The 60,948-nt window shown below is 33.0% G+C and overlaps 9 protein-coding genes, 1 non-coding gene and 1 pseudogene across 21 annotated transcripts; 8 read left to right on the plus strand and 3 right to left on the minus strand.

The window, feature by feature from the left end:
- Positions 1-3,682: 3,682 nt before the first annotated feature.
- LOC107635693 (putative lipid phosphate phosphatase 3, chloroplastic) lies at positions 3,683-7,357 on the minus strand. Of its 4 annotated transcripts, none has more exons than XM_016339240.3 (9): positions 7,231-7,357; positions 6,147-6,393; positions 5,512-5,736; positions 5,335-5,422; positions 5,142-5,251; positions 4,919-5,009; positions 4,641-4,829; positions 4,457-4,516; positions 3,683-4,099 (listed from the first exon to the last, which is right to left on the minus strand). In XM_016339240.3, exons 2-9 carry the CDS (start codon positions 6,219-6,221, stop codon positions 3,906-3,908), a joined length of 1,032 nt encoding a protein of 343 aa, XP_016194726.1. In that variant the 5' UTR covers positions 6,222-6,393; positions 7,231-7,357; the 3' UTR covers positions 3,683-3,905. The 4 variants fall into 4 exon arrangements, with proteins under 4 accessions (XP_016194726.1, XP_016194727.1, XP_016194725.1 ...); XM_016339241.3 differs by having other exon boundaries at positions 6,937-7,249; XM_016339239.3 differs by having other exon boundaries at positions 6,147-7,303.
- Positions 7,358-9,179: 1,822 nt separating this feature from the next.
- PMI2 (PLASTID MOVEMENT IMPAIRED protein (DUF827)) lies at positions 9,180-11,718 on the minus strand. Of its 2 annotated transcripts, XM_016339243.3 has the most exons (3): positions 11,541-11,718; positions 11,221-11,331; positions 9,180-11,097 (listed from the first exon to the last, which is right to left on the minus strand). In XM_016339243.3, exons 2-3 carry the CDS (start codon positions 11,323-11,325, stop codon positions 9,331-9,333), a joined length of 1,872 nt encoding a protein of 623 aa, XP_016194729.1. In that variant the 5' UTR covers positions 11,326-11,331; positions 11,541-11,718; the 3' UTR covers positions 9,180-9,330. The 2 variants fall into 2 exon arrangements, with proteins under 2 accessions (XP_016194729.1, XP_088340214.1); XM_088484088.1 differs by lacking the exon at positions 11,541-11,718 and having other exon boundaries at positions 11,221-11,444.
- A 2,273-nt stretch (positions 11,719-13,991) lies between these two features.
- LOC107635695 (uncharacterized) lies at positions 13,992-22,604 on the plus strand. 2 transcript variants are annotated; one of them, XM_088483626.1, is made up of 21 exons: positions 13,992-14,368; positions 15,483-15,632; positions 15,794-15,975; positions 16,385-16,492; positions 16,874-17,044; positions 17,131-17,697; positions 17,997-18,071; positions 18,147-18,275; positions 18,354-18,428; positions 18,516-18,725; positions 18,935-19,087; positions 19,189-19,403; positions 19,676-19,793; positions 19,886-20,018; positions 20,089-20,290; positions 20,424-20,529; positions 20,611-20,751; positions 20,849-20,972; positions 21,130-21,246; positions 21,834-22,255; positions 22,456-22,604. In XM_088483626.1, exons 1-20 carry the CDS (start codon positions 14,170-14,172, stop codon positions 22,217-22,219), a joined length of 3,561 nt encoding a protein of 1,186 aa, XP_088339752.1. In that variant the 5' UTR covers positions 13,992-14,169; the 3' UTR covers positions 22,220-22,255; positions 22,456-22,604. The 2 variants fall into 2 exon arrangements, with proteins under 2 accessions (XP_088339752.1, XP_088339751.1); XM_088483625.1 differs by having other exon boundaries at positions 21,834-22,604.
- A 3,611-nt stretch (positions 22,605-26,215) lies between these two features.
- LOC148569607 (non-specific lipid-transfer protein 2 pseudogene) lies at positions 26,216-27,005 on the plus strand (annotated as a pseudogene).
- A 1,972-nt stretch (positions 27,006-28,977) lies between these two features.
- On the plus strand, positions 28,978-29,051 carry TRNAV-CAC (transfer RNA valine (anticodon CAC)). Its single transcript has one exon. It is a non-coding gene; the product is annotated as a tRNA-Val (tRNA).
- Positions 29,052-31,481: 2,430 nt separating this feature from the next.
- On the plus strand, positions 31,482-33,991 carry LOC107635705 (putative glutamine amidotransferase GAT1_2.1). The gene is made up of 4 exons (XM_016339261.3): positions 31,482-31,856; positions 32,095-32,825; positions 32,935-33,141; positions 33,507-33,991. Exons 1-4 carry the CDS (start codon positions 31,769-31,771, stop codon positions 33,768-33,770), a joined length of 1,290 nt encoding a protein of 429 aa, XP_016194747.1. The 5' UTR covers positions 31,482-31,768; the 3' UTR covers positions 33,771-33,991.
- A 1,828-nt stretch (positions 33,992-35,819) lies between these two features.
- LOC107635706 (putative glutamine amidotransferase GAT1_2.1) lies at positions 35,820-37,863 on the plus strand. Its single transcript, XM_016339262.3, has 4 exons — positions 35,820-36,054; positions 36,305-37,035; positions 37,125-37,331; positions 37,433-37,863. Exons 1-4 carry the CDS (start codon positions 35,967-35,969, stop codon positions 37,670-37,672), a joined length of 1,266 nt encoding a protein of 421 aa, XP_016194748.1. The 5' UTR covers positions 35,820-35,966; the 3' UTR covers positions 37,673-37,863.
- Positions 37,864-38,137: 274 nt separating this feature from the next.
- Positions 38,138-41,368, plus strand: LOC107635704 (pentatricopeptide repeat-containing protein At2g37320). 2 transcript variants are annotated; one of them, XM_021122272.2, is made up of 3 exons: positions 38,138-39,883; positions 39,979-40,044; positions 41,306-41,368. In XM_021122272.2, the coding sequence occupies exon 1, from the start codon at positions 38,174-38,176 to the stop codon at positions 39,740-39,742; it is 1,569 nt and encodes a 522-aa protein (XP_020977931.1). In that variant the 5' UTR covers positions 38,138-38,173; the 3' UTR covers positions 39,743-39,883; positions 39,979-40,044; positions 41,306-41,368. The 2 variants fall into 2 exon arrangements, with proteins under 2 accessions (XP_020977931.1, XP_016194746.2); XM_016339260.3 differs by lacking the exon at positions 41,306-41,368 and having other exon boundaries at positions 39,979-40,548.
- On the plus strand, positions 41,166-54,092 carry LOC107635700 (LEAF RUST 10 DISEASE-RESISTANCE LOCUS RECEPTOR-LIKE PROTEIN KINASE-like 1.4). 6 transcript variants are annotated; one of them, XR_002362106.2, is made up of 6 exons: positions 41,166-42,083; positions 50,950-50,982; positions 51,084-51,407; positions 51,527-52,440; positions 53,030-53,116; positions 53,588-54,092. XR_002362106.2 is itself a non-coding variant. In XM_016339252.3 (4 exons), the coding sequence occupies exons 1-4, from the start codon at positions 41,246-41,248 to the stop codon at positions 52,471-52,473; spliced, it is 2,142 nt and encodes a 713-aa protein (XP_016194738.1). In that variant the 5' UTR covers positions 41,166-41,245; the 3' UTR covers positions 52,474-52,719. The 6 variants fall into 6 exon arrangements, 3 of the variants coding, with proteins under 3 accessions (XP_016194738.1, XP_016194740.1, XP_016194741.1); XR_002362105.2 differs by lacking the exon at positions 53,588-54,092 and adding an exon at positions 53,269-53,547; XR_015880809.1 differs by lacking the exons at positions 41,166-42,083; positions 53,588-54,092 and adding exons at positions 44,773-45,698; positions 53,269-53,547.
- Positions 54,093-54,421: 329 nt separating this feature from the next.
- LOC107637468 (50S ribosomal-like protein) lies at positions 54,422-55,509 on the plus strand. Its single transcript, XM_088483631.1, has one exon. The coding sequence runs from the start codon at positions 54,620-54,622 to the stop codon at positions 55,115-55,117; it is 498 nt and encodes a 165-aa protein (XP_088339757.1). The 5' UTR covers positions 54,422-54,619; the 3' UTR covers positions 55,118-55,509.
- Positions 55,510-56,959: 1,450 nt separating this feature from the next.
- Positions 56,960-60,623, minus strand: LOC107637469 (receptor-like kinase TMK3). Its single transcript, XM_016340881.3, has 2 exons — positions 58,436-60,623; positions 56,960-58,358 (listed from the first exon to the last, which is right to left on the minus strand). Exons 1-2 carry the CDS (start codon positions 60,315-60,317, stop codon positions 57,184-57,186), a joined length of 3,057 nt encoding a protein of 1,018 aa, XP_016196367.1. The 5' UTR covers positions 60,318-60,623; the 3' UTR covers positions 56,960-57,183.
- Positions 60,624-60,948: the final 325 nt, after the last annotated feature.

Raw genomic sequence — 60,948 nt, forward strand, 5'->3', positions numbered from 1 at the left:
TTATTAAATATAATTTTTAAAAATAATAAAAAATATTAATAATCTAAATTGAATAAAACTATTAAAAATAGAGTTTCAAATAATAGAAAAGATGGACGATTTTAAATAATAGAAAAAGTAAAGCATTTTAAATAATAGTGAAGATGGACTATAAATTTAAAATAAACACGTTAATACGTTTATTTCTCCTAACCATTAAAATAAATGAAAGCACAAATGAGTGGACCGTTAAACTATTCACTATTAACACGATTATCTTTTTTCTAACTACACATTATTTCGTTTGTTGCATGAGAGTATATCAAAAATTGAAATATAATTTAAATAACCTTATCTCAAAAAGAATTTAGTGGAGATGGAGTCATTGGTTGGATGATTTTCATTAATGAATAAGAACCAATCCGTGTCGGGCGGGCTCTATCTATTTTGCGGAGCACACCTATATGCCCGAATCACATTGTAATAAATTTTGTACAACCAACTTAGTAGAAAAGATTTTATATTCTATACCAATAGAGTTGGTGACCTCCATTAAATGGGTCATCAAATAAATAACGTATATTTAAATTATATTTGAAATTTTTATGTGCTAAACGAAATTTGAGATATATATAATTTAACCAACTTGTGTTGGTCGAGTGGTCAGCTCACTTATCGACCGTCCGTCTTGTACATGTAGTAACCCATTGTACTTATTTTAAATAGATCATCCATCTCTCTCCTACTATTTAAAATAGACCGTTTATCTTTTCTATTATTTGAAACGTTTCATTTTTAAAAGTTTGGTCTAATTTAAATTATTAATATTTTTTATTATTTTCAAAAATTATATTTAATAATTTATAAATACATATATCTCGTTATATATCTCGTTTACCGTATAAACGTGATAATTTTTTATATATCTCATTTACACGAGATATATAAAAATTAAAAAAATACACTTATTTTATTTACACTGTACACGAGATATAATATAAACGAAATAAAAAAAATATTTATTTTGATAAATATTTTTTAAATTATTTATTTCAATAATTATTATAATTAATTTATTTATTAAAATAAAAAATCCTGCGAAGTTCCCCTGCACTTCCACCGCGGCCACTGTGAAGGGCATAATATGGTGGCGCAAAGAAAGATGTGTTGTGTGTTGGCCAAATTTTGCAGCAAAATTTGTAGATATAAAAGAAGATTGAATGAGGAAATAATATATTATCGTATCTTAAAATCATACCAATGCAAATCTTAATAAGATATATTTTGAATCATACTAAATCTCAATCAAATAATAATTTTATATGTAGTTTCCTATAATATATATTGTGGATAATGTTTTATCCATTATTCCTCAAATAATAATTGTTACATGTTGTCTAAGTTATTAGGATAAAATACATACATGTTCTCTATACTACTAATATATCAAGATTAGTTTTAATTTACTGACGTGAATTAAGGAATAAGTTAAATTTGATTTCCTAGACTAATGAGTATATATGATATCTAATAACTAATTAAGATAATCTCAATTATTATCTCATTCTAATGACTAGGACTAGCACCGAAATAGTGACATTATACACACATATCCATAAAATTGTTTTTTTTTTATGACTATAAAATTGTTAATTACATGTAACTATATTCAGATTTTTTCATAATTATTAAAACAAAAATAGAATGTATCTCAAATTAATAATAAGATATGGTATGCCATTTACACACATCAATATTTCACTATAAATACCGGTATTAGACGTGGTAATTTTGTCACACTTAGACAATAATATTCTTAATCTTTATTTCTACTAGTAAGTCAATAATAATACAATGGCCAACAAAAATTACTCACTTCACTTAACTCTTATCGTGACTTGCATCGCCACCATGATGGCGGCGGTGGCCGGAATGCGCATGATGACGAAGACTATACCTTGGTCATCATGCAATAGGACGATAGGGGAGTGCATGGAAGTAAAGAAGGAATTTGAGATGGAGTCAGAGAGCAACATAAAAATATTTGAATCAAAAAACAAGGTCATAGGGAATGGTGCATTAGGGAGGAATGGAATTCCATGCTCGAAAAAAGATAATACCGCCAAGAATTGTAGACCGGGTACTCCTGCCAACCGTTATGACCGTGGCTGCAGTCCCATTACTCGATATAGGGGTGGTGGTGGTGGTGGTGGCCATGGTTCCACCCATAGTTAAATTATTCATCATCTTCTTCTTCTTAATTATCTAGCTAGGTTTAATTTATGGTTATTCTTTATATATACATACCCTTTGATTGTTATAAGACCCATTATTAACAACTATTAGTGGTAGTTTGTTTTATATAATAGTAAATGTTATGATTTGGCTTGTTTTGATTTAGTTTAATATTCTATGTAAATATGAAGAGTTTAATAAAATAAAAGAAGAAGAAGAGCCTCTTAGTTACCTTGTTTTCTATATTACCATTTAATCTCTCTTATTATTATTATTATTCTTATTTTTTTAAGCTTTTGTCTTTGATAAGTTATCCATAGAAACATGCAAGGATGCAAAGAAGAATTTCTATTAAAAATGTCACTCTTTTTTTTTTTCAGTCAAAATGTAGTTTTTGTTCAAAGGCTTATACCTTAGGTTACTATTGTTAAATCTTTCTCTTTTATCAGCCTCCTTTTTCTCTCTGTATATGAAAACTAGGAAATAATAGTGACTAATATTTTTAGAGAAAAAAAAATAAAAAAGTGATATAATAAAAAATTAGTTAGTATTAGTTTAAATATTAATCCAATAAAAGAAAAAAACATGTAATACGTATTCTAAAAATTTAAATAAATTAATATAAATTATAATAGAATTAATAACCACAACAAATTAAAAAAAAAAAAAGAACTCTCCCTGTGCGTAAGGAAGGATTACAAACTTGAGAACACAAATAGGCCCATATTAGGCCCAAATTATAGCCCATGGCTTCATAGTGTAAAACAAAAAAAAATCTTAGAAATTGGAAAAGATAGGAAGTAGTTAGAACTTGGAACGGAGTGTTATCCATTTTGAGCTACGCAGCCACCGGGAATGAGTGAGTTAGTTACAATGAAAAGCAGAGCTGATAATGACTCCTTCTGGACTTGGAACACCAACGACAACAAAGGGCAACAAGGTCAATTCCCAGTTTCCAAGTTCCTCGGTAACAACAACAACAGCAAGTCTCAGACGTTGGTGTTGGGTCCTGGCTTTGGTGCTGGTGTCGGGTGCGGTGCTGGCTTAGGATTCGGTCTGGTCGGTGGATTCGGTTACGGTGGCTGGCCATTCAACCACCTTAGGTTAGTTTTCGGTCTTGGAATGGGTTGCGGTGTTGGATTCGGGTTCGGGTTCGGGCAAGGGATTGGTTACAACTTTGATTTCCAAACTCGCAAGTCTAGAAAGTCTAAGAAAAAATTTGAAGATTCCAACAAAACTATTGTTATTCAGATATGATATGATTATTGTTTTTCCACGTTATTGCAATTTTCAACTTGTGAATTTTCTTCACTAAGTAGTAGTGACTTGTTCTTATGAATTTTTATTCTGCTTAATTATGCTATTGAGTTGTTAAATTGGAATATTTGTTTATCCCATTGAAATGCCATCAATCTTTGTTCACTTTTTAATTGAATTGAATTGGACTTTGGCATAAAAAAAAATTGAATTTTATTAGTCAAAACTCAAAATGCATAGTATTAATGATCAATTTGGTTCAAACAAATTTTCCCTTCAAGTTTCTAACGAAATACAAGGTAATTACTAGTGACTATCGAGTAGAAAACTAATTAAGATTCAGCAGAACTGAATTAGTCAACTTAATTCTGGTAAGTGGTAACATTCTAGGATATAGTATGTACTAGTAGGATCTGATTTAGAAAGTGGTTTATCTATCTTGTTCCAGATTCAATGTCATTGAATGTTGAGCTTTGATTCCGTGCTAAAGTTAAACCCATACACCCATGGTTGTTCTCAGCCTGAGACTCTGTTGACTGGCCTTGTTGACCAACATTTTGAGCACTATGAGCTTGTGTCATACCTCCTGCTTCTTCCAACATTTTAAAATAAGCATAAGGTCCCCATCCTGCATAATAAAAACATCATATCAGGTTGTTGATTATATGGTTCATAAAAGATATAAATTTTAGTTGTTACTTTGACTATAACAATAATGCATTTTTCACTAAGGAAGAATCGGTTACATAGATCAATTGACATCATTATATGCTAGTGAAAACTCGCATACAGTTGTCTTCATCTGAAGTTGATAGTTGTGAATCGTTAGATGACGGTTCTTAACTATCAAGTTCCCGTGAAGACAACTGCATTGAGTTGTCACCTTATATGCTATCATTAAGAAAGGAAAAAAATGGACATATGCGAGCAGACACAAGCGAATTATTAAATTATAAATCATAAAAATATGCACTGAATGCAATACCTTCAGAATGATAAGGAGGGGGGAAAAACTGCAAATAGCAAAATGTAGCTACTATAAGACCTGAAATAAGAATCATTCGGAGAGTCAAGGCAGGCACCAACAGTTGTAAGTAGTATTTTCATCTCTCTTTTGGGAAACTTAAGATGCATAGTTAAATTACTGATCATTATAACTACTGATATACCTAGAAGACCTCCGGCAAACACATCCTCCCAGTGGTGCCAATAATCATCAACTCGAGAAATACCAACGAGCGACGCAAAAAGTAGAGGTAGAAAAACAAGGCAAAGTTTCGCTACATGGCCTGCGCGGTCAAATGCTTTAATTTTCCCAGATAAGTACAATGATAAGAACCCTAGACCAGCAAATGACCCTGAAAAAAAAAACAACAAATGAACTAAAAATTTCAGAAAATTATTTGAATGGAGTTATACTTTTTCCACTATTCACAATGCTACATACATGAAGTATGGCCACTTGGGAAGCTCTTATGTCCTTCCTTTATGATGTTCTTGTCACCATGGCATACTACATTTCCCAAAGTATCATAAACCTAACAAGAAGCTGTTTATCAGAGATACAGCAGCCATAAAGAATTGGTGGATGCTATAGATTTACTCGTGTTGATGTGGAAAACCATTCACCAAAACAATCACTTAAGACCTAAAATTCAAGAAGGACATACATCCTTTCCGTCTGGGAAACATCGCCAAAAGAAGTCTGGTCGAGGTCGACCAACTGCGTCCTTTATTGCATCAGTGATTACTGCTGTTACCAAAACGGAGAATAACAGACCTGCAGAAGCAAACGATTTCCTATCATTGGCTCTAGCTGTTTCTAAGGAATTTAATAAATCAGTGTAGTTCAAAAATCAATACCCAGTATGGCATGGTGAAGATCATAGACATCTCTCCTTCGGATATAGACAACAAGAAAGATCACCATAGGCAATAAAACTGCATATAACTAACCATGCCAAGATAATGAATAACAATGTAGCCTTGTTAGCATGTGTATTCAAGAAAAATATGTATGATGTTAAGCTTTAAACTTACAGGAACGGCCCAAACAGGGACTGTATTACTCTTGAGTGGATATTTGAGGTCAGTCATCATATCCTTCCCGACATAGCGATAGAAAGGATGGATAATGTCCAGGATGGCCACAATCAACACAAGGAGCAATAGGATGAGCCAATCATGCTTGTGTGTTCTCGCAACTGCATATCCATGAGAACTCACAGTATGTGAACCAAGCTGGACTTCCCTCACTCTGAGTTCCTAGAGCAAACAAAATCGTGATTGTTCATTAGAAGAACGCCGAAGCTAAACTACCAAATGTTTGTTTAATACACACCAATAGATGTTCATCATGTCCATACAACAAAAGCAGACAACCAAATTTAATTGTCCCTTAAAATTTTGCATTAATACACTGTATATCTTCATACACTTTATACAAGGGCAACACAACTAACAAATGGAGGTCATCCATGAAATTTTTGTCTCATTTTTACCAAACACACCCTAAATGATTATTAGAAGGTAAAAACTTAGATTGTACATCAATCCATCTGACAGAACTACTTGCATAAGAAAATAGACACATGCTAAAAGCACTCTATATATCTTTTCCAAAGCCTTTGTTTTAGTAGCTAAGACTGAAACAAAATCTTAGCTAAATTGTATACCTCTCCATTTGTGTCTATCAATGGTAAATTAACGGATGAAAAGTGAGCCCCAGCCGCAGCAGAGATCCGCGGCATCCTGCTTGATAAATCCTAGCCTCCTAGGTAAACCCCGAAGAAAGCAATTTCGGGGGGCAAAATGTTGCAAAAAATTACTGTGATTTGCTTTGCTACACTTAAAAAATTTTCTGTGGTTTAAGAACCTGGCAAATCCTCTATGTGTATAGCACACAGAGCATCTCAAATATTCCTGAAAGTTTGAATCAGTTTAATTCAGCACGAATGGCAGTGTCTCCAGAGCCATATGCAATAGCATGTCTCCGTCAAAAACAGTAAACACACTCAAAGAGAAGTCTTAAACACCAATTTGGTTCAGGAATTCCATAAAATCACCACAAAACAAGATAATCCAATTAAATTCAATACACAACTGTAAGCTTCAAAGTTAAGCCAATCCAATCAAAAACAGATTAACATAGCCTGCTACCCGTAAATGAATCACAATTCTCATGAAAGATACAGAAAAAAAAAAAAATCAAAAGGATGTTATGAGGTAAAGCCAATGAGTGATTTCAAACTAAATTGAGTTAACCTGGATTCAAAACGCATAGATTTCAAATGGAAATGAATATAAATCAAAGTTAATTTAATTCCATGCATTCAAAACTCATAAAAAGTTAAAAACAAAATGATTATATCTATAAAGGGCGAATTTTTTTCACAGAAAGTTGACATTTCTACTATACCCAATTGATATTAAGATAAAAAGTGAAGAACTTTAGCGTGTACGGACCTGAAGGCGGGTTGTAAGATACTGAAAACGAAAGAAGGCTATGAAATCCGACAAGGCCATTGTGAAGTAACGAAAAATCAAAGAACTCTTAGACGGAGAGAAAGAGAAAGAGAAAGAGGAGTTGTAGCAGTTTCAGAGAATAAAGGGGTATCGAATTTCAATTAAAGTTTTAAAATTTAAATTTTTTTGTGCACACACACGGAAAAATAGGAGAGAGTTAGAAAGAGGATAATTATGATGCAGCAGAGCAGAGATTCAAAGGCACCGTTTGGTTTCTTTAATTTAATTACTTACCTTTGTGAATTGAAGGAATGGGTTAGACTTCTCTCTGTATTTGTGGAACTCATACTCAGATTCAGATTGGATTGGTCCCCTACATTATAGGGCTGTATCTTAACTAACATTTTGCAACAAAAGGAAGCTTCTTAAGTTCCAATAGAAAACCATAATCAATTTTAGGATAATCTTAAAAAGTGTTGTAGATTTGTAGAGTAAAAAATCTAAGGGTCATTAACTTTTTATCTCTTTGCTTTATAAACTTTTCTCATTTTGGTTAATCTAAATTTCTAATTATATATTCTTTAATGGGTAAAGTACTAAATTGATCTCTTACGTATGGACGTAATTCTGTTTTGATCTTTAAGGTTTAAAGTGTATCCAAAAAAGTTTCATTTAACTTCAATTTAGTCCCACCAGATAACAAAGATAAATAATTAATGAAATGTCCTACATGATAGTAGTATAATAATCTAGAGAATAAGTACAAGCTCCAAAGGCACAAAATCAACCGTGGATGCATCAATAAATTTATTTATTATAAAACTAAAAAAAATGTTAAATACATGTATTGATGCATCCACGGTTGATTTTGTGCCTCTAGAGCTTGTACTTATTCTCCAAATTATCAACTTTGTTCTTATACTACTGTCATGTAGGACATTTCATTAATTATTTATCTTTGTCCTCCGGTGGGACTAAATTGAAGCTAAATGAAACTTTTTTGGATTCAAATAGGACACTTTAAACCTTAAGGACCAAAACAGAATTACGCTCATACGTAGGGGATCAATTTAGTACTTTACCCTTCTTTAATTTATAATTTTTATTAGGTGTGAGTTTGATTAATCTATTTAAGATAGGAGAAAATCTAGGAGATCAGTATTTTTATTAAAATTTAGTCCGAACTTAATCAGCAAAAAAAAGAGTGAGTAATTTCACATTATTAGATATAATCTCATACTATTAAAAATACTAATGATAACTACAAATTACAAAACTTACTAGTCCTTAACACTCCTTTTAAAATAGTTATGAATTTTTTTACTAAAATATATTTTTTTATTCTACCAACTGCTTAAATTTAGAAGATTCTAATTTCTATTGTATAATAAGAAAAAAAATTGATAGTGACGTAACTTTAAAATTCGTTAGAAAATCTTAAAATCTCAAAATATCTCTCTATCTCTCTTTCTCTCTAATTTATCAATTTTTTATTTTATAAAATTTAATTTTGTGGTGATAAAATAATTATAAAAGTAAAATGTCTTGGTACTGTCTAAAAATTTATATTGTTTATTGTGTCTATTTTTGTTAACAAAAGTGTTCATATTGAATACTATTTCAGTCTTTCACACATTAATTATTTTTAAACTATAACATAAAAAAATCCATAAGGAAATGACACAAATTAGAGACAAGAAAACATAAAATTATTTCAGACTTTTTTTTTTAAAGTTGAGACCAAAATTATATAAATTCCCTACCTATTTATTATTTTTATTCTGTCCTAATTACCAAACTGAGATATATTCTTGTATATTACTTGTTTGTAGGAATTTTAAGGTTTATTTATCTCTTTGTTGCTTCTTGATAGAGAGCTTTATTTTACTCTAAATTGCAGAAGCTTCGATCCATGAAGCCTCTGTTGAGTTGGTTCTAAATTAGTTCACTGAATTTGGGATTACAGATGTCAAGTGGTGGCCAATTATAGTGTCAACAGAACTTTGAATATTTAACTCTAAATTTACTTCAAATTATTTTATCCGCCATAGTTTTAATCATATAGATTTCGAAACAAAATGATAATGGTTTCTACTTTTCCTAGCTCAAAGAATCTAGGACCAAATGATGTCATACTTTCATCTTGACTATTACTTATTTTATTCCTGAAGTGTAATAGTAAGCTAAGAAAACTTGAAAGGGTTAAGGGAAATAAAGAAAATAAAATCACAAGATTAAAGAGGTAGGAAAAGAAAGGAAAACTTAGTTCCATGATAGGAATCAATTATATGGTTAACACTATTAGAATTTAGAAATGTTGGCCTCAAATTCTTCTCTGCTGCAAAATTTCAGCAGTTATAAAATTCTACATTCCTATTTTTCTTATTTTGCTCTTCATTTTGTTGTCTTAGTGTTCTTCTTGCCTCTGAAAAACTTGGCAAAATTTGGGATTACCTTCTTTCTAGCCTTAACCGGGAAAGGACTAACAAGCCGAGTCGCCGGCGAAGAAGACTTTTGAAACTTCATTCTCCTGGCAGGAGTTATGCTGCCATTGGATTTGAAGCTCCTTCTAGACATGGCTCTCTGGAAGTTCTTGGAATTACTTCTTTCACGTTTCCTTGGCCAATTCTCAAATTCTTCACTACTAACCCTTCTTGCAAGAAACTTCTCTTCTGCTTGCTTTTCCATCAATTTGGTTTCCTTAAGTTCTTTCTGAGCTATTTTTGTTTTCATTAGTATTTCTCTCTCACTGGCCTTGAAAGCTTCAATCCATGCCTGAGCTGCCTCAACTTTCTTATCAGCGATTTCCTCGGCCGCAGATGCATGATTGGTTAAGTACTCATACTCAAATTTTGAGATAGTAATCACAGAACCATGCTGTGATGATGAAGCTCTTTCTCTCATTGTGTTCTCAGCAAGTGTCTTCAGCTTCTCTAAGGCTAAAGCCTCTGAAGTTTTTGCTACTTCTAGCTCTTGCATGGCGTCTCGCAATCTTTCCTCAGTGATGTCAATCTCAGACTCAATCTTTTGTATCTCTGCACTGGTGGCTGTAACCTCTTGACTTATCAGATCCTTTTCCTTCTTTGCATCGTCCCGTTCGGTCTTGAGATTATCAAGGGTATGTGTTAGACTCATGAGTATGGATTTGGCCTTCTGTTCAGCTGCAGACACAGCTTCTAGTTTAGATTTTGCTCTTAAGAACTTGGAATTCAGATTAAGAACTGTTGAATCAACTTTTCCTTCTTCCTTCTTCAAGCGAACCGTCTCGGCTGTTACATGATTCAACTCATTTCTTATGACATCCATAGACACCATAAACTGAAAACCTTCTTCTTTAATCAAAGCCAGTTCTTTCTTTGCTGCTTCCAATTCTTCTTTTATATTTTTTGACATCATAGCAGTGCCTTCTGATTCCTCTTCTTTCGCGAAACCTGCTTCAAATTGCTTAATACCTTCATCTCCTTTAGCCCTTTTCTCATTTTCTTTAACTGAGTTCAACTCATTCTGCAAGAGTTCAACATCTGACATAGTCACAGCTAATTTCTTTTCAAGCTCTTTGGATTCCTCTATCTCTGCAATGGCCTCCTTCATTTTCTTCCTCATGCTTTCCAATTTCGCCTCATGCTCATTCGCTTCCTTTCTTCTCTGTGCTTCAATTTCTTCCAATTCTTTCAAGGCTTCAATCCTTGCAAGTTCAGCAAGAACTTGCTCTTCATTGGCTTCCTCAATCTCCTTCCTAAGCCCTTCTGCAGTTCTTGAACAATTGATAATCTTGGAGCTTGATTCCTCGAATTCTTTCTCGGCTCTGGACTTCTGTTCCAACACAGAAGCCACATCAAGCTTAAGCTTGAATAAATCCCTCTTAACACATTCCAACTCTCTCATCACATTAGCATACTCATGATGCTCATTCCTTTTTACAACCAATGCACCATTTTGGTTCTTTCTCCTCTTCTCTAGTGTTTCTATGTCTCTCATTTGCATCTTCGCCTTGTTACTCGATTCCTCGATCAAAGAAGACAGACTTTTCACTGTCTTCTTCGCATTAGAAAGCTCGGATTCTGCCCGAGCTTTCGCAGATTCTGCTGTCCATCTGCTCTCCTTGTACCGGCCAATATCGTTTTTCACTTTGTGTAGCTCTCTTGTTCTTGAAGGTGGCTTCTGAGAAACACATGATGGAAACAAAAAAAACAAGTCACAACATATTAAACTTTAATCAAACAACATGAAGAGAGGTTTTAACTTTTAATTTAGTTTATTGTGTTATATAAATTCTAAACATACCAATGAAGGAGCATCATCAGTACCAGCAAGCCTTTCATCAAACAAGTTAACTGCATCTTTAACTGATCCAACTCCTCTTCTATTACCAAGCCTTGTGCCATCCATCTAGAGCTGAAAAAAAAAATGCAAATCCAAAACTGAAAGGTTTATATAATTCAGATCACTATAATGCAATAGCATTTATTAGAAATTCCAACCCCCAACATAAAGCAAAAGTTTTCTTTTTTGGGTGTCTTTAATTTCTGCTATCTGAACATTCTACTATGTGACATTTATTTACTAGAATAGTAAAACATCACAAAGGGAATCATATGCCATACCTGATTCTGTTCCTTAGAATCTGCTGAAACAAAAATCAAATTTTTGTGAAGAATTTCTAAGCTCAAATAGAAAAAGAATAATGGATGCAAGATGGCATAAGATGGAGGGAGTTTCAATGACTGGCTGGTATTGGACATATCGCTACCTATCCATTTATGATTATTTAATTTCTATTTAGATTTTTCCAAAATTCCATTACACGTTTTACAGAGTCATTAATTTTTGTTCTAGGGACCACCTAGATTTCACTTTCACTAGTTTTGTCTGGTTTTATAATAGTAAAGAGTCCCTTCTCTTAGAAACTGAAAACTTGTGCCAACCAATGCTTTTGTTATGTAAAATATATAACTTTCTGATGTTTACTATTTCAGATATCTTGAAGAATGTTATTGTCTTATTGATTTGTCTTCCAACAAGAAAGAGAACAATCAAATCATGGATCAAATAGAGCATGCAAAATGTTTGCCCTGTACAACAAACTTATTTATCAAACTCAAGACTTCATCTAAACTCTTGAAATTTATGTAAATTTATCAACTTATAAGAACTTTTGGACCAAAACTGTGAACTTAATTTGAGAGTTAATTGTCTTGTGAAAACCAGACAAGTCATGCAACAAGAACTGATTAAGAATTAAGATGACTATGTTTTTTGTCTTTTTGATGTGGCTTTCCATTTGGGCAGAAGACTTGTGAGTTGTGACATTTTCTAAAGTTGTCTTGTCGTTAAGGAAAAACCATGGCTTTACCACAAAGGAATCTTATGGCTTAAGGATAATCCACATCTTCAAATACGGATCTATTAAATTGAGTCTTCTACATGTGACAACCAATGTGGCCATGCATTTATAATAAGAAAAAAAAAAAAGAAGGACCAATGTGGCCATGCATTTATATTAAGAAAAAAAAGGAGGGGCCCTTTGCAGTTTGCAATAACACAAGGTGGATTGGGCTATCCGGCTACTGATATTTTATTTTATATACATATACATATACATATATATAACGGAAAAACATGCGAAGCCACTAAAATCTAAGGGTGAGCATAGATCGGTTTGGTTCGAGTTTATGGTAAAATTAGAACTAAATCGATCAAAATGTAATTGGTTCGTTTGATTTGAATTTACGATTTTTTGTATATGTATCTGAACTAAACTAAACCGATTAAGAATAGATTGGTTCGGTTCGGGTAATTGGGTACTCGATTACTTTGAAATTCCAAAAAAATAAAATCAAATTTTTATCTTAAAAATTCAACAAGTATAATAAACATGTAATATTAATAGAAATAATCCAAACATGTTAAATACCAAATACATTAAAAACTAAACTCATTAAAACTCAAACATATTAATAGTAAATAATCATTGCCTAATAAAAAAGTTATATATATATTATTAATTTTTTTATTTAATTAATATATGATTGGGTTCGCGGGTTGGTTTGGGTTCTGCACCTCCAAAACTGATACCTGAACCAATTACTAATAAAGGTCATCGATTTGGTTCGGATTGGGCCCGATTACCTGTTTGTTCCAGAACCAATTTAATTAGTTTGGTTCGAGTTCGGACGGGTAATTGAATACCCGCTATCCGTGCTCACCCCTACTAAAATCCATAAATAAATAGACCAACTATATAGTATATACACAAAAAAAAAAGATGAACCGACTAAGATGCAAAAAGAAACTCATTTGGCAGCAATACTAACCTGGCAGATTTGGAAGATGAGGAACTTGAGAATTTTTGAAGCCAAAGTCATTTCTCCTCAAGAAGTAGTAGCTATTGCAAGATCCGGAACTTTAGAAGCAGTGACTCACCTCTATTGATGAAGCTCCAAGAACGACACTCCTTCTCCAAAAACTCTTCCTTTTTCATTTTACCCTTTTCAAGTTCTATGTCTTAATGAGGAGATAACATCTAATATTTTTACTTAGTTGGAGAATTCCCATTTCTCTGTTGCTGTAAGTCCAAAATAGACCTTTTATTTTATTACACCAATAAAATTGTCTTTTGAAAAAAAAAAAAAAAGTCACTGGTTTTATCTTCATCCTAAAGACTTAAACAATTCAAAATATGAAAAACGTTCTTATATAAAAAGTAATTATTTTTATTAATATAATATTATATAATTAAATATAGGCATAAAATTAATTTACATAAAATATTAAAATTAAATTCTTAAAAAAATTATATAACACAATTAAAATATAAAATTTTATACCTATGTACGATGATAAATACATGAAAACAATACTAGGAGTTAAACAATTAGAAGAAAATTGTGATGAATTATATTTGTCCAGCAGAAAAATAAGTGGAATTTTCCTTTTATTTTTAAACCTAAACAACAATTTTCTTTTGTTTTCCATACAATATAATAATCAGTAAAAAACAAAATTGGAATTTAATTGTGATAGTAAAATAGTAAAAAAAGGACCGCGAAGGAAGCAAAAGTCATGTGAGATGTGTTACCTACTTCGCAGACATTTGAAGATTCACCGTGACTCAACTCAACTCAGCTCAACGCATAGATCTGTTACCTTCTTCGCTTCATCAATGGCTTCTCTCATCAGAAACCGTTAAATTTTCTGATCTGAGAATTCCGAGTACAGTAGGAGGAAACTATAATGGACGTGGAGAGATCGTCGCTGTGCAACTGCGTTGTCAACTTCCTCTTGGAAGAGAACTACCTTCTCACGGCGTTCGAGCTCCTCCACGAGCTTCTCGAAGACGGCCGCGACCACCACGCCATCCGCCTCAAGCAGTTCTTCTCCGATCCCTCCCTCTTCCCTCCCGATCAAATCTCCCGCCTCAATTCTCTCCGAGGTATACCTTCTCAAATTCTGATTCGATCTCAAATTCAGCTCCTCAATCCCTAATTTCTCCATTGTTTTTGTTTCTGAAATGTTAGGAGATAATGAAATGTGTGTTGATCTTGACTTTTGACTTAGTAGTGACTAGTGAATGCAGCTGGAACTCCGAAAATTCAGTTACAATAACTAACTTCTTTAACTAACTAACAGGTTGACTTATCTAACCGTACATTTAGATAAATGTAGTAATTCTGAACTCTAGGATATACTTTTTGGTGGGAAAAGAATTTGATTTGAGGTGCGAAGTCGAACAGAAGTTAAATTAACATGCTGGATTTTGCTGCTAAACTAATGTTGAGTGATGTGGAAACTGTTGGTATTGAAGCTTCGAATACTAATAGTACAAAGATGAGTTCTCTGTTTCTGAAAGTACCCGACTGAAGATTTTTCTTAAGCTAACTGTTTCATATAAGGTTCGGTATCAGTTTCCTTTGCGCTATGGAGCAGTGACTTTGTTGTGTCCTCGGTGAGATTTTACAAGGGGCGAAAAAGCATGTGCCAGGGGTCCTATTCCCGGGGTTCTCTTTTGACTATTTCCCTATTTAATTTGTGAGAAAGAACAGCAGAGCAGTACTAGAGAAGCATTGTATACAGCTTGATAAAGGAATGAGTTATGCAACACAGAAATTACAAAGCAATCCTGATAAGTGATGCAGGGAATGTATACTTTCATAGATTCTGGCTTTTATATGTAAAAGAATAGAAGAAAAATCCGGCTTCTATTGGGTAGAAATAAAATAGCAAACTGGGAAGGACAGTGCATAGTTAAAAAACTGAATCCCCCCCCCCCCCTCTTCACCTCTCTAGATCAAAGCCAATTCTTTCATCTGAATTACACGTGTATGACATGGGATATATAATGAAGTGATGTTAGTGTGTAACTGCATACTGCTAAGGAGAGTCATCTGGGTGAATCCTGTTCTTCTTTCGTCTTGAATTATACTAACTGGTTCTTTTAATAAATTTATATTTCATTACAATAAGATGAGAAGACAAGGCATTTTTTCCATGTATTTGTAATTTTTGGATAACACTTTCTCATCTGCATTTTCATTTTTGCAAAGCAGTGGCAGATCCTCAAAGTTTGCTGGAAGAGAAAGAAGCAGCAGAGGAGAAGTTAGCTATTAGTGATTATGAATTGCGTTTGGCTCAAGAAGACATCTCAAAGCTCAAAACTGAATTGCAGAAAAAGGCAGAAAGTCATAATGGACTGAATGGTATTTTTCTTAACCTTTTTATCCTTTATATTTTTCGTGATATCCATTTGAGTGTTATATGATGCAACTTGTTAAGACTTGTGATCTCTCTAGTTGCATATTCCTTTTTGCATATGATTCCATTGTATTCTATGTTTTGCATACTTCAATTTTGGATGCAGCTGCGCAGTCAAGAGATGTTTCACTAAATGATGGGCAACAAATTCAAGAACAAAAGAAAAATACTTCCTTCATTGATTTGGGTCCGTTAAAGGATATCGAACGTCAAGATCTTAATTGTGCTGTAAAGGAATACTTGCTTATGGCTGGATACCGTCTAACTGCAATGACATTTTATGAAGAGGTTGGTAATGATGTATTGGTTCCTCCCCCCACAAAAAAAAAAAAACTCCCCTTCTTTTCTGTGGCTACCTTTTATCCTCCTTCTTCCCATACATCTTCTTTTATTGTACTCTATCTTGTAGTTCTTATAAGAAAATGATGTTTCCTTGTTGTTTGAGAATAGGAATGACACTTTTAAGTTTTGGATTTTCATTTGTTGATTATTAGATGTAGTTAGCTATTCAGGAATTAAATAGTTGCCCTGTATGTGGCTGTGGTTATATATGTATGTATGAACTGTATATGGGATACTATATTCTTTTACATTTTATATTGGCTTCACTCTGCACATTATGTCCCTCTTGCTATTTTTGGTTCTTATTGCATTGCATTGTTGTCTAATGTCTAATCTGCCATAACGGTTTGTGTAGGTTACGGACCAGAACTTGGATAATTGGCACAACACACCTGCATCTGTACCAGATGCCTTGCGTCATTATTATTATCAGTATCTTTCCTCAACTTCAGAGGCTGCTGAGGCGAGTTCTTTTATTCACTGTACTATAAACAAGTGGCTTATTGTGCTTAAACTACTGCTGAGTGGTTTTCATACTGTGTTTATTTATTTTAACATTTTATACCTTTGCTAGAATTGACTTTTGCATCCTACCCTTTTTGGGTTTTGTGTCTCTTTTATTGTACATTATACATAATGCCTTTTTTTTCCTTTTTCTTTTCTCTTCTTTTTTTTTTTGTTTTTTTTTTTTTTGGGGGGGGGGGGGGATAAAAAGAGACTTTAATAGAAAAGAAGAAATGAGATTTCCTCACATAAATACTATTGGAAATAAAGCGAATAAGTTACCAACATTAATCATGTCATATTCATTCAATCTGCTTAATGACACATGAATTCAATGCAGGAAAAATTTACTTTACTTAGAGAAAATGAAATTTTGCTTAAACAAAATAAGGGGCTGAATCAAGAAAAGGAGAGTTTGTTGAAGAACAAGGACCAGGCAAATGCTCAAATAGGAGCATTAACTAAATCCTTGGAGGCAATGCAGAAAGATCTTAAAGACAAAGAGAATATGGTAGTTTCTTCTTACTTTTAAAAGGTGCTTTACTCTGTCCGAAACCATTCATTTCAAAATTATGATATACTAATTTTATACTTCAGGTGCAAGTTTTAAAACAATCCTTAGAGAACCAGAGAAAGGATCTCAGTGATTGCAGAGCTGAGATTAGTTCACTGAAAATGCATATTGCAGGGTCTGGTTCTGGAAATAATATGGTTGTTGGTGATGTTAATAATATTCAATCTCAATATTTGGAGAGGTATGAGGAAGAAATTAAGAAATTGAAGATGGAAGTTGAACATTTAAAGGAAAAAAATATAAGAGCCCCAGAACCCAGCAATTTGGTTGGTTCTGGAAATGAAATTTCACCAACAGATGATACAGCGATAGAGATTCACGAAGACCGAGGTGCAATCTCTAACACTGTTGATGTGGCTTTGGGTGCTGTACAAGATGAAGCTGCTCAACTACCAGTTGTTCAAAGTATTAATGAGTATGCTGATAAACATGAAGATACATCGCCTGGGTTACTTAATCCTGCAAATATAAATAGTGCTTCTGAAAGTAACAATAATTTCTCCAAACAAAATGATGGGCAACAAGAAGTGGGTAGCAGCTTACCTGTAAAATCAGATAGTCTCAATGATGAAGCAATATCTGAAAAGACAGTAAGTCCATTCCACTTTTTGTTAAGTTGTTTGCCATTTTGGAATCTGGTGACTTGGTGAAACTGAATATTGAGTCTAGTTTTGGTCAGGGATTGTCTTCTGTTAAGAACATGTGAACTAACTTTGTTTATGCTGGTTTTCATTTCCTGTAGCATAGTGCTTTGAAAAATACTAAGATAAAAATCCCTCCTACTCTTTGAGAAGAAATAAGAGTTAAATTGATGATATTCTGAAGAAGAGATTTGTCTTTGCCACATCATAATGTAGTGATATTTTTGTTCATATGTATATATTGACAGGGATTAGGAACCATTCAGATACTTGCAGATGCTTTGCCTAAAATTGTTCCTTATGTCCTGATCAATCATCGGGAGGTTTGCTCTCTATTTTTTTAACAGTACTTGTACATGTTGTACTACATAGGCTGCATTAATTTTGTTTTGCTGCAGGAGCTCCTTCCTCTAATTATGTGTGCAATTGAGCGCCACCCAGATAGCAGCACTCGAGATTCTTTGACACACACATTATTTAATTTAATCAAGCGTCCAGATGAACAACAGAGACGAATAATAATGGATGTATGTTGGGTTGTCATCTTAACTTTCTCTAATGGATGGTTTCGAACACATCATTGAGTTTCTTTATCTTCGTTTCAGGCATGTGTTAGCCTTGCGAAAAATGTGGGAGAGATGAGAACAGAAACAGAATTGCTTCCACAGTGTTGGGAACAAGTATATTCTTGCTTCAATTTTCAACCTATTTATTTTCCATTCTGATTTTGGAACCAGGTTTTCAGTTTTTTGGTGTCATGGTTTTAGATCAGTCACATGTACGAGGAGCGTCGACTGCTTGTTGCTCAATCATGTGGAGAGCTTGCAGAATTTGTACGGCCTGAGATTCGGGATTCTCTTATTTTATCTATTGTACAGCAATTAATAGAAGATTCTGCTGTTGTTGTTCGAGAGGCTGCGGCTCGTAATCTGGCTATGCTGCTTCCACTTTTCCCAGACATGGATAAATATTTCAAGGTCAGCCTCACTAAATTTGCTTGAGGCAATCATGGAGAAGATTACTGACTTGAGACTTGGCTACAATGTAAGCTCTAGAACAAGTTGACAAGGCATGGTCTAGGAAATGGAGCCTTCTCCACTTGCCATAATATGAAAAAAAAAATTGAAGAAATAATAGTTAAGGCTGAACAGTTGATACAGTTCTCTGTTGTTTTCTTTGTTGATAGGTGGAGGAGTTGATGTTTCAATTGGTATGTGACCCATCAGGAGTGGTGGTGGAAACTTCTCTCAAGGAATTGGTTCCTGTAGTTATAAAGTGGGGAAACAAATTAGATCATGTTTTAAAAGTTTTGCTTTCTCACATTTTAAGCTCAGCTCAGGTATTTGTTTCTCTTTGAGTTGTAAGTTCTCCCTTGTTACTGAGAAATTCTTTCTTGTTTCAAATTATTTTTCTGAGTGAAGTTTCTTCCCACTTCTGCAGCGTTGTCCTCCTCTTTCCGGGGTTGAAGGGTCTGCGGAATCACATCTCCGTGTCTTGGGTGAAAGAGAGCGCTGGAATATAGATATTCTTTTAAGAATGCTGGTGGAATTGCTTCCTTGGGTAGACCAGAAAGTGATAGAAACATGCCCCTTTTCGCACACCACTGAAACTACACAAGCTATGTTATCTACCTCATTGCTTGAAATGTATGCTAGGTAAGCTTAGCAAGAGGAGTTTACTTTGGCATAATACGATTAGGACATTTGAAAGAGTCAATGCCGTTGAATTTGGGTGTTGATGTCCCATCCTCCTCGAAAAGGGATGGAGGAAAGGAAAAAGGTGGCACGTCATGTTTTCACAATCACTAAAATAGTATGCTCAATTCAGATTGTAATCTATATGCATTATTCACAGCCATAGACAAGAATGACTAATTTGTCCAAATCACTTTGTCAAAGTTGCTCATACCTAGGTTTGCTTTTGCTAGGGGGCAAGTTGAATGGGATGCATTTGAATGGATGCATGTTGAATGCTTTCCTAATTTGATAGAGCTGGCTTGCATGTTACCACAGAAAGAAGATAATCTTCGGAGCCGAATTTCAAAGGTTACTTTCCTTCTCTTTTTTACAATTGTTTTAAGTGGCTCTTGCTCAAATTGATGTTCGAGTTTCTGCTAATCAGTATTGTGTAAATGCAGTTTCTTTTATCCGTTTCTGAAAGATTTGGGGATTCGTACATGACATGCATAATGCTACCTGTATTTTTAACAGCCGTTGGGGATAATGCTGATTTGACATATTTTCCTAGTTCCATCCGTTCAAGAATTAAAGGTAATGGTTCTTGAATCCCCTCTCTCTAAAAGTTCACATAATTGTTTTGTATTTGACTATTCACTTGCAGGTTTGAGACCAAGATCCGCTATTGTTGATAGGCTCTCTACGATGTGTGTCTTACCACTTTTGTTGGCTGGTGTTATGGGTGCTCGTGGAAAACAAGAACTGTTAGCAGAATATTTGAGGAAGCTGCTACTAGAAGAAAACCACATGGAGAATCCACCAACAAAGCACACTCCTGAGATTATCAATGCTATCCGTTTCATCTGGTTTGAATACCACCACATACATTATTCAAATATAATTGCATTTTTTCACCCAATGTTCTTATGGAGCTTTCTTTCTTTATTATTATTATTATTTATTTTTGTGTGATACTTATGGAGCTTCTTTATAATGCAGCATATACGAAGAAAACCATGGTTTGATATTTACTATACTGTGGGAAATGGTTGTTAGCACTAATTTAAACTTGAAAATAAATGCTGCCAAACTGCTTAAAGCTATTGTAAGCTGCTTTTTTTTCCTTGGTTTCTAGTTTACCTTTCATATAATTGTGGAAAAATAACATCAATATTTTCATTAATAGGTCCCGTATATTGATGCAAAGGTTGCTTCAACTCATGTTTTGCCTGCCCTAATTACTCTTGGATCTGATCAAAACCTGAATGTGAAGTATGCAAGTATAGATGCATTTGGTGCTGTGGCTCAACACTTCAAAAATGATACGGTATATGTTATTTTTGTTTCTCCTTGGTTTCTATTAAGATAGTGATGTCAATGCATTTCCACATTCCGAATTCATGATCACATGAGGTATCTTTCAGATTGTTGACAAAATACGGGTTCAAATGGATGCTTTTCTTGAGGATGGCTCCCATGAAGCTACTATTGCTGTTATTCGTGCATTGGTGGTGGCAGTGCCACATACAACAGAAAGACTTAGAGATTATATCCTTAACCTTGATTTTCGGAAAACAAATATGTTCAAAAACTCAGCTTAATGCCCTGACATTTTTGTGTCATTTCCGTAGCCATATGGATTTTTTTTTTGTTGGCTTTCAAGATCTCTTAGACTGTTCAGTGGTTTTCCTTTAACTCAACATACATCTTTTGTCCAAGATTTTCCAACTTACAAGTATGCCAAATGCAACAAGTGATTTGATGCGTAGACGAGAGAGAGTGAATGCATTTTGTGAGGCAATCCGAGCTCTGGATGCTACAGGTTAGCTCATTAAGTTAATTATATATCAAGCTTGCATCTCCAAACACTTCTCAATGTATTTATGCTGTTTTAATGAATTCTTAATAGTCCAGTATTCAAGTTGCACGTAGCGACAAGCTAACAGATACAACCTTGTTCTTGTTCTCTAATCTGTAATAGGCTTTGGAGTGTTTAATCTGTTGCATTACCATTTTTACATTTGCATAAGTTAGGTAGGCAGAATGAGGTGTGCTTGGAATGACCATGGTTTTTTAGCAAAAGAATCCTTGACTCTTGTTGAACAGTGGCTAGATTATGAAGTGTGCTATTCAACTGTTGATAGTAAGACATTTGTTTGGTTAATTGTAGAAAATAGACAATATATCCCAAAAAAAAAAAAAATAGAATCATGATGTTTATCTAGTCTCTCATTCTTTACATATCCTCACCAAAATTGTCCTAATTTAATAATAAAAAAAGAAAAGAGAATCTTTTCACACTGCCAGTATTTTGCAATCTAGAACTGCAACAATCTTGTGAAAAATTTCTAGTTTACAAGTTCTGATCTCTGACTTTATTTTGATGATTTTGAATATTTATTTCTTTAGATTTCCCTGCAAATAGCGTCCGGGACTACCTTTTGCCTGCTATACAGAACCTCTTGAAAGACGTGGATGCACTGGATCCAGCCCACAAAGAAGCTCTTGAAATTATTATGAAGGAAAGATCAGGGGGAACCTTTGATTCTATCAGTAAGGTGATGGCCGGCGCTCATCTTGCACTTCCGACATCAGTCAGCAACATCTTCGGTGAGGGTGGGTTGCTTGGAAAGAAAGATAGCACTACTGACCCGTCATCAGAGGCTGCTTCGTCGCCAAATACTGGTGCACCTTCACCAGCAGAGGATACTAGATTCAGGCGCATCATGCTCGGAAACTTCGGTGACATGCTTCGTGGCAAGGGAAAAGCCCAAGAGGATGGTCAAAAACAATAAGTCATGTACTTCTTCATCGTGATTCTCATACATCAGGTGAAGGTTGCTGTTGTTTAATTTACTAAGTATACAACCACCAAGACAAGCCCACTTGTTGGGTTCTAAAGTTTCTCATACAAATTAGACAGTTCTTTAATCCCTTTACAGTGATTTTTACGAGCTAGGAGAAGAAAATATAGTTAAGAGTTATTTTATCGCAGTTTTGATGTGTTTATATATATGTTTTTGGACTCTAGGCTTCATGTGGAGAGCAGAGATTTGAATCCAGGACGCGGCTGAATTTGTATATTTGTTCATTGAATTGTGGTTTGTTCTGTACCTTGTGCATCATTGTTATTTGTTATCATGGACTGTCATATAATAAAATTAACGCCCCCATTCATCATATTATATTTCTAGGAAGATCCATCACTTTTTTAAAATGAAAATATTATGTTACACTTGTAATTAAAATAGAATGATTAGTAAATTATAGCTAACAAATTACTGTAACACGAAAAATAATATATGATTAGAATCTAATATATAAATTAGAAAAAAGAAAATATCAGAATTTATGATTAAAAGATCTAAAATTTGATTCTTATTATTCCAAAAAAACAAAACTCAACATAAGGTTCAAACAAAAAAATTCATGTAGTTTTATCTAATAGTTTAAGATTTTGGGATAATTACTTATATGGCATTAAATGATTTTTATATCGTATCTTTTCTTAGAAGAGACGGTGTATTGTAAGTTGTAACAATACAATCTAGATGGATTAAGTTTATTTAAAGAACATTTGTTTTTCATCATGATCATACATATGAAATTTAGAGGTTAATTAAATTTTTTCATTTCACCTTACAAATTAACCACTCTATCTACTACTCGACTTAATCTTTTCTAAAATTTAGTATTAAATTTCAATTAACCTAATTCACCAAGCTGGATTTCATAATACAAGCAACTCTCTTAAGGTTATTATTATTATTATTGTTATTATTATCATCACAAGACTCGAATCACAAGAAAAAGATACACAGAATGATGGGCAGATAGATATGGGAAATTGAGAATGGGCAGAAAACAATGTATGTATGTATGTAGGTATTATTATAATGTTCCTATTATTATTATTTCATTGAGTATTATCTCTCATATACAATACGTTGATGCTTGATATCACGTGGTCCGCAAGCAACTAATATACGCTATATAATATAGAAGATGCAAATGAAGTGTATGTAGTTAATAGTAATACTACTCTCCCAGTACATTGCTGAGTAATATTTAGGGGTGTCCGTGAATCGGATCGGATATGGCCGAAAATTCGATCCGATCCGCACAATTTTTATCGGATTGGATATGATATTCGCACCTTTTAGTGCCGGATCGGATATCGGATATCAGATATATCCGCATAATTAAACCTTCTCTTTTTAATCATATTTCAATGTAAAAAAATTCAATAAAAATATTTCTTTTATACTTTTCAACTTATTTATTCCTAAAATATTTTTAATCAAACTCTTTCTAAATAACAAAAATAAAATAATACAATATATGAATAATAATTACTAACTAAAACATACAAACAAGTAAATATAATACCAAACATATATATATTTATTTATTTTTTAATTATTATTGTGCGGATCTGCGGATCGGATGTAGAGCAGATATTCGCGATCCGATCCGCAAATGGTGCAGATCGGATCCGATCCGATCAATTTGCGAATCGGATCGTATCTACAATTTTCGGATCGGATGCGGATATTTACCGCGGATCTGCGGATACGATCCGATCCATAGACACCCCTAATAATATTGTTTTATGTCTTCATTGATGCCTTATAAATTTCGATTTGATTCCAAATATATAGAATTTGAAGTGTGTTTATGTACGTGTTTGCTTGCTTGCATGCTCCATCAGCAACTCGAAAATAATGACGCATTTTTTTTTTCAATATTCATTATGAAGAATGCTGATGAACAATAAAATTTATCTAAATTGGTACAAGTTTCCAAGACACTTTGCTTGAACCCTTTAAGTCTCTAGATACGGTGTGCGGAAAGAAAGGTCAATTTATCATTTTTCTCGTTATTTATTACCGTGACTACACAATAATATAGAATAAGATGAAAATTCACGTATTTTTGTCTTTATATAAAGTTGATAATTAAAAATTATTAAATGATAATTTAGTCAAATCTATCAATTATCTAACGAACTCTTAACTATCAATTTCACGTGAAGATAATTTAGGCGATGAAATTCAACAATTACAGTACCGAACCAAACATGCAACAGCAATAGCAATACCTAACATGTGAGGATGTTGCTGGGATTATTACTATACATGCAATACCTAACATCCAACAACTTCTTTTGGGGATTTCTACTACGTACACATAAAAAGTACCTCTCTATATTTTCTATAAAAACTTAAAAAGTGAAAAAAAAAATGAATTATTTCCGTGTAACTTAATAAGTAATTAAGGTTTTAATGAAAATTATTTGTTCACATCACAAGTCACAACACCCTATTAAATAACGATGTTAACTTAAAAAAATGAAAAGAATGTTCAATTATTCACATAAATCAAATTAAAGTCAATAAATTAATTAAAATGGATTTACCGACAAATAATACTAATAAATCAATGAATTTGGATTTAACAGATGAGAGCCTTTTTATAGTGACATCTTATTTTTCAAAAGCATATAATAGATCAGATCATCACAATTAGTGAAATGTGGGCACAAGATATGATTAATATAATTAGTTGTTTAACTATTTGTTCCTTAATCATTATCCTAGATCCTAAAAAAATATTAATATTTTCATTTGTTTAGTATAATTAGGATGCACACACTTTATTTTCTTATTATTATGGTAATAAGCAATATCAATTTTATGATCATATAATTCTAATCAAGAATCAATGCATTTGGGAGTTGACGGGATTGACGGTGCAATTGTTATTTGCCACGATTGGCAGAGAGCATTGACGATGTTAATGCAAAAATAATTACATCCCAACGACCCTTTTGTCGCTGGGACCTTCACCCTTTAATTCCTTCCCACATAAGGCAACAGTTTATTTATTTATTTATGATTCAAACCAAACACACGAAAAACATAGAAATGATGTTTATGGAGGCTAAACAGTTTAAGGTGGCTACATACATTTTATAATGTGAATTTTAGATAATTTAATATGTTTAATTTTTTGTGTGTATCTTTTTAATATGTTTGATTAAATTATTTAAGAATTTATAATATTATTCATATATAAAGATGTTTTTATTGAAGTAACCTCTAAATTTTAAATATGAAAGAATAATGAGTATGTATCTTTCTGATCCACATTTATACAAAATACTAATATAACATCCATCTAAAAAATAAATTATAGTTTATGGAGTATATTTAAAATATTTAAAATATATTTATAAAAAATTGACTAATATTATTTAAATATAAAGCAAAAAAATAAAAAATATTGATCACCTAACATTTTTTATGACAATATACCATTGGATATATGTATAATTTCTTTTTATATATTATCATGAATATAAAATAAATTTTATTCATAATTAAACATTTTTAAAATATAATTTAATTTTGATACTCTATACGTATAAAACCGTTATACATGTTTATTTATTTAATCACATAACGTCACATTAGTAAAAATAATTACTTTTTACGATCATTCGAAAGAACGGTTATGATTGAACGACTATCAAAATTAAACCCTTTAAAATATGGTGAAAACTCAGGTGAAGTCGACTTCATGTGAAGTTAATATCTGAGAGCTGTTAGATAAAAATTTAGTCAAATCAGTCAAATCATCTAACGACTATCGGTTATCAACTTCACATAAAATCCACTGCACCTTTCCACCATTAAAATATATATTAAATATATTTTAAGAGATTGAGAACTACTCCTCCTAAATATATTTCTTTAATTTTAAATTGCTCTCCAAAATTGTATATAAACACCCTCACAACCACACTTTCAATGCATCCCAATAATCCATACTACTACTACTAGTGTTTGCACTAATCATCAATTATTCAAAACATCATGATGATGAAGAAGGTGTGTGCAGTGTTGGTGGTGGCACTAATGGTTCTTGTGGAGGTGGCTCCAATGGCTGAGGCTGTGACTTGCACCCCAACAGAGTTGAGCCCATGTCTTGGGGCCATCACCGGCGGCTCACCACCATCAAGTGTATGCTGCCAGAAGCTGAGGGCCCAGAAGCCATGCTTATGTAATTACATCAAAAACCCAGCCTTGAGGACTTATGTTAACTCTCCTGGTGCTAGAAGGGTTGCTAGTTCTTGTGGGGTTCCTTTACCTTCATGTTAATTCACTATGTTCCTTTTTCTACACATAAAAATAAAAAATATTGTTAGAATTATTTCGACGGAAATTATAAATAAGCATGCATGATGGTTCGTTATTAGATGAAATAAATTAAAATGGTTCATTTGACCAATTTAATTTAATCATTCATCTAATAATCGATAATCATACATGCATGCTTGTTTATTATGTTCTGTCGATTAAATTCTAACAAAGTTTCTCGTTGTGCTCTTTGGTTTTTTTTTTCTTTCTTTTTGAACTTTTAAATAATGGGCTGGATGATATTCTAATAAGGGTATTATTTAGTTTTGAAGTGTTTATTGTATATCGTTGCTTGTGTAACAACGATGTATAATTAGCGTCTATTTTGTTATGTGTAACAAAACTTAAAAAAATTAATGGAATAATTCCTTAATCTCTAGGGTCTAGAGTGGTATTTGTTGTATATATATATATATATGAAATGAACTATGTATGTTGAATAATTTAATAACTCATGAATTAAGGTTTATCAGTATAAACTACATCTTTTAACAATATAAAACTATTACAGGTATGATAATTGAATTGCTAAGTTTAATTATTTTTTTTCGAATGATCTTCAAAGAATTAGTGTTTTTATGTATTGATTTTAAATTAATTGAGAATGAGATACGTGAAGGAGAGTTCATGATAACTCAATACCAAGAAGGAAAAAAAAAAATTCGGCATTTATTAGTAGTATCATATCTATATTCATCACTTCAATAAAGTGGTCACTAGCTACTACTAGTAAAAAGAAACAATGACGAAAATTCTAACATGTTTATATGCTATAAATTATTTAATCTAAATCCTAATCAATTTAATACTATAAATTGACTATAAAAAAACCCTTACTTAATTTTCCACTATTATCAACGTAAGGTTGATGACGAGGCTTATAGCCTTATATGCATTCGAAGATAAAAAAAAATTGAATAGCACACATTTATCTTCCATAATAAAAATTTTTAGCCTAATTATTTGTCGGTATTTATTTTTAAATGAAGTGAGTATGGTCACATCATGGTGAGCACGCATGGCAGTTATTACAAATTGTGGTGGAAATTTCCTTTGCCTTGTGCCCCATTACGTGTCACTTCAATCTCATATGTATGGTCATTGGCAGGCAAAAAAAAAAAAAAAAAGAAGGCAATACACACATTTAAGTGCTTGTACTGATGAATCAATTAATGTGTATGTACTATACATGATAGAAAGGTAGTTATGAAATGTAAGCACCGAATTTTCTTATGAAAATGAAATACATACCCTTCAGTTTAGGTAGTAACAATAAGTAGCAACCAATAGAAAAGAGTACACCGGCAGCTATAGGAGGAATGATGATCAAGTCTCTAATTAAATTAACAATTTCGCTAGGTTATCAACATTTCTGTCAACTTTTACCAACTCTTATTTATAACTATGTTTAATAGAAATATTTTTGTGGATGTATTTAATAAAAATATTTTTTTATGATTGAGTTTAATAAAAATATTTTTATAGAAGTATTTATCAAATATATCTTTTTATACATGTGTTTAAAATATAATAATTAATTATTATTGACAATAAATTAACAGATAATCTATTAGTACTTTATACTTTTCCTTAAATTAATGTGTATAATTTCTAGTAAATATAAATATAAATTATATATATTTTTTATGTGTAAAATTTTTATAAATATAAATGTAAATTATTATTAATTAAATATTAATAAAAAAATAATAATATTTATTCGTCATACAACATTAATATTGCTCGGTATCGATCTATTTAATATAGCGAAAGAAGCTAAGCTAAGTGAGATCAGAGAACAATATATAGGAGACCATGTTTGTAAGTAGCATATAAGAAATTATTATGCGTTTGGTGTATGGTCTTCATCAAAAAGAAAATGAGCAAAACATAACATAAAAGTACGAACGTACCATATTATTCTATCCTATAATAATATAGGAAGATTTTTAAGTGTACTATTTCAGTAATTTTTAACCGTTGGGTACTTGAAAGTTTTCCAATAATACAAGCATTAAGTTTTCTTAGCTAGCTATCTACTTGAACAATAAAACCAATAATTAGTTTGAAGTGCTAAACAAGTCTGAAGAACATTATTAATGTATCATGCATGTAGTTTTCAATGCTCCACTTCTACTTTAATTTTCCACTTGTCGTTCATATATATAAATCATATATATGCTGTCATGAATACAATACGACCATAACATAAAATACAATACAGTTCTATATATTAAAAGGCTAATAATAGAAAATAAAGGAGATTCCATGTTGAAGTGGAAAAAGAAAAACTTCCAACTTTTTAAATAAAGAACATTTGATTTTCCCGATATTTACATGAAAGCATAATTGTCTGGGTGGTGTAGTTGGTTATCACGCTAGTCTCACACACTAGAGGTCCCCGGTTCGAACCCGGGCTCAGACATATTTTTTTTTTTTCCTTTCCTTCAACGTCTATGTTTTTTTTTGGGCCGGACGAGGTGGGATGGGCTTCAAGTAAGATTTTTGTGTGAATCACAAACAACTATCTGGGCCTCAGTGAGTGGAGAAATGTTCCACCATCACCAAAAAAGATTAATTTTAAATATTTGGTCCAATGCCATGTCCAAAAGAAAAATATTTGGTCCCATTTAAATATAAAAAAAAATTAGGAGTCAATATTTGTCAATATTTTTTAATTAATATTAACAAATATTTTAGATTAACATTTATTTTTTATATTATTACAATTTAGAATTTTAACTTTAGAATTTAAGATTTAGAATCGTTGGCAAAAATTTATATAGCAATTACTTTATGTAACTGTAATCACGGGTCTTGATTATTGGTTTTTATATTACAAAAGGTTTCCCCTATTCCATCATGAGTTACTTTCCGTTGCAATACATAGCAATCAAATTTTTCCCTTAATATTTTGGATAGTAATACCTTAATTATTGTTCCATCATACCTAAATAGTAATAGTAATCTAAAATGTTAGGGACCAATTTATTAATTGTTTTTGAAAAAAAAAATGTTAAGAACCAATTTAAAAAATTTTATTCAATAAGTAAAGTTTCAGCAAATCATATACGTTTATTATCATTCAGTTTTAATGAATAATGTTTAAAGTCATGAATTGTTTGGTGAAATTGATCACTACTGATTGGATAAAGGTATTGCGTAGGCAGTGACAAAACAAGAGGAGGTATATATATCCTACAATTTCGAATTCAATTTTTAATTTGGAAACAGATAGATACATGTTATCCATGTTTGTTTTTATGTATCATTGTCTATTATTAATTATTAATAATTGTGGAATAATGGTCAATATATATGGTCAGCTGTTATAGGTAACATTATTTAAATGGCTTGATCTTGAAAATTAATAAACGGCATTAAACTTAGAAAACGGCAGTACTAGATAAGAGCTTCACCAAACAAAACCTTATTTTTATCAATAATGTGATGATCAACCCTAATCCTAATCTTTTTTACGTCTTTTATTATTCTATTTCTCTAACAACTGCCATGCATGGCATATTGGCCTATACCCATGTGTGGTTTTCCATGTGGATGTTAAAATATATGAAGCATGGCCATTAATATAGGACGATATGGAGGGGTGGCAAAGCGGGGTAGCCCAACCTATTCTGCCGCAGATTTCAAAATCTAGTTCAATCCATTTTTTTGGCGAGTTCGACGGATTGGTTCGACAAATTTGGCCTATTTTAAGATTTTACTATCTTTAATAATATGATATGATTTTTATTTAAGAATTATCAAATGGGTTGTAGTATATATCATTAATCATTAATTCATTAGTTAAAATAAAAGAGCTAAGATTCATGCATATTAATCAATACAACCTTTTAGCTAAACGAGAGGAATAATTATAATCTCGGCATTGAAATATATAAATTATTGTAAATTTGAGTAGTAATAATATGATTATTCGTCACACACACTTATATATAAATTAATTATGCACCTATTACATTGAGAGGATAATAGTGATTTAGTGAAAAATATATCAAAGGATCATAAATCAATGAAAAAAAAATTAAAATAGTCTCTGATAATTATCTCAAAATACAACGAGATCTTTGACAAAAAAAAAAAACTTAATCCGATCTCTAACAATTACCTCTAAAGGACAACGAAGTTTTTGTGCCAGAAAAAAAGACAATGTTATTTTTTTTTGGCATAGGAACTAATCTGTCCCAAAAATAAAAATTAGAAACAAAATTAGGTGTTTTTTTTTTTGGAGTCTCATTATCCTTTTAAAATAATTGTCAGAAATCAAATAGAGTATTCACTCTAAATCAATTTGTCAATATTAGACGTCTCAAATTTATCGATTTCTCAAAGATACAATCATACAATAATACATCAATTTGGTCATTTCATCCATTTGAAATATCCAATAGTAAAATATTTTTTTAATTATATGTTATTTAGACAGAAAAAATTAACCATAAAATTAATTATCTATATCAAATACATATTAAAAATATATAAAATAATATATAGTGCATTATTATATTGGTCCAACTTATGGTCTTGTATATATAGTAAATACACCATAGCTAGGTACAGATCATGCGTTCTCATTCCTTAGATAATTTTGTTAAAAAAAGGACTCCAAGTCCCTAGATATAGGAGTGCCGACCTAACAGCAAATAATTCAATTATTTATTCATTTATTTAAATAATAAAAAATTAATTATGTTACATGTACATTAAAATTAATCACTAAAATCAATAATTAGTATAAAATATACGTTAAAAATAAATTAAATCATACATGTATTTATTGGTAATAACTGTATTTTTTTTAAAAGGCGTTGAAAATTGAAAGTATGGAAGATACGCGGAGGCACGGTGGCGCTCCCTTGAATTAGGTTAGTATGTGTCTCAAAAAGTTGGCATTTTTTTACTCTTTCAAGCTTTGACTCTCATAACAAAAAAACGCTAATTGCATTGTCATCATGCCTTAATTTTCATCCTTATCTTACTCATCAATTACTCCCATCCAACTCACTCTTTTCAATTTCCATTTCCATATATATATACCCATCAAACTCCTTCGATTTCTCATCATCGTCGTAAATTCATAAATTCATAATCATATTCATATTCATATTCATAATCATAGTCATGTCTTCTGATCTCTCGAATATTCTCCCTCGTGTTCTAATTGTTTCAAGGCGCACCGTTCGGAAGAACAAGTTCGTTGATTTTGTTGGTAAGCTAAGCCTCTTCATTCTTCAATCACATCAACTACTTTTTCAGCCATGTTATTTATATTATTGTTTATTTAAGCCTTTTTTGTTAATTATTATTATTGCATCAAATCAGAAAGAGATTTGTTCAAAGAAAGGGGATAACAATGTTCAAGAAAATCTGTTGAGTTAGTTGTACGTGTATTCAAGAACTACTGTAGATATAGACTGATTTGTTGAGTTGTTTTTATTAATTCTCAGGTGAGTATCACCTTGATCTTATAGTAGGATATGGTGCAGTACCAGTGATTGTTCCACGTGTTTCTGGGGTTCACACCTTGTTGGAAAGCTTTGAGCCAATTCATGGTGTTCTTCTCTGTGAAGGAGAAGACATTGATCCTTCATGGTATGAACAAGACACCACTGATCTGTCACAACAAGAGTTGGAAGAAATAAGGAGGATCCATGCAAGTGACACAGCCATTGATAAGGAGAAAGATTCAATTGAGCTTAGTCTTGCAAAGCTTTGCTTAGAGAGGAACATACCCTACTTGGGAATATGCAGAGGCTCACAAGTTCTTAATGTTGCTTGTGGGGGTACCCTTTATCAGGACATAGGTAAAGAGCTTTCAAAGAATGTTCCTTTGGAACAAAGAGTGATTCATATGAACTATGATGACTATGATGGACATAGGCATGTGGTGAAGGTTGTTGAAAAAACACCTTTGCATCATTGGTTTAAGGATTCTTTGGAAGAAGAGGGAATGAATATTTTGGTAAATAGTTATCACCATCAAGGTGTTAAGAGATTGGCACAACGTTTTGTTCCCATGGCATTTGCCCCTGATGGTTTGATTGAAGGGTTTTATGATCCTGATGCTTATAATCCAGAAGAGGGTAAGTTTATCATGGGATTGCAGTTTCATCCTGAGAGAATGAGGAAGCCTAATTCAGAAGAATTTGATTATCCTGGATGCCCTTTTGCTTATAAGGTATGAACTTGGTTTTGAAGTATTAGTAAAGACAATAATGTTCTTAAAATTGGATCAAGTTTAATTTTACTCTGTGAGTAACATGCATTCATGTACATAAATTTTGCAGGAATTTGTGAAGGCAGTGATTGCTTATCAGAAGAAGTTGAATAGCTTAACATGTGTTAAGAAGCCTTTGAAGCTTAATCAGGAGATGGAGAACAAAAGAAAAGTTATAGTGCGTAGTTTCTCACTTGCCAAAAACCTATACAATGCTGGCCATCATATAAGCTCCACCAAAGATTCTGATCTTGAAGCTGGGGCACAATTTCTTGAGGTAACACCAAATTTTCTCTCAAATGTTCATCCTAGCTAGCTGGTTTTGTTTAAGATTTTTGCAGTTAAAGTCTTAATTAACACCAGCATTATTACTGTTACAACAATAACAAGAATCTCTTATCCTATTAAATAGGTTAGTTATATGAATCAAACTTTGTCTATATTTACACAATCAATCATTAAGTCTAGAGAAAAGAAATGGGTTGTATTTATTATATGCAAATCCATGACTAATTTTTTATGTACATGTAACATTTTTGTCATAATTAAAGTGAAAAATTCTGTTGGATCACTGTTAGTATTGTATGATTGAAATCATATACAGTAGTGTGTATTAATTTATGTTGGAAAATGAATTTGCAGTCAAACACAGCATTGAGTGTGCAACAAGAGAAAAGGCTAAAGCAAATGGGTGCAACAGTGAGGAATGCAGGGTCATACATAGAGAGACTGAAGCTGAATCAAGAAAGAGAGAAATTGGCAAGAAAAGTTATGGAAAAAATGTCTGTGGAACAATTATCTGATTTACTGTCATTCTACAACTCAATGGGCCAAATTTGCAATGAAGTTTTGGAAATTAAGATTCATGGCCTTGAAATTGTCAATGAAAATGAGTGTGTATTATAGCCCATGATTTTGTTGACCATGGTTGGTGTAAGTAAATGTATTAAGTTAGGTGTGTGCTTTTAAATCTGAATTAGGTGATGTGATCTTTATTTTTTTGGTGGGGTTTTGATGTGTAGAGAAAATTAAATGATGAGAACCAATGTACAATATTTGGATAAACTTGGAATTAAGTCTATATATACCACTGCCATGGCCATACCAGTATGGTCACATTTTCTGAATTCGTTGATATTATGTGTCCACAGAATTTAATTATAACTTCTTAAAAGAAAAAGAAAGTAATGTAATAAAATGAGCATAATTTGCATTTTTCAGCTAAATGAAAGAGACTTCTCACATTTTTAATTTTATTTATTGGACCAATAATCCAGCTTTAATATAGATTGGGTTTATGTATAAAAGCAATATTTAAATTATAATTTTAGTGTATGATGATTATTATTTTTTGAAGGATTAATATCTAATAATTCGGATAATCTTGTTAATTTAAATTAAGTATAAATATATGCATGCTCATATATAACTAATTTTGGATGGAAACATGTTCTATACTAAAATTTTAACAACTAGTTATATAACTTCCAAAGAATTTTAACAAGTAGTCAATTATCTTTTTTTTTTATTATTATCTAGTTTGAGAGAATTCACACAAAATAAAATCATCATATATTACTAATAAAATCATTTTCATTAGTATTTAGTTGACAAATTTTTTAATTAAGAATCGTATTGTCTCAAAATAATATATTAAACCAATAGTCATATTATTTTTTTAAAGTTTAATATAATTTTATACATTAATTGATATTTAAATTTAATTTTCATATTAACGTTTATTTAATATTTTTAAAATTTTAAAAATTATTTTATTGAATGTACTTGTTATTATTTATACTTATTAAAAATTATTTTTAATTTAATTTACCAAATATAAATATTATAATTATCAAAGAATTATATTTTAAAAATAAATTTTTATAAACTATTTTTAAAAAATAAACATTTTACTAAGTCTCAAAGTGACACCAAAAATAAAAAACTATACATATTTCTTTAACACGCGCGGCTTCCTCATTATTAGGAGATGTCTAGAAGAGGGTTGTTAGGAATAATTAAATTAGGTTAATATCGTATTAGAGAGAAGTAAGCCATGTGCAGCTTATGACTATAATTTAATCAAGACTATATAAATGTAGATCTATATGTTATAATAATAACACTAATAACAATAACAATACTGATTTATATTTATCAATAAATTATAATTCAAATGACATAATTTTTCCATACTTATCTATCTTCGATAAAAGAAAAAAAATACTGATTCATATTGGCCCCATTTGGTGCATGGATTCATTTCAGTTCTAAGTCATCAAGCAACGAAAAAAGCTTATTGAACCAAATATAAAAAATATAATCCATGCATGCAAATCTCGATAATGCTATTAAAAAGGGAAAAAATAATTTTTTTTTCTTCTTTTCTTAAAGAAATCCACCACATTAAAGCTAAAGGCATTCATATCCTCTTTTTATGGTGTCTTTATAAAAAAATACAATGCCACTCATTCTTGATAATATCACTTTTTAGTTTTTACATAATCTTTTCTGTATTATATTTTTGTATACATTTACAAAGAAAGAAATAATATTATTAAAATAAAAATGACGGTAATATTTTTTATTTTATTATATTTACCACATTTTTTATTAATTATGTTAAATATATATTAAAATATAAAATATAATTTAAAAATTAATAAAATTTATTATTTTTTATTAATACTTTTTAATTATTAATTTAATTTTTTTAATCTAATAATTTAATAATATATTTTTAATTTATATTTTAAATATTACTGACGAATTAATAATTACTGATTAAAATAATAAATTTTAGTAATATTTTTATATTTTTTATATATACATAATAATTTTTTTTTTATATATATGATAGGAGTCACACTTTCACACAAACCTAGCTTTCACAACTAATCAATCCTTATCCGATCCTATAAAATATAAATGCATAACAGTTATTTATATAGGTCCAAATAAATCATTGGAGTCCGTAATATATAAAATTATAAATACAAGCTAATAAGCTTTTAAGCTCTTCATAGTTCTTCATAGCCAGTGCAGTGCAGTGTCAATTACCCTTCATTTTGCATCATCAAACCTTAGAGATATAAAGTGATAATGTCTTCTGAGCTCAATGCAATTCTCCCTCGGGTCCTAGTTGTTTCTAGACGCACCGTTCGCAAGAACAAGTTTGTTGATTTCGTTGGTATGTTTCATTTCCTTTTTCCAGATTAAAAAACAATGAAAAAAGGTGTAGGAATTTATTCATTAGAATTATATGTTGATATTTATGGTGACTCTTTGTCTTTGATGTTACTAATAAGAATCATGGTAGTTATGTTACCCAACAATTATTGTTATCTATGATACAACTTCTCTGTCTTTATTTTCTGTTTTGCAACATTTACCAAACACTTTTGATCAAAATGGTTGTTATGTTTGTGTGTGATTTTCAGGTGAGTATCACCTTGATCTTATAGTAGGCTATGGTGCAGTACCAGTGATTGTTCCACGTGTTTCTGGGGTCCACACCTTGTTGGATAGCTTTGAGCCAATCCATGGTGTTCTTCTCTGTGAAGGAGAAGACATTGATCCTTCATGGTATGAACAAGACACCACTGATCTGTCACAACAAGAGTTGGAAGAAATAAGGAGGATCCATTCAAGTGACACAGCCATTGATAAAGAGAAAGATTCAATTGAGCTTAGTCTTGCAAAGCTTTGCTTAGAGAGGAACATACCCTACATGGGAATATGCAGAGGCTCACAAGTTCTAAATGTTGCTTGTGGGGGTACCCTTTATCAGGACATAGGTAGTGAGCTTTCAAAGAATGTTCCTTTGGAGCAAAGAATGATTCATATGAACTATGATGACTATGATGGACATAGGCATGTGGTGAAGGTTGTTGAAGACACACCTTTGCATCATTGGTTTAAGGATTCTTTGGAAGAAAGGGGAATGAATATTTTGGTAAATAGTTATCACCATCAAGGGGTTAAGAGATTGGCGCAACGTTTTGTTCCAATGGCATTTGCTTCTGATGGTTTGATTGAAGGGTTCTATGATCCTAATGCTTATTGTCCAGAACAGGGTAAGTTTATTATGGGATTGCAATTTCACCCTGAAAGAATGAGGAGGCCTAATTCAGATGAATTTGATTATTCTGGATGCCCTTTTGCTTATAAGGTTTGAATTTCTTTGTTATTAATGTTAGAATATGGACTCATTAGCATTTTGGAAATTGCATTGCACTTTTAATGATGAAAAATATGCAGGAATTTGTGAAGGCAGTAATTGCTTATCAGAAGAAGCTAAATAATTCAACAGGTGTTGAAAATTCTTTAAAGCTTAATGAGGAAATGGAAAACAAAAGAAAAAGCATAGTACGTAGTTTCTCACTTGCCAAAGACTTGTATACCACTGGCCTTGAGTTAAACTCTGACAAAGAGTCTGAACTTGAAGTAGGGGCAGAATTTCTTGAGGTACTAGCATTATTAAATGTTGTAACAGATAATAGGAACATTCTTCAATCTTTTTTAGCCCTTTCCACTAATTATTATTTAATCTATATTTGAATTTGAAGTCAAACACAGCAATTAGTGTGCAACAAGAGCATAGGTTAAAGCAAATGGGTGCAACATTCAGGAATGGAAGGCCATGCATAGAGAGACTAAAGCTGAGTGAGGATAGAGAAAACAAAGCAAGAAATTTGATGTCTAAAATGTCAGAGGAGCAGTTATCTGAGTTATTATCTTTCTACCACACAATGGGGCAGATTTGTTCGGAAGTGTTGGATTCAAAAATATATAGCCTTGTCCAATGATTTTAGTTCATGATTTTGTTTATTTCCCTGTGTTTTGTAACCATGTGATTGTTGTAAGCTAGTTTGGTGTACTAAAAATAAGTTAATTATGAGATTTATATTAGGACAAATATTCATCATGAGTCAAAAGGTTTAAATGTAATATAATTTGAAATTGACATACTAGATATGTTTGATTTGTGTTTTTGTTTTGATTATGATGAAGATAAGAGGTTGATACAATAAAACAAAAATATAAAATATTATGATAAGTGACATATTATAAGTCATAAATAAGTCTTCTCATAAATTCTAACAAATTAATAAATTAGGTGTCCATTTAGATTAGCTACTTTTGGAATTTTTTTTAGTGCAAAAGTATTAATTTTTTTTATTTTAATTTAATAATATTTTTTAAAAAATAAAAAATAAATATTTCTTATACTTTTATCCAAATATATAATTATTTTAATAAAAAATCGAAAAAGAAAACTCTTTCTTAAACCTTTACATTACCTTAGCATGCTCCTGGCAACAGTGGTGCTGTTTGATGCACCGATGTTCACCATAAAATTTCTCTCTTTGATGCACCAATGCACAAAGAACCCAACATTATTTTCCTTCAAAGTTCGATTCTTTGGGTGTTTCACTTCCCAAAAGTTGGCACCCAAAAGAGCTAACAGAGAGTTTGCTGGGGCACTCAGAGTCCTTAACCTTGTAACCCCAAAAAAGAGTCTCATTGATGTTGAAAATCGTCGCAGTCATCTTCAGCTTATCGAGGGCATGCTGCAAAACGATGCCACAAAAACCATTGTTGTTGATGATTCTAGTTTGAGGGCCACAAAATCTGAAAGGAAGGTTCGTTCCACTGTTATTATGGAACAAGATTTGGAGATTGACGTGTGCTTCTTGTCACGTGCTGTGAGCTCGTGTGGCTCCCACCGTGACCTTTTTGGAGGTGTTCAATATCATTGCTTGGCAATTACAACTGGGTTCATTGCCAATGTCTATGTTGGAAGCTCTTTGATTAGTTTGTATGGTAGGTGTGCATTGTTGGGTGATGCATACCGGGTGTTCGATGAAATGCCTGAGAGAAATGTAGTTTCATGGTCAACAATTATCTCTGCATTTGCACAAGAATGGAGGGTTGATATGTGTTTGGAGCTCTTTTGTCAGATGAGGGGCTTGGCTGCGTTGAAGCCGAATTGCTTTACATTCACTAGTCTTCTTAGTGCTTGTATGGGAAGTGGAGCACTTGGACATGGAAAGGGTGCTCATTGTCAAATAATTCACATGGGTTTTCATTATTACCTCCACATTGAAAATGCTCTCATTGCCATGTATTCTAAGTGTGGGGCGCTTGACGATGCCTTGTTCATATTTGAAAATATGAAGCAAAGGGATGTTGTCACTTGGAACTCCATGATCGCAGCGTATGCGCAACACGGGCTGGCGCAAGAGGCAATTTCTCTTTTTGAAGAGATGATGAATCAAGGTGTTAATCCAGATGTGGTTACTTACCTTGGCATATTGTCCTCGTGTCGGCACGGAGGTCTTGTTAAAGAGGGTCAAGATTACTTGAATAACATGATTGAACAGGGCGTGCAGCCAGAACTGGATCATTACTCTTGCATTGTGGATCTTCTTGGTCGGGCTGGCTTGCTTCTGGAGGCTCGTGATTTCATCCGAAACATGCCTGTTTGTCCCAATGCTGTGATATGGGGTTCACTGCTTTCATCTTCTAGGCTTCATGGAGATGTTTGGATTGGCATCGAGGCGGCAGAGAGTAGGTTGTTACTTGAACCAAGGTGCACTGCAACACTTCAACAGCTGGCGAATCTGTATGCTAGTGTAGGTTGGTGGAATCAGGTAGCACAAGTGCGAAAGTCATTGAAGGACAAAGGTCTGAAACCAAATCCTGGTTGTAGTTGGATTGAAATCAAAAGCAGAGTTCATAGATTTGAAGCACAAGATAAGTCAAACAACAAAATGACTGACATTCTTTTGATCATGGGTAATTTGGTTGAGCACATGAGTAGTTTAGGTCTTCAGTCTCAGATCTCTGGTGAGGAAAATGTGTGGTCTTCATAATGCTAAGGGGATCTCCATTATTGGGCAGTTCACATTTATGCAGTACAAGCAAAATGGACTGTGTAAAGCTACCTTCATGTAAAGAAGATGTTGTACAAGACTTTGGCCCTTCATTCAAAGGAGATTCTGTTTGCCAAACCAGTAAGTTCTATATTCTAAAGAATTGAGGATGAATTAATTTGAACCATGTTTTTTATTCTAATCACCTGGAGAATGCTGTTGGATAATGTGGACAGGTGCAGCTTTGGTAAAGTCTGGTTCAATTCCTTGAGAGTTGAGACATGTGAACAAGATTGATCCCTGTAAGCACCCACAAAATGCTTTTAAGTTTTAAAGAAGTTTTTGTGGCAGGTTTATTGAATGCTGCAGGATCAACCATGACATGAGATGCTACTGGTGTTCTGAATATAGAAAATAGAGAAAGGTTATACAGATATATTTGACAAGAAAGGAGAAAAGAAAGGTCACTTGAAAGAGTTATAGACAATATTAGATAGAAACAAGGATATGTCACAGACCTGTACTAGTTTACTGAATAATTTTTTTCCCTCTTTAATCCTAGGCCAATAATCTGAGATTAAATTCTGTATTTACAATAATATGTAAGGTATTCTTTTGTCCCTTGGGCTTGGTTGGGTCACTCTCAAAATTGGCCTAAGCTGAGAAGTGAGAATCCATCAAACAAGTAGTTGATTTTATTCTGCATAGTATCAGTAGTTGGCAGATTTAGTTGTAGTAAGACTATTGGTGATTGCATCAGTTTCTGTCAACTTCATAAATGAAAAAGAAAAATGTGTTAGCCATCTTAATACTTACTTGTTACCATACGACCAAGTCTACTTAAAGACCTTACCAAAATAAAATAAGAAAATTTACTGAAATAGTTACTTTTGACCACTTCTATTAATGCTAGTTGTAAAAATGATCGTGATTCATCTTTAGAATATTATGCCGTTTATTCAAGGCATACTTTTCTTTGGATTTTAACTTTCTAAATTCCAAACTGTATATGCGAAAAAGTTTACAGCATTTTTTTTAATGGTAAGTATTCTTAAGATAATTGCTAGATAAATTCATAATTAGTTGTGCAATATGTTGGCCTAATTAAAATCCGGTATGTTAGTTGAGACAATAACACCGCTTTTTAAGTATATAACAACATTTTCTTTGATGATCCATAATAAAATATATAAAAGAAAAATAATTTTGGTGTTGTTTGCTTAGTACTCTAAAAATTGAATGAGGATTAAATCTTAAATAAATTATATGGATCGAATATGTATAAATAATGTTTAGTATTTTTTTTATTTGAATATTTAAATTCCTATATACACGTATACTCTATATATAAGTCAACGAAACTCTACAATACTTTATTAGTCTCAATTACTATCCTTTTCTTTGAATTTTCATGTCTTGTATTATCCCTTTAGTCTTGTTTAATTATCTGATTCATTTTGCAAAGTTAAACACATACACTAAGATCCTCTGCTATTTTCTAAAATGGCTTCTCTGCTTGTTATGCTTCTCCCTCACTTAATGATCCTCTTGATAATGATTCAGATTCCTCCATACTTAAGCTCCAATGATGATAACTATACAAGTTGTGCTGATACTCGCTATGATTGTGGGAAGATTAACAACATTGGTTTTCCATTCTGGGGAGGAAATCGTCCAAAGCAGTGTGGCCACCCTCTTCTACAACTCAACTGTGATCCTGATCATGACTCCACTACTTACATAACCATCAAGAACATGAGATACCGGGTTTTGCAAGCATACCCGGAAAACCAAACCATGAAGATAGCAAGAGTTGACTACTTTGAAGGTCTATGCCCTTCAAAAGCAGTAAACACAAGCCTTGACTTTGAGCTCTTTGATTATGGGCCTGGCAATAAGAATCTTACCCTCTTCTATCATTGTTCTTTAAATAATGGATTGTCCAATTCCATCCCCGGATTTCTTAATTGTTTCTCAAATAGAACTTCAGATGAATACTTTTATGCTAGGCCTGAAGCTCTAGGTGCTCCTCCTTCTAGTGTTGTTTGCACAACAAGTGTGTTTATTCCATTGTTGTTGCAATTTGATGTTAAAGTGGAGTTGACATGGAACAACATAGAAGGTGCTATCCAAAATGGATTCTTGGTGAAATGGATAGGAAGTGTAGCAGAATGTTTCAAGTGTATGAACACAGGTGGAGCCTGTGGCTATGATTTGAATTCAAATCAACCAACATGTTATTGCAAAGATCAGTCTGGCTATTCATATTTGGATGATGGGCACATCAAAATCTGTGATGCTTCTGCCACCTCACCAACTCAAGATGATCTTGGACGTTCAGGTATATGTCATATTTCTAACATGCAATTTGTTTTATAACTATATACAAGAAATAATATCATTTCTTATAGTAGTAGTAACTTATTATAGTCCTTATTAGTTCCTCTATATAACCAATTGTTTCTTTAGTTGAGTTTGATTGTAATCCCATACATAGTTTTCTGTTCTTACTTCTTACTCATATGGCTAAGTCAAATATAGCTTAAATATTTTAAACTAAAGTCATTATCTTACCCTTGCCTCCAAATAGATATCATTTATAGTGTAGAGCCACCTATTGCTATTAGAATATTATTTAATGAGTATCTTAAGAATATTTATTAAGAATATTATAAGTATATAGTTTTTCCAACTCTTAATTTCTTATATAGTGGTCAATTTCTAAATTTCTACGGTGACTTAAGCTCAAATTTTCTTTTCCAGCATTGTCTAATTTTTTATTCAGTATGATGAATTATATTACATATTTTTTAGATAAATTGGTCTATCATATCAATTTTGAAAATTTGTGACCGGATAATAATTTTATTAACAAATTAATACTTTTTTATTAATATTAGTGAATACTTTGAGTTAATATCTTATTTGTATACTTCGAGTTTAAATTATTGACCAAAAAAGTAGTAAATTTTGTTAGTCATATAATATTATTCATTTTTAGTTCTTTTTCCTTTTTTTCGTTTAAAAAGAGTTTTAGAGCAATGATTGAGTTGTCTCCGTAATGAATTCAAGTCGTGAAAATAGCCACTAATATAATTATCAAGTTAGGCTGTATACATTATATTTTTCGGATATAGACCTTTTTTATTTCTACGATAATGTAGGATGCTTGTGCATCGAGATACCTTTTCCTATATTTTTTTGGTCCACATATATTGGAAAGTTAAATCTATCTAGGTTTGATTTTTCATTCCTCTGCCCTTCCATATTATGAATATAGTTCATCCTTTGAATTCTATTTTCCTTAGCTAAGCTAGTCTTAAGTTATATACTAATTTTCTTTATTTCTTAAGCTATTTTCCTTAGCTATGCTAGTCTTAAGTTATTTCTTTATTTCTTAAGCTATTTTAGTCAATAGATTTGACTAGCTAGCAAAACTCATATAAGTTTTCCTTTTTTTTTTTAAAATTAAGATGTAGTATTGGCTTGCCAATGAGTAATAGCTCAAATGACATAGTTTCTCCATACTCAATTAAGAGGTTGCGAGTTCGAGTCTCCTATCTTTGGTAAAAAAAAAAAAGATGTAGTATTGGCTTGTCAAAACGAAGTTTAGTTGGTCTAGTAGATAGTTCACTAGTCCGTTTAAACAAGTGTCGGAACTCATATAAGTTTTTTTTTTTTAATTAAGATGTAGTATTGGCTTGTCAAAACCAAGTTAGGTTGGTCTAATAGATATAGCTCACTAGTCCATTTAAGTAAGTATCGAAATTGGAATCCTGCCTTATACATACAACTCAAATAAAAGTATTGCCTTGTCAATCTTTTTGTTTGCAATGTTTTTTTTTTCTTTGTTTGTTCATATCTTTCCATCTAGATTTTGTTCATACTTTCCCCAATTAATTAAGTGGCCATCCTCCTCTCATTACAGTTTTCCACTACTTGTAAACTACGTTACTCGATCTCACAACGTGTATGAAGCGAAGCTAATTCCGTGTATGAAGCTAATTAATTAACCTCCCTAGACATTTTGATTCTTTTCCCTATATTTTCATTTTCATTATGACATCAGCTATGTGTTGTTGACGTCATCCAGCTTCTGCTTCTCCACTGTGTCCATTATTAGATTAACTGGGAATGAGATAAGTTGAATTCTTGTAGCACAAAATATATGTAAAATACAACATAACGCGTTTCCAAATTCCAAGTTATTTGAATGGACGTATATATTTTTATGTAGTTTGAAAGTTTAATTTTAGTTGACATGCACAAATAGGAAGAAAATTAGTGCACTAATTAAATACATGAGAGCGATGTAAATTATTAAGGAAGCTAAGGTGGTCAAAAAACGGGACCTCCGAGGATCCCCTTCTAGAATCACACTTTTCGGAATTCTAATTCAGAGAAAGTGGCAGATTTATGAGATTAATAAAGTAATTAAGTTCATCATATATAACAATATAATTTCTTTTTTCCATGTTCCTTTGCCTCAACTTTTCTATAATAAACCACTCTAATAAGATAAAAATTCACGTATAATTGTTTTAATGTGAAATTGATAATTAAGAGTCCTCAAGTAACAATTTAGTTAAATTTATTAAATTATCTAACGAATTTTGGTTATTATTTTCTTTTTGAGTACTGCTAAAGAGCCAATGACCTAAACGTACAATGTGTACAATGAGCTAAATTTTTTGTCTATGAATAAAATGAACATCACCCATACTATCTAGAATAACCATATCCAAAGATTGAACTATTGATCTTTCGGATCTAGAACTCTAATACCATATCATGAAACCACTCATCCCAAAAGCGTAACCTGACAGGACAATATAACACTAATGGTCATATTTCTAATATTTCCTAAACCTCCATTATACACATTGTACGCTTAGACCATTAGCTCCCGGTACTTATTCTTTCTTAATACAATGTAATATTTGAACGTAGAGACTCACTTGCCGTTTTCTTCGGTTAATGTAATAATATAACAACCTCCTAGAAACACGGCTTTTATATTTTATTATATATTCATTATTCAGTCTTCCTCTGTTTGCTGCACTTTGAACCCAACTCCTATATATTTTCTTCTTCTTTTCCATCATCACTTCTCCTTCTTGTTCTTCTTCTCCCTTTGCAACAATGAAACCTCTTTGTCGTCTTCGCCACCTATATTCCATATGGATGTTCATCTTAGCTCTTATTGTCCTGGCAACCCACGTTCCAACATCTGTAGGTGCCGCTGATAACGTTTATTACTTGGCGTGCAAGAACACTTTAAGCTGCGGATCCATCAGCCAACTCACTTACCCTTTCTGGGGTGAAATTGACAACACTAATGACAGGCCAAACTATTGCGGTGAGCCTAACTTGGAGATCACATGTGAAGATAACAACCATAATAATGGAGTCCCAAAGTTCACAGTGGATTCTGTCAAATACAGGATTCTTGATTGGGACGTCGGTAAACAGAATCTGACAGTTGCTAGGGACGATTACTTTAGTACTAGCATTGATTTCTGTTCAGGAGATTTCAGCAACAACACCTTGAATGAAACCATACTTCAATATGATGATAACAGTGTTGTCAATATCACAATCTTATACAAGTGTTCTTCAGAAACAAAGCCTTCAGATCAGTTTAAGATTGTTCAGAGTTGCGGCAGCAGTAGTGTCTACTATGCTGAACAAGATGATAATAAGGCGCTGCCTTATTATGAAGGTTGCAGCACTGTTATTTTTCCTGTTTCAAAGGCCCTAGCTTCGGCTTTTGCTAACAGTGCCAATAACCCCACTAGAATTCAGCAAGCGTTGCAAGGTGGTTTTGTCTTGAAATTATTGCCTCAAATCAATGATCAGTGCAGAGGATGCACTAACTCAGGTGGCAATTGTGGCAGCAATGATGGACATTTCGTCTGTTACTGTAATGATGGAACTCATTCAAATTCTTGTTCAGGTAAGTTTGTTTCTTAATTATTATTCATGATCATGCCTGCATGCGTGTGCTGGTTTCTGTCTTTCTGTTACCGCAATTGCTCCATCCAATACCCTTCTATATTTTGCTCGTGGTGGTTCATCCATGCAACAATTTCATGGACCAAAATTTATGTTAATAGTATTAGATAGATATTCTTAATCGAGATTAATTACTTAGGATTATTGTTAATGGGATTAACATGCGTCAAACCCTCTATCTCTTGATTAAGGGTATGTAGCTCTATTTTCTTTCTTTTTTTTTTTTTTTTTTTGCCTCATCAACACTATACGGAATCTGAAAGAACACATACAAGGTCAGAAATTGCTTGCAAGTTGATGTTTGACTTTTGGGGTACGGTACGCGGAAGAGTTCAGCTCCTTGATAAATTCCCATGTTGACCATTTCATTATTAGACTATTATATACGTAGTTTTCACTAAATTAATAGTAAAATATATTATATTATTATATAGTTTTATTCTTCTAATGCTTAACTCACGCCTGCCTCTCATCCAGGCATTGTTTTTATTTCACATCTTAGCAGCCCCCCGAGTTTCTAGTTATGTGGCTTCAAACTTCATTCAATTCTTTGATTTGGATTTTGTGTCCTGATTTTTTTATTTTTTCGGGGTACCATATGCTTAAGATAAGAATTTCCACTTGCATAAAATATTGGGGACTAGGACTTCAATTTATATTAAAGTTGATTTTTTTTTTCTGCTTTTATATTTGGAAGGTGTTCAAGTAGATATTAACTTATGATGCCAAAAGTAAAAGTTAAAACTGTGTTGCACCTCTTTTGACTTTTGAGTTCTGTTAGGCTGCGTTTGTTTCCGATAACAGGACAAGATACTGATGGACAGAGATAAAATTTTGTGTTCTTATATTCTATTTGGTGATAAACTAGAATAAATTATGAAAATTTAATTTATTTTTATTTTTTTTCATTAAAAAATTTGAGATGAAAAATATAATAATAAAAAATATAATTATAAAAAATTAACAAGAATAATGAAAGAAAAAAATAAAAAATAAGTTGTGTTTCTTGTTAGTGTCTCCGTGTCCTTCCTGTCAAGATGGACATAAAATATACTAATTTAGTGTCACTTGACACATTGTCTCTGCCTATGTCTTCTCTGCCAAACACGATTTTGTGTCTCTGTGTCTCTGTCTCAGTGTCCTATCTCTATAAACAAACGCAGCCTTTTATATATAAACCAAGAATTCAATAAAGGACCTAATTTTTTAGTTAATATCAATAAATTTTTGTAAACTTTAAATTATAAATTCTAATTTAAAAAAAAAAATTTTTAAAATTTTTTTTATATTAGACTAATATTAATTAATTAAAAATTAGTGTCTATATTTATTCATTGATAAAACATAAGCTCAATGGATATATTAGAAGGGAAATATTTGATAAAAAAATTAATAAAAAATAATATAAATTTATCTTATTTAACATTCATTAATTATTATTAAAATTAATAAATATTAAATAGAATAAATTTAAGTTATTTAGACTAATTTTTTATTATCTCTATAACATTACCGTTATTAGAGAGGTTATACATTATGTTTGGTCACTAATAGCCTAAACTGTTTGACTCTGGAGCAGTAGTGATCAGTGATGAGTGATCACCAACCCTTAAATTTTAAAAAACATTTAGCAGAATTAGGTAATCCCCATTTCCAACATAAAATATTACAATATTAATAGGTCACCTAAATTTGCATTCCTTACAATTGTGGTGTGGCTTATAAGAAGTCAATGGCATTACGCATCTCTCTTCTATATTTTAGTGTAATGTCATAAGTCTCTTTACCAAGCTATGTTTCTGAAGATGCAAATTCTTCATCCAATGAGTATCTTTTCCTCATTTTTGGTCACCATCATATCCATCATATTTCTGAATCAAGCCCCAACATCATTTTGTGCCATTGGTATGAGGATGGATACAAATTCAACTACTCTTCTTAATGGTTATGCCTCTTTGTTGAATGAAAGCAATAGTTTGTGTGGTGATGAATGCCCAAAAAGTGGTGGCCACTGTGATCTAAACCCTGTTTCAGGGGTTTTATCTTGCTATTGTAAAGATGGATCTGTTGTTCAATCTTCATGTCCATCAAGTAAGTATACTCATTACTCATGTAAGCTTTATAATACACTTTGAGTATGATTACTAACTTAATTAGTAGAGTGAATACCTCACTCGACTCCTCACAATTATCTCGAAAGGACAACGAGACCAAAAAAAAAAAAACATCTAACCCGGCCCCTGATCTTTTTTTTTTGGGACTGATTAGCTCCTGTGCAAAAAAAAAAACAACATTCACTTTTTTTGGTACAGAGGCTAATCAGTCCCGTAAAAGTAAAACTCAGGAGCCGGGTTGGTTTTTTTTTTTTTGTCGAAGATTTCGTTGTCTTTCGAAGTAATTGTCAGGGACTGTTTTGGGTTTTTCTCGAATTAGTAACCTAACAATATAAATTATACTTTGGATGAGAATTTTTATGATATTGAATATTTTTTAAACTTTATTTCTATTTTTAATGGACTAAAAATTTTTGTATCTAGATTTTCAATGATAAATATCTACGAGTTAAAAATGTTAATTGAGTCAATATTTGAGGGACATTTATATGATATGAATGCTTCTACTTAAGAATTGGTCTATGATGCAAAATGTGATTATTTTATTTAATTTATTTTCTCTCCATTTGTTTTTACCAAGTCAATAATATCTTGCAGCTTTACTACGTCATTGTGTAGTATAATTCTTGTATTAGGTAGAAGTAAGTAGCTATTAGTCCTTGTGAACACTGCACATATAATATTTAAAAAATTAGAGGTTGCTGTCTTTGATTGCAATTAAACTTCTTCTTTCACATTTTATAAAGTCAACAAATACAGGAAATTCATCAATTCTCTGCTTACTATTATTAGCATCTTAAATGCACTTAATTACATTTACAGTGAGTTTTAATAGGAGTGAAATTGGAAAACGGGTCAACAAGTTTTTTCAATTTTCTCCCTTTATAAGCAAAAAGTCTATGTGCATTAGTCAATATAGAAATTGAATAAGCTCATTTAAACCTCTTTTACATAGAAATATCATGGTGCTTGCAAAACAAGTGATTATAGTGTGTTGGAACTTGGAACATATATGCTTTTACAATTTGACATTGAAAAATATATTGACTGTGGACTATTCTAAGAGCTCACTTAAATTTGATTTGAAAAACTTACACAGTTCATCAGTTATTTCTGTTTATGTTTATCTTGTTATTCTTCCTCTGTTTTAATTTTTAACTTCTTTTCAACACAATAAAACATTATTTACAAAAAGTCAAACATTAAAATGGATTATTTTATACGTCTCTATTTATAACATTTTTTATAAAAAAAAATAGCACAATTTTTAACTTAAATCAAATTATCTAATATTTAAATTAAATAAAAATTCATATAAAATTATTTTTATATAAAATTAATAATTAAAAATTATTAAATAATAATTTAATTAAATATATTAAATTATCTAATAATTTTTAATTAATTACTTTATATAAAGATAACTACACGTGAATTTCCACTGTTCGAACTAACAATCTTAAAACCAAAGCTACACAAAGCTATTTTTATTTTGTCCATTGATTAGTTGCTAGCAGCTTTCAGTCCTATTTCTAGATTTTGACCAGTCTCCACTCTCCATTGAACCAACCGTACAAGAGACTATATGTTTGACCATCAAAGTAATACACCCCCCTCATTTTCTTTTTATATTACACATGTTGGTCCAGGACCAATTATTTTATTGAACCAATATTGGATTATCAGATGATACTATTAAAATATGTACTCACAACTTATTTTAAAGTTATTTTCTTAGGTAAAAATTCAGGTGCAGTCAACTTCACGTAAAGTTGATATTTAAGAGCTGTTAAATTAAAATTTAGTCAAATCAATCAAATCATTTAACAATTCTCAGATATCAACTTCACATAAAACCGACTTCGTCTGAATTTTCACCTTCCAGTAAATGTAATGAAGTACTAACCCGGCTGCTAAAACTAACAACATATAAAAACACTCAAATTCAGTACATGTTTTTGCATGCTCTTCACGTACATCATAAAGTCCAAGTCAACTAAATCCATCTTACTGTTCTTTTCTTTAATAGTTTCATAGTAATCAGTAACACCAAAACCAACAACTAACACTTTTAAAACAACAAACTAACTAAACCCAAATGAGTAAACGTAACCAATAATGAAACAACAAACTATGTTGTCCCTCTCTTCTTTCTCTTCTTTCTCCATCACCATTTTCTTCTTCTTTATCTTCATATTCTCTCTTCTTCACCCTACAACTCCGCTACCTTCCAATGCATCATTCTCCCTCTGCAGCAACACTACATTCAACTGTGGCAACATCACCAACGTTTCCTACCCTTTCACCGGCGCCGACCGCCCCTTCTTCTGCGGTCCGCCGGAGTTCCATTTGACATGCAACGACGGCGTCCCTGAGTTAAACATCTTGTTGGTTCGCTACCGAGTCCTCCAACTTGATTCAGTAGCTCAAAGCCTCACCATAGCCAGAGCAGACCTTTGGAACAACACATGCACCAACGTGCACTTAAACTCAACCATTGATGATGGAACTAGTAGCTTCACCTATGGTTCCGGGAACAAGAACCTTACTTTGTTCTATGGGTGTGGACCATCTATGTTAAACATAACTCCTGTTAATTTGTTTCACTGTGATAGTGGTTATGGGAATAAAAGTGATTCCTACTCTTTGATTGGTCCTTTGCCTATGGATCCTATTCTTAGCATTGTTCATTGTGAGCTTGGTGTTGAGGTTCCTATTCTTGAAGATCAGGCTAATAGGCTCATAGGGAACAGGTCTTTGCTTAGGGAGGTTTTGATGAAGGGTTTTAATGTGAGTTATAGCAATAATCATTATGAGAGCGAGTGTTTGAAGTGTGTTATTGGTGATGGTGGCCAGTGTGGGTTTGATTTTGATTCAAATAAAGTTATTTGCATTTGTGATGATCAGTTGTGTTCATCTTCAGGTATTGCAGCCTCTGTTTTTGTGATGAAAATTCTGATTGTATGTACCAAAAAAAAGATTGTTTTAGGGATGATACTTTATATAATATACTAATTCTCTTTGTTATCATTATATGATTCCTTGTTTTGACTGTTCTTATTTTGTGGAATGTTGCAGGGAAAAGTACTAACAAAGCAGCTATTGCAGCAGGTACTTCACATACATTCTTGTTAATAGTTGAAGTGAATTCTAATAATGCCTAATAATAATAATGAATTTTGATAGTAAAATGTTCTAGCATTGTCTTTCAGGTGCTACCTCAGGAGCTGTAGTCTTTGTTGTCCTTCTTATAGGTACACTTTTTGTGATAAGAAGAAGGAGAAGAAATGCTGAAAGATCAAGAAGCAACAAGGATATTTTGCCTTTGAGTGGAGTCCCTCTTACATCTTCAACTACAAGTAGTAGTAACACATCTCAGAGTGTTTCTTCTTACCCTTCCTCCAAGTCAGATTCTGTGCCAAAGAGTTACTACTATGGTGTTCAAGTGTTTGACTATGCTGAACTTGAAGAAGCTACCAACAATTTTGACCCTTCTAGAGAACTTGGCGAGGGAGGCTTTGGCACTGTTTACAAAGGTAATAATAACAACAAAGTCTTCAGTCTATACTTGAATTCTTGCAAATATACATAAAGAGTTTTAATTTTTTCACACATAATACTAACATTTAATCTTATAATGATTATTGTTGAGCAGGTATGCTTCAAGATGGGCGTGTAGTTGCAGTGAAACGCCACTATGAAAGCCATTTAAAGCGTGTTGAGCAGTATATGAATGAAGTTGAGCTTCTAGCACACTTGAGGCACAAGAATTTGGTCACACTCTTTGGCTGCACTTCAAGACACAGCAGAGAACTCATCCTTGTTTATGAGTTCATACCTAATGGAACACTAGCCGATCACCTCCATGGAAGCCTTGCAAATTCCACCTTACTTACTTGGAATGTAAGATACAAAGTTGCACTCGAAACAGCCGAGGCGCTTTCCTACCTTCATTCTAAGAAAGTCATACACAGAGATGTTAAGTCCACAAACATTCTGCTGACAGAGACTTTTCAAGTTAAGGTTGGTGATTTTGGACTATCAAGGTTGTTTCCTAAATTTGTTACTCATGTCTCAACAGCGCCACAAGGCACACCTGGCTATGTTGATCCGGAGTATTACCAGAACTACCAATTGACCGATAAGAGTGATGTTTATAGCTTTGGGGTGGTGTTAGTTGAGCTTATATCTTCACTGCAAGCAGTGGACATAACCCGGAACCGGAATGAAGTTAACTTGGCTAGTCTTGCAGTGAATAGGATACAGAACCAAGAATTGCATGACATGGTTGATCCATGTCTTGGATTTGAGAAGGACAATGATGTAAGGAGGATGGTAACTGCTGTTGCTGAATTGGCATTTAGGTGCTTGCAGCAGCAGAGAGATATGAGGCCCTCCATGGATGAGGTTCTTGAGATCTTGAGAGGGGTAAAGGGTGATGAGTTTGGTGCATTAGAGAGAAACTCATCAGAGTCAGCGGTGGGTGTTAACCATAATAAGACAGAGGAGGTTATACTTTTGAAGAAGGTTCTACCACCAGTTTCACCAGATTCTGTTGCTGATAAATGGGTTAGCAGCTCTTCTACATCTAGCACTTCATAGCTTCTAAGATTATTTTTTCCATTTCTTTTGTAATGGTTTCACTGAGCTAGTTTCAAAGTTCATCATACCCTTCACAATTCACATCTCTTAAGATTCATTTTGAGGCCTTTTATGTATGTTTTCATGTTAATATGTGTGAGAGGTTGAACTCAATATTGAAAAATAGGTAATATGATTAGAGAAGAGAGACTTAATAAATACTTTTTGTGTAAATATTTTTACTCTAATCAGTTTCTTTGATTGATATATACACATAAAGAGGAACATGTTAGTGAATTATGTTTGAATTTGGTTTTGGAAATGATTTTGAATTTAAGCAGAAATCACCTAAAATTGTTAATCGACCCTAATATATAATACAAAGTTAATATTTTAACCATTTTCTTTGTTTTATCCAAATTTTTTTTTAGTCATTGCTCATGAAATTTTACAGAGTGTGACTTTTCAAACATTTTGTTATACAAAGAGGACTTAAATTAGTGATAGTGAAATTAGTTAAGAAGTGTGTTGGTGATTGGCACATGACAAGTGCTGAATTTCCCTCATCTTATTACAGCAGTGGGACATGCTAAGAAGAACTTCTTAACACAACATGTGCACTTCCTTAGTCAGGATTACACAACTACATTGATACATTTGACAGGTAGGTTGTTCTGGTACTCTATATCCACATGCTTGTCATGGTTAATATACAAGCCATTTTATTCATGTTTCAGCTACTCTTGCTTGTGTAGTCACTGAGTAACTCAGGAGATATTGCTGAAGAATGTGTCATTTTTATCTTTTATAATGCAGTTGTGATTATGGGCTTGGAATGCTTCATTCTCCTGGAAGACATTCCCAGTATGGACATGTGAATTATGAACCTTAGTATATTAATAGAATGTGGGACATTTTCTTTCTCTTCCCCACATTTTCCTTTTCTTACCACTCATTCAAACTCACTAGGATTTGTATATTAGGTGTGCTAATTTGTAAATGCAACCTACATGCTTACTATATATTCTTTTATTTCTAACAGAGGTTGTAGAATTGTAACATTTTAGTTAGTTATGTAAATTTTCACTTTTCTAAGCCTTCACTTCAAATTCATGCATAATTTTTTTTTTTGAAGTAAAGGAGCTCAACACAATAGAGTGGAGCAATAAAAGTAGCTAAAAGTACCATCGAAAGTAAAAACCACAACCCCTAGTCATCTTCGGCATGGCTATCAACAACCAAAGGGCTCACCACCAATTCATTCCTCCAGATACGTAAACGACCTGTTGATAATTTCCACCACACTTGAAGCCTGATTTCTGAAGAGCCTGCCATTCCTTTCCAGCCAGACTGTCCATATAACAGCAAAAAACCCAATAAACCACCTCTTCCTGTCCACCTTCCTTGGTGATGAGTTCGTCCAGCTTTCAAAGTGGTGCTTTAGTGTACCTGGAAAGCACCACCGCCGTCCAAAGGCAAGCAGCCAAGCACACTACACCTGCCAAGTGATTTTTTTCCGATTTTTTGATGCATAATTTGATATCTAAAGTACCCTTTGTTGAGCAATTGATTATATCATCTAATCACTGTTTAATATCTAACTATGAATATATAAGAAGTAAAAATAAAGTGTTGGAAAATATTTGGAGTGGACCACTAAGTGGATTCATGGCAGTTGGGTCCACTACTTTTGTAGGTGTTCTGAGTATGCTTAGCAGAATAAGTCCTATCTCCTTTGCAATCACATGCTACCCCAAATTGGACTTGGGCTCTACACTCCTCCTTCTTCTTGTTATCCACAACTCCCTCAAAACAAAAACAGACTAAGACACATTAACTCACTCCAAACAAAGCCATTCTTTATATTAAAAAATAAATTAAATCTCATACTATAAATATTAAATAACATCAATTAAATCATATTCATATTTTGTTATTGTTTAGGTGTGACAAATCAAATCATACAGGTATATGATGGAAGATACTATGGTTGATTCGATGTTTATATAAAAGGAGTAGAAGAGAGATAAAGCCACCTTTTATATTCTCCCAATAAAGCCACTTCCTTAGTAACTCTTCTCTCTCTTTCTCTCTCTTCCTTCAGATCTCAGTTTCTCTCTCTAAAAAACCGTTCCTAAATTAAAATTTTCTGCTAAATGCATCACAAATGCCTAACCTTCATAAATTCAAGCTCTTAGCCACTCAATGTTCCGTCGCCGGCAGTCCAACACGCAGCCCTACCACCAGCCCTGTTATTCATCTCCGCCGCCGCAAGACCCTCCGCATGCTCCTAACTCGCCCTTCCTCCGACCACCACCGCCGACGCTTCCATCCTCCGCCAACGCAAGATCCCCCCGACACCACCACCACCACCACCAGAGTCCGCCACAAGCTCAAGGACCTCTTCGTCTCCTCTCCATCGCCGCCGCCAGCAGAAAACACCGCCGCCGCCAAGAGCTGCCGAGAATTAGAACAGCAGCAACAGCTCCACCACCATGAGCAGGACGGATTTGTCTCCGGCGGCTCCGCTTTCGGCGTCAGGTTCCGCTCCGGATCTCCACTCCGACGCAGCAGCGGCGCAGCTCTCCGGCCAATAACATCGGCGTTCCGGTACCGGTTACTCCGACGAGCATGGCGACCGATGTTAGTGACAATTCCTGAGTAGTGTCATGACTGTACGGATAAGCTTAATTCCGGAATTTTTATTTTTTTATTTATTTATTTCATTACTTAACTAGTTAACTTAAATTTTTGAGAAAAAAAGAAACAGAAAAAAAAAAGAAAAAAAAAAAAAGAAAAGAATAATATTCTCTGCTTGCTGCTAACGTGCTCCGCGTGCGTTTGTTATATCATTATGGGTGTGCTTAACGACTTAACGTAACTACAACGTTTGGCGCATTTTTATTTTTTAACATTACGGTAGCATCTATACGACGCCGTATTTGTTGGAAGTTGTACGTTTGACTAACGATGCCCAACGGCTTCTTTTGTATTCTTGTAAATTTTTGTTTTGCGTGTAGAAGATCAGAAGAAAATGGCATGCAATGCAATGCGATATTTTGATTTTTGTTTTTTGACTTTGGAGAATCATTAGTTAATTAATTAAGTGATTGATTAATAGATAACTAAATTTAATAAGTGTACGTGTTAGTACTTAGTAATATTGGGACGTGGATGAGTTAAGAGAACTAGGATGCTTTCCAAAAAAAACAAAAGTCTCTCTCTATTTGCAGTTTCCATGTGTCTCTGCCCTGAGATGTTTTCTTGTTTTCTAAGTACTACTAGTGTCTTTATCTTCTAGTTTTGTACTAATGTTCTAGATTAAAGGCATTTTTAGATGTTCTCACACTTAAGCATAAGTAATAATGCTTTATTTAGGTTGTTGGTGTGCATAATGAGAAAGTGAAAATTAATAATAATGATGTCTTATTGTGGCTAAATTCTAGTATAGTGTTTAGTTCTAGTTCAATTATTAAAGGGCAATAATACATGCACATTATAAATATTCTTTTGTATTTGTATAGTCCTAAACACTTGATATGGTAGGCCCGTGTACGAATTTCCATTCAGTGCATAATGTGGATTCTGCATTTGTTGTACATTTGGAAGCCTTTAATATTCTAAACTATGGGGTTCCTAAATAATGATGTTGGGCATAATGTTGGCAAGTGATGATGCTACCTAGCTAGAGAGATTTCAGATCTGAGATTTAATTGTGAGTAAATCCGTTGTGATTAATATCTTAATCACAAGTTTATCGTTATCTTTTGTTTCATAGGGACAGAGTCAAATTTGCAACCTAAGAAAATGACAATGTTTTATGCTTGCCAAAGAGAAAGAGTTAAGTGTACCCGTTTAGGGTTGCATGGTATCTAATTGCATATACATATGGCAAAATATGCTGAGCCACTTTTGTTTGTATTCTTTGATTAAAATTGACCTCAAATTGTGTGAAATAAGGTTAACTATCTCCACAGTCCCTACCATGTGCATTATTGAGGATTTGTTTTATCTAACAGCCTTTATATATATATATATATATATAGGTTTGCCTTTTACTCTAAGTCTATTTATAACAGATGTGAAATTCTTATGCCAAGTTAGAAGTTAGAAGGAATCTTTTTTGCTTCTTGACTAGCTAATTAAGACAAAAGCAAATTCCAATTAAGAAAATTTCGGTCTAGGTACATTTTAGTCCAAAGTAACAAAATATATGAAATTATCATTGAATAATATATCTTTTTAATTACAATGGGATCAGGGTAAGCAAAAGTAGCTGTTAATGAATTAATGGCACAGGGTGTTCTCATAAACAAGCTAGAATTATGTTTAATCAAAGTCATCCAAGTGTAACCGAAATTGTTGCTTTTAATTGATTAATAAATCGCTTTCTGAGTTTTGATTGTATGGTTAGTTACAACTTACAATTACTTTTCACCTAATGCTTTGACAAAATCCAATAGAGTGAGTTGCCTGGGTCTATGTATTTATTGCACATATACACTTGTTTCTTTATTTTTTAACTCATACTTTAGGTAATAAGGAGTATAGTTTTCCTATAAATCTCAATGATAAACAGCATGCAATAAAGTATTTAATTACACTTTCCGCCCAGTATGAAAATTAAAGCATATTTTCATGTATGCCTCATAAGAGGGAAAGACATACACAATTACAATCTAAGTGAGAATATAACTTACAGTATAATTACACTACACATGTTAACTCATTTTATTTGATGGAAACAATCTCCTCAACAATTTCAGGATCCTCCTCATCTGTACTGCTATAGGAGATCCGTGAAAGCTGTGAGATAGATACTTTTAGAGAATATAATACAGGTTTTGGAGGATATGACACTAATTCAAGTGGCCCTTCTAACATCTCTATTACTTTATCTATTGATGGTCTATCTGATGGATTTGTTTGAATACACCATAAACTCACCAAAGTAATTTTCTTTATCATATCATTTTCTTCTTCTGTAGTGGGCAAACCTCGTCCAAGTGTATTTTGCTCGAGATCCTTGTAAATCCAATCTGGAAAATACATCTCACTAGTAAGTGATCCACTGGTGTTGTAGTTCTTTTTGCCTCCCACCAATTCAAGAATCAACATACCATAACTGTACACATCAGATTTATGAGAAACTTTACCAAAGGTTCGACTAAATACTTCTGGTGCAATGTATCCAGGAGTTCCTCTTGTACCTATTATAGATACGATACTCTCCTTCTTCTTGCAAATTTTTGCCAATCCAAAATCAGCGATCTTCGGACAAAAATCTTCATCTAACAGAATATTTTGAGGCTTAATATCGAGATGCAAAATTCTTGTATTACAACCTCGATACAAATATTCTAATCCTCGTGCAATACCAATTGTAATTTGAAACAGGGTGTTCCAATCCGTATTACAAATAGCATTTGACGATTCTTGTTTGTAGATGAACTTATCCAAAGAACCATTTGGCATGAATTCGTAAATGAGTGCCCTTTTATACTTCTCATAACAAAATCCCAAAAGCGAAACAATGTTCACATGAGATGTTCTTCCAATACTAGCTACCTCATTTAGGAATTCCTCCCCACTTCCGCTGGATTCGGTTAATACCTTCACTGCCACTAGACGACCATCACTTAAGCATGCTTTGTATACAATGCCATATCCTCCCTTTCCTAATTTATCATGAAATGAATTTGTCATCTTTTTCACTTCAGAATAATTATATCTCTTTAACATCAAAGATCCATAAGTTTTCATAAATTCTTCAAATTCATTATCAATAAATGGTCCTGTTTTCTTCCACAAAATCCATTGTAAGAAGCTAAGACACCTCTTCCGGTTACAAATAATTATAACCAAGAAAACAAGACCTCCAATACCTGCTGCTGCTGCTATTGCGCCTGCAATGAAAAAATATAATTACAAACAGCGACCTATATCCATAGAAGAAAGCCGTGCAAATAGATCATTAGTGTACCTTTGATCCAAGCAGGTGGATTTCTTCTCTTGTGCGAAGGATTTCTTCCCTCAGGCGAAGGATTGCTTCTCTCGAACGAAGGATTACCTTCAGTATTCAGGTTTACCCGACGTGAGAAATCGGGAACTTTTCCTGATAAGTTGTTGTTGGAGACATCGAGATTGTTGAGTTGATGAAGAGATGTGAAGTTTTCAGGTATTGAACCGCTTAAATTGTTACCACTTAGATACAAGTTTTCCAAATGAGTTAATTTACCAAACGCACCCGAGATAGTTCCTGTCAAATTCTGCCTTGTGAAATTCACGGTTGTAATCATAGTCGCAGTACATGCAACAAAACTCCAATTATGACATGGATTATTTCCTCGCCATGAACTGGCCAACAAATAAGGATATCCAAATGCAGATGCAATTTCAAGCAAAATGGTAACTCTCTCATCACAAGGATCAAAGTTGTCTCGACAAAAGGCATTGGCGGTGTTATTAGTGTCAGAAGCTCCGAAAAAAGTAGGCATAGGGCCCTGAAAAAAGTTGTTGTTCAAAGTAACAGTTTGCAGGTTCCTGCTACTGAGATTTATCAGAGAATCTGGAATCACACCTGTAAACCGATTGTGCGCAAGTCGTAAATCTTGTAAGGCGGTACAACGAGACATGTCAGGGATATATCCACCGAAGGAGTTCCCCTGAAGCCACGCTTCAGACAAATCGATCATATTTGAAACAACATCCATTGTACCTGAAAATCCTTTGCCCTTCTGGTCGTTGAGGTGCAATGTGGTAATCTTGGACCTTCCAAAAGACTCAGGCAAGACACCAGTGAGGCTGTTGTTGGAGAGAAGAAGAGTCTCCAAACTTGTCAAGGAGTCAAATATTTCTGGTAGAGGGCCCATGACATTTGTAGCAGCAAGCTTGAGCTCTTTCAGTTGTGTGGAGTGAGTCAAGTCGGGGAAGGTCCATGGTGCAAGGTTGGTGTTGTTTCGCAACCACAGCCACGTCAAAGAGGGTAGACCCTGGAAGCAACCTTGGGGGATGGAGGTAAGGTTGTTGTTGGAGAGAGAAAGGGTTCTCAAGTAGGGGAAAAAATGAGACAGGTTTGGTAGGGATCCCATTAGATTTGTAGCCTCGAGAAAGAGGTCGGAGAGTTTGAATGAGGAATGAGTCAAATCGAGGGGGAAGGTCCATGGTGCGAGGTTGGTGTTGTTGGCCAAAAAGAGGCCATACAAAGTGGTTAGGTTGTGGAAGCAACCCTCAGGGATGGAGGAGAGGTTGTTGTTAGAGAGATCAAGATCTCGCATAGTTGGGAAGAAATGGGATATGTTTGGTAGGGATCCCATGAGATTTGTAGAAGAGAGGTAGAGGATATTGAGTTGAGGGGAGTGAGCAGTCAAATCCGTAGGAAAGTTCCATGGTTTGAGGTTGGTGTTGTTATTCAAGATCAAGTACTGCAAACTAGTAAGACCATGGAAGCAACCATGAGGGATGGTGGTGAAGTTGTTGTTGTGGAGGTACACTTCCTGGAGGAAGGAGAGGTTGGCGAGAGAGGGAACAGGCCCACTCAGATTATTGTAGGAGAGATCGAGTACTGTGAGTTGGGAGAGTGAGTCGTTGAGGCCTGCAGGAACTGTTCCCGTCAGAGACTTTGAACTGAGATCGATCTTTTCAATCCTTCCACTTGGATTGTTGCAAGTCACGCCAGTCCAGTGACACATATGGGTGGTGTTGGACCAGCCAGGGGGTTTGAGTGCATTCATAAGCTTCAGCATGTATGCACCTTCGTTGCTAGCTTCATCAGAAAGGACAGAAATCCTGAAGAAAGAAGAAAACAAGAGTACAAGAGTATAAAATCCAATAATAATTTTGAATTCTGATTTCAGGTATGCCATTGGAGAGAGCAAGTAACAAACTTGGATGATCTTATACTCTTGTTCATATAAACTTGTTATGATTCTTTCTGCCTTGGCTGAGTACAGTGTGTACGTAAAGATATATCAAACATGAACCGAGTAAAAAAAATTACAGCTTATGAATGTGATACAATATTGAAGCTCAATGCATCACCATCATGATGCCAACTGTTATATGAATCACTCTCAACAATTATCTATACATGATAGAATTTGAACGGGAAGACGAGGAATAATATGCCAATTGGCAGCCAGGGTACTAACAAGCATCTCAATTAAGTCCTCAGCCGGCGCTAAACCCTTTTATCATTTTTATAAACTCTGACCTTAAAAAAAAAATAAAAAATAATTAATTGGGTTATGAAAAACAAGCGTGGAATGAGATATGTAAAGTTTCATAATATATCTTAGAACAATTGCAATATTATATCTTCAACTGCATTCTAATTTCTATGGTGACACTTAGTTCTCTTGAATTAGTTATTGAAGAATGCTAGAAGACTATAAGAATTCATTATTTTTGGTCATCCATTAGTTATTAATATTTAAAAATATGAGATAAAGAATGTTGTTGAATAATTAGACTAAAAGAACTAAACTAAAAGAATTA

This window comes from Arachis ipaensis, chromosome B4, assembly GCF_059453495.1.
Source record: "Arachis ipaensis isolate K30076 ecotype BB chromosome B4, ASM5945349v1, whole genome shotgun sequence".
Lineage (NCBI taxonomy): Eukaryota > Viridiplantae > Streptophyta > Magnoliopsida > Fabales > Fabaceae > Arachis > Arachis ipaensis.

Excerpts from the sequence above, each read along its gene's own strand:
- LOC107635693 (XM_016339240.3), bottom strand. The coding sequence starts at position 6,221 with ATGCCGCGGATCTCTGCTGCGGCTGGGGCTCACTTTTCATCCGTTAAT. Across the intron at positions 4,830-4,918 it reads CCCAAGTGGCCATACTTCAT|GGTCATTTGCTGGTCTAGGG; the intron begins GTATGTAGCATT and ends TTTTTTTTTCAG. Across the intron at positions 4,100-4,456 it reads CCCTCCTTATCATTCTGAAG|GATGGGGACCTTATGCTTAT; the intron begins GTATTGCATTCA and ends TTTATTATGCAG.
- PMI2 (XM_016339243.3), bottom strand. The coding sequence starts at position 11,325 with ATGGATGGCACAAGGCTTGGTAATAGAAGAGGAGTTGGATCAGTTAAA. Across the intron at positions 11,098-11,220 it reads CTGATGATGCTCCTTCATTG|AAGCCACCTTCAAGAACAAG; the intron begins GTATGTTTAGAA and ends TGTGTTTCTCAG.
- LOC107635695 (XM_088483625.1), top strand. The coding sequence starts at position 14,170 with ATGGACGTGGAGAGATCGTCGCTGTGCAACTGCGTTGTCAACTTCCTC. Across the intron at positions 14,369-15,482 it reads CCGCCTCAATTCTCTCCGAG|TGGCAGATCCTCAAAGTTTG; the intron begins GTATACCTTCTC and ends TTTGCAAAGCAG. Across the intron at positions 19,794-19,885 it reads TTCGGAGCCGAATTTCAAAG|TTTCTTTTATCCGTTTCTGA; the intron begins GTTACTTTCCTT and ends GTGTAAATGCAG.
- LOC107635705 (XM_016339261.3), top strand. The coding sequence starts at position 31,769 with ATGTCTTCTGATCTCTCGAATATTCTCCCTCGTGTTCTAATTGTTTCA. Across the intron at positions 31,857-32,094 it reads CAAGTTCGTTGATTTTGTTG|GTGAGTATCACCTTGATCTT; the intron begins GTAAGCTAAGCC and ends ATTAATTCTCAG. Across the intron at positions 32,826-32,934 it reads GATGCCCTTTTGCTTATAAG|GAATTTGTGAAGGCAGTGAT; the intron begins GTATGAACTTGG and ends TAAATTTTGCAG.
- LOC107635706 (XM_016339262.3), top strand. The coding sequence starts at position 35,967 with ATGTCTTCTGAGCTCAATGCAATTCTCCCTCGGGTCCTAGTTGTTTCT. Across the intron at positions 37,036-37,124 it reads GATGCCCTTTTGCTTATAAG|GAATTTGTGAAGGCAGTAAT; the intron begins GTTTGAATTTCT and ends AAAAATATGCAG. Across the intron at positions 37,332-37,432 it reads TAGGGGCAGAATTTCTTGAG|TCAAACACAGCAATTAGTGT; the intron begins GTACTAGCATTA and ends TTGAATTTGAAG.
- LOC107635704 (XM_021122272.2), top strand. The coding sequence starts at position 38,174 with ATGCTCCTGGCAACAGTGGTGCTGTTTGATGCACCGATGTTCACCATA.
- LOC107635700 (XM_016339252.3), top strand. The coding sequence starts at position 41,246 with ATGGCTTCTCTGCTTGTTATGCTTCTCCCTCACTTAATGATCCTCTTG. Across the intron at positions 42,084-50,949 it reads AGATGATCTTGGACGTTCAG|GGAAAAGTACTAACAAAGCA; the intron begins GTATATGTCATA and ends GGAATGTTGCAG. Across the intron at positions 50,983-51,083 it reads CAAAGCAGCTATTGCAGCAG|GTGCTACCTCAGGAGCTGTA; the intron begins GTACTTCACATA and ends ATTGTCTTTCAG.
- LOC107637468 (XM_088483631.1), top strand. The coding sequence starts at position 54,620 with ATGCCTAACCTTCATAAATTCAAGCTCTTAGCCACTCAATGTTCCGTC.
- LOC107637469 (XM_016340881.3), bottom strand. The coding sequence starts at position 60,317 with ATGGCATACCTGAAATCAGAATTCAAAATTATTATTGGATTTTATACT. Across the intron at positions 58,359-58,435 it reads TCCACCTGCTTGGATCAAAG|GCGCAATAGCAGCAGCAGCA; the intron begins GTACACTAATGA and ends TTTTCATTGCAG.